Source organism: Ruditapes philippinarum, unplaced genomic scaffold (genome assembly GCF_026571515.1).
Source record: "Ruditapes philippinarum isolate M1 unplaced genomic scaffold, ASM2657151v2 ctg1036_1_1_1_1, whole genome shotgun sequence".
Taxonomy (NCBI): Eukaryota; Metazoa; Mollusca; class Bivalvia; order Venerida; family Veneridae; genus Ruditapes; species Ruditapes philippinarum.
Genome location: NW_026864070.1, coordinates 1 through 72,089, shown reverse-complemented (window position 1 = coordinate 72,089; position 72,089 = coordinate 1). Strand labels below are relative to the sequence as shown.

Sequence of the window (72,089 nt, the reverse complement as noted above, 5' to 3'; positions counted from 1 at the left end):
GATGATTTCGAAAATTGATAAAGATCAATTCGATTCATTTGATGCCATAAACGACGTCAAAATCTATTCAGATTATGTCAAAAACACTAATTGCACTATATGATGAAGAACATAGACCTTTGTCTTGAAAGCATCAACAAATACTAGCTATAAAATTGAGGACTAGGCTTTACTCAGTAGTCTGAAAGTGTAACATCTCTCACGTACTATAGCACTGGCCAAAAAAAATTACCGGATGATACAAGGAATACAACAATCAAAATTTTTCAAAATTTCTAAACCTCATTTATTCAGTACTTTAAGTATTATTATATGTTATTGCAACTCAGGATCAATTTAAACTCTAAATATATTGTATTGTTACTCGCAAAGTTGTGTATTCGGTTCAAAACAATATTATATCTTTTCAATGTTGTTGTGCCTGTATTAATTTTTTACAAGTTTTCAAACATGCAAATTGTAGTAATTGATGTATTACACATTCAAAATGTGGTTCGGAAAAAAGAGATATTTTACGTTATGAAGATTGCCTCTTGTCTCTCCGACTGGAAAGCGTAAAATAATAAATGAAGTATGAAACATTGAACAATGTTTTCTAATCCGTGTGTCTAGTACATAATTATTATCTGATTAAGCAATTTACATATAAAAGTCTGCTCAAATTTGAAATATAAAATATCTATTTGAATAATGAAATTTTGTCCTACATACACACAAAATCGCTTGGTTTAAGATCAATGAAAGACTTTCCTGCGAGCTTGACTGGTGTTGCACATTTAAGAGTGTACGGAAGCTCAATGGTATAAGTGGCATTGTCTAGTGCTTCTCTCAACCATCTTAGGTGACAATCACAATTCCACAAGTTGCCACCCAGATTTACATTAGCACTGCTTGTAAGATGAGAGAAAACCTCAGCTTGAAGACTTTGTAACTTATTAAAACTGAGGTCAATCTTGCTTGATTGTAATGATTTGAATGCATCTTTGGCAATGGCTGTTATCCAGTTATATGACAAATTCAGCTCTAAAGGTGAAGTTAAGCCGGCAAACGTAAAGTCCTTCAACTGGTTAATCTGAAAATAATATGTAAAAGTGATTGTTCTGCTTCATGCAGAAATGCGGAAGAACAAATAAATTATAATAAATCGATAATGGATATATCGTATTTTAATGAAAATGCATAGTGTAGAAGGCCCTGTGTTCACTTAGAAAATATCAGGATTAACTGATCCTGTCTAAATTTTCACTGTGCAATAAAACTCAAAATGACCTAAATTTTGCTAAAATTAAATGGTACATACTCAAAATGTAATAAAATGATGATTTCATGATAACCGCCATATGAATACATCTGCGGATGTTTATTAATTCAAAATTTTGCCATTTCATGTTTAAATGTTGAATTCTACTTAAGCCGGTGTTAGGGGCATGGACGGTAGTTTGCACTGTACATGCTCAATTAAACCGACTCTGCAACATTTTCAATTTTGACATTTTGGATTTTCGTAAGGGATTAATATTTTCTCTATTCAAAAAAGAAAATCTATTTTTGCATGAAATGGACGAATAACAAAACAGATACCAAAATAACGGATTAAAATAAGAATCAATTTTAGAATCAAGATCGGTATTTAGATCAACTGTAAATTCCCATTCCTTGCAAATGTAACAATGAATTTATTCTAAGCATGCTATTTCTAGTACAGTTTTTTCAAGTTGATATCTAATCTATGAGGAAGGACAATGGTAATTATTTGATTTATTCTGATGAACACGGAGTCTGGTAAAACAATATGGTCTATTGAGTCCTGATCTGTATTTTCATCAATACTTATATATTACAAGTATCGTAATAGCTCATATAGTATTGGCTATCAATATGATGCTTTTTACTTTTGATGTGGATACAATAAATATATGAGACTCTTAACAAAGTGCTGTTAACTTTTTATCTTTAACACAACACTGAATGCCACTGTCTGAATAAATTCAATGAAATATCCTGGGTCACCAGATGTCAAGTGGTGTATGGCAGTAGTAATAAGCTGTTCCTACTTAATTTCAGTTTTATGAAATTTTCTACATCTTCGCGGTCACTCACTGATTCTAAAACTAAATGGTGTTGAAGATTGATATGTGCTAAAGCCGGTGCTAGGGGGAGTGAAAACCGTTACCCTTCCCATCAGACTCAATTAAACCGAGTTTGTAATTTACATATTTAAAATACTTCCCCTCACTGTTCTCGAGGGATCTCCACTTTTAAAGATTTTTATGTTTATATGTATGCAGATTCATTTTTGTTTTGGGTACATTACTTACGACGGACTTAATCTAATGTTAGTAGAACATGTTACCCCTCTCATAATTTACTTACTGTATATATATGTAGATATAATTTGTTCACTGGTTTTAACGTGTATTTGAAGCAATAAAATTAATAAGTTTCAACTACACTGATGCTATAATTTATTGATGTTATTGTAACTCAAATCCAACGAGATTAGTATGTCTAACCCATCAAATGCAACTCTGGTTTAAACATAACGTTTGTGGGCTGTTGTTTGGTATGAAATAAGGAAATTACGATATCTGCAATATCTCTATGGTTGTTCGCGTTTTCGTTTGTTTGTTTGTTTGTTTGTTTTGCGAGTTATATTTGCCTGGTTTTATATACATGTATAACTAACAACGATGACATTTTAATATTAAAAGAAATTTGCATACCATATTCTGTTGAAGATACAGGTATATCAGATTCGGCGTAGATTTGAAGTCGTAAGCTCGAAGCTCAAATATGGTATTGGCGCTGTAATCGACACTTGTAACAGAACTTGGAAGATTGGACACTACGTGTTTCAATTCATTTGCAAAAAATGAAACAGAGTCAAGTGCTTGGTTTTTCTTGAATACGCCCAACGGAAAACTGTCATCTTTTAGATTGTTTCTATTAAACTCAAGTGTTGAAAGAGAAGGAATATTATCCAACACACCAGCTTCTAATTTCATTAACATACAGTCCCACAATAATAACGTTTCTAAGTTTGGGTAGTTCTTAAAACTACCAGACTTTAGTGTTCCTAGATTGTTATATGCAACACTAAGCGTACCAATATAAGATGGTAACAGCTGTGGGATAGAAGTTGAAACGCCGCCATCGACGACTATTTCATTCAGAAGTGGCAAGTCCAAGGCTGTAAGATTGTAATTCTCATCATTTGTATTTATTTCCTGAAAGGTGAAGATTTGTAATTTGAAGAGCTTTTCCAGCGGCTGAATATGAATGTGGGATATATTACACCCACTTAAATCTAGCAAATTGGTGTCCTCGGGAATATTTGACGGAACATCAGTGAGGTTAGCACAACCTACTTCTTTTTTTCCAAAGAAAGTGTCGCATTCACATGAGGCAGGGCACGTGACATTTTTGGTTCCAACTTGAATGATGAATGGACAAAGCATGTATAGGAAAAAGGAAAATCGTCTTACAGACATAGTTCTGAAAAGATAAAAAAAATAGAATTTTTGATAAAATGAGTAGAAAAATTATTTTTCTATTGTTGTTGGGTTTTATGTCATATCAACATTTTAAAGGTCATATGGCATCTTTGCATCCTTACTGTTGAAGGAAGACCTCATGTGCTCCTTCGTGCATTACTTCAGACACAAACGGACATCTGAGTAGAACAACCGATCTTCAATAAGCTAGCTGGATATCTTCATCATATAAAAGAATTCCAAGTCGTCCATGACAAGACTTGATCCCACAGGTGAGTGGCAAGGGGCAAAAATATGATAAAAAAGATCAACAAGGAAAGGTGGCGTTCAATGAACGCAACCCCCACACGACCCAGCAACAAGAGCCAGTGGCAAGGAGCCCAGGTGGACCGCAAACGAAAAACAGGACAGGGCACGGACAGTTAAATCACTAAAAGAATACATAATTTGTAACTGATAAGGAATTCAAAGAAAACAAATAAATGATCGAACAACAGGCCCACAAAGTCAAAGGGCACATAGGAAGATACTTACCGTAGACGAGAAAACAACAAGGGACACAAGAAAAAGTGTCACCAAAACAGTATGAAACAACATAGACATACATCTGAGGAACAGAGAGGGGCACCGCCTTGGAAAGGTCAGCGGCATAAAAATGAATGCTGGTGAGTTTAAACCGGTTAATGGTGCACCAAACCTCGCTCTTAGCCAACCATGTTCCTATAAACGAGACAGTGTAATTAAAATGAATCCCCGCCAAGTGAAATTCTAAAAGTTGTTATGGTTACAAAAGGTTAAATAAGTAAAACACCAAAATGATCATGTAGAAACATATAAAAGTACACCCGAAGACCATACCAAAAGTACTTTATGTCCTAAAGGAAGACAGAGCAACAAGAAAATCACCTACAAGGGCCCGACGAAGCAAGGCAGAAGACGAACATTACGACAATTCAGTCCCAAAGGGCTTTAAGAACTGTCCATCGTAGAGTCTCCCACTTGGTCCGTCAGATGTAATCAAAAGAGGAAAGCGTGGTGTCCAACTGTAAAATGGTTGAACACTAAGTATGCAGTATGTCTTAAAAAGTAGGGTCATAACCTCTTTTTATAAAACGTTTAATGATTTTAGTAAAACAGCAGAAAAATTACCATGACCCAAAATCTTACGAAGTTTGTAAATCACATCGCCATAAAAACCAGGCTGGCTAATCCCTTGTCGCAAAAGAGTTTTTAAATCACTATTGAATTTTGAAATTAAATCAAAATTACGATTGTAAAATTTAGTAAAAATATTTCTGTAATTTATGAAGCGGTAGCCCTGTTTTAGAAGCTTGCTGGTAATAAAAATATTCCGCTCGTTGAAATCCTTTTCATTGCTACAAGCTCTAGCGAATCTAATCAACTGAGAAACATATACCCCGTAACATGTTGCATGGGTACGTCTCCATCTAAGTGTGGATAATTAACTATACAAAAGTCAAAGTCATCTCTTTTATCAGAATAGAATTGTTGTTGATAGTAATATGAATATCCAAAAATGATGTACTAAAATTTCAAGAGTTCGTTATATTAAGTTGTAGTTTGTGCGGATAAATGTCAGAAACCATTTGATCAAAATAAGAATTATCCAAATTAAAAATATCATCAATGTATCTGAAAGTATTATTAAATGCGACTATAACATCTTGTTGTTTATCTTCAGAGAGACTTAACATAAAGTCTCTTTCATAGCAGTACAAAAACAAATCTACGACCAGGGGTGCACAATTAGCACCCATTGGAATTCCTATGATCTTTTTAAATAGGGTATTACCAAACCTGACATAAATGTTGTCTAAAAGAAAAGAGAGTGCTCTACAAACTTCGTCACAGGTCCACATAGTATAATGTTTAACAATACCGTTAGTAAAAAAGCTTTGTTAGAATTACATGCTAGAAAGGTAACCTTTTCCCGTGCAAAAGTTTTCTGAATTAGGAAATTCGTTTATCATTGATTAATTATTGTGGCAAAAGTGTTTTATAAAGTGTAGAAAAATCGTATGTACTGACCAGTTGAAGCTTGAAAGTTCTTAATTTTTGAAATTTATCCAAGTCTTGGTACCTTAAAAATATCTTAATGATCATTGCTTTTCACAGTCTATGGTAAATTAATATATGCTATAATAATGAATGAGAAAACACTACGAAATAGTTATAAAGAATACTTGCATGTGGTATGAGATGAGGTAAACGTTGATGGTTAAATTATCATATAAACAGAACAAAGCAACAACTTTATATCCGTGTTTAAAACTTGCGGAATGAACAAATTTTATTTGATCTCCAAAGAATGAACGTAACGTTGAAAAATTCCAACGTAACTCTTAATAGAAATAGGAGTTAAACACGCCGTGTTTTTCATATTATGTTAACTAAACAAGGGTATACATATGTCAATAGAAAAAACCCGGGAAACCCTAATACCAGTGGATCTAGGAATGCATATCATCAAAATAATCTTACCGCTGATTAAACCTTATATTCAAAACAAAATATGGTCAAACTTTGATTTTTAAGGTCAAACACTGCACTGTTTTCTAGTTGTTTTTCATTTTTAAATTAAAAACTGTATCTTTATTGGAAAAAAAATGATTTATCACACTTTGGAGTGGGAAATAAATTACCTGTCATGTTCTGAAGTACTGGCCAAAAATGCAAGAAAAATGTGATAAGGAGAGATAAAAGAAAGATAAAAAAATAAATAAAAAAGGAAAAAATTGCTTTTGTACATATTGTTATCTTAAATAAAAGCTGAATGAAAGTTTGTACTGTTTTGATAGATACACACTACATATAAATCACTGTTCGTGTATCCACTAGGTGATAAGTGGCTCTGCCTTCCAAACTAGTGCAACTTACTTCATAATTTCCTTGTTGTATTGTTGTGTATCATAAACATATTTCTATTTCATGTGAACAGTTACAAAAATCTGGAAACAAAGTGATCCCTCAGAAGCATTAATCACAAAAAAATTACATGAAAATTGCAGACTCGGTTTGATTGAGTCTGTACATGAAGAATAATGAATAAGTGGAACATCCCTCACGCCCCCTAGCACCGCCTTGAGCGGTACTCAATTATCAACACTTAATAGTGCTGGCATCAATTATCCCGAAGGACCAGACAAATATAACAACAATGAAGTGAAGTACGGGACAAATAAATCCTAATCCTATTTGACACAAGCATGATCATATTTTAAACCTGATGTGCTACACGAATGAAACATAAATTCCATAGAAATATGTACACTGTCATTTGATACCTTATCAAACTACTGGTGAATAACAAATTTTTTCAGTAGACGATATCGTTACATTTTATAAGACATTAATTAACATGTACACTGTTGGAACCGAAAGTGATGAACCTGATCCAGATTAGCATACTCATCCGTGCAGTCGGACCAGGTTCAGTCCCATTTTATAATGTTCAGCAGGGTTAAAAATGTTTCTTTTTTTAAATAAACCACAATATCTATGAGGAGCACATTTAAATAATAGATAAGGAGAAAAGAAATAAAATGTAACATTGAAGTAAAACCGCATGATATGTTATAAAACTGGTGATAGTATCTTGATTGTATATAAATTATGCAAAACGTTTAGCTTAGATAGGTAAAGATGTCCTTAAAAATTACTACACACAAATTTCAGTATCATTCAGTTAAGGGTATATGTTCTTAAAAAATACCTACATACACTTTTCGTTATCATTAAATTTAGGGTATTAACACCTCGCGTTTATAAGCTTATATAACCAAATGTGCTTGGCAAAACAAAACTAAAAATTATATAATGTGAAAAATAGCTAATTCTACCTCTGTACTGAACATATTCATAATATATATCTTGACATAGTCTCTCATAATTCATTATTGAATGGTTTCTTTTATATTTAAAATGGCATGTGTAGATGTAATACCTAAACATGTGGTTGTAGTTGTAGTTGCTGTTGTCATAACTATATGTAAACTATAACTGTGATTGAAGAATTTAGTCAAAATACACGTCGTTTCACAAATGAGCCGTGTCATGACAAAACAAACATAATGGGTTTGCGACCAGCATGGATCCAGACCAGCCTGCGCATCCGCGCAGACTGATCATGATCCATGCTGTTTGCTATCAGTTTCTTTACTTGTTATAGGGTTTGTAAGCGAACAGCATGGATCCTGATCAGACTGCGCGGATTCGCAGGCTGGTCTGGATCCATGCTGGTAGCAAACCCATTATGTTGGTTTTGTCGTGACATGGCTCAAATGTGTGTAATGCAGATTTAACAATGACCTGCAGGTGTTCATATGACGTTTACATGGAACGTTCAATGTCATAAGTCCGAGCCATTCCTTGAAAAGTGGCATATTGTCCCCAAGTGAAAAAATGAAAGTGCCCTAAACGAGAACCAAATGGGCGAAACTAAATGAAATGGAATTTTGAAAGGGGATCAGAGATTTTGAAGTACTTTTAAAATAAAACACAGTATAATTGAAACAAAAGTAAATTGTAGCCTAGATTTCATGAGATTTTAAAACCATCTAATACTAAAGTGTTTACAATTTAAATGTTTTTTTAATACCTTAAAATGAAAAAACCTATGATAAATAAGATCAACGAGGAAAGGCGGCGACTTAAGAATGGTTAAAGTGAAAATACTACAAGTATAATGACAGAAAGGAACAAATCATCAAAAGGCTTTTTGAAATAGAAGGATTTTATGCCTTATCCTATCTAAAAAAATGCACAAAAATGTGGATGCATTTGATCGGCTATTTTAATATTAAGTGTACTACAAATAAAATACAACAAACAAAATGTGTACTACAAAACCATACACCGCTTTGCATGGAATGGAACGGAGGTGTCACATTGAAGGTTCCTTGATAACCGCCGTATGAACACATCGGCGAATGTTTCTAAATTCAACATTTTACCATTTCATGTTTAAATTGTGAATTCACTTAAGCCGGTGCTAGGGGGCGTGGACGGTAGTTTGCACTTGACAGTCCCGTACATGAACAGGCTAGACTCAATCAAAGCAAAAAGCCTGCAACAAATGTTGCCGTTTTGGATTTTCTTTAGAGATTCATATTCTCTCTATTTTATGATCAAAATGAAAAGTAAGTTGGATAAAAAACGACATTCATTACAATTAGCTGAAAGCAAACATATATTATGAATCGCGGAATGACACAAAAGTATTATGTCGAAGGTTCCATGATTGCCGCCTTCTTGCACATATGCAGATGTTTCTAAATTCAAAGTTTTACTATTTTCGAGTTTAAATTTTGAAATTTGCTTAAGCCGGTGCTAGTAGGGGTGGACGGTAACTAGCACTTTCCATGGACAGGTTTAATCAAACGGAGCATGCATCATTTTAATTTTATATTCTTTGGCGTTCTTTAGGGAAACGTTTTTCTTTATTTGTTTGAATTTGTTCATGAAATAAAGTAAAGTGTAACATCACTTACGTTCCGGGGCACCGTCATTAACGTCATTAAAACTGCAACACATTAAAGTAATAAAGTCAATAACGAGAAAGGACCAGAACAAAATAAAACTATACTGAAGTGATGATATACGGAGCAACTTTTTACAACATAGCATTTGCACCTGCAGTTGTATGATAAACGGTATTAAACATGAGTTGATTTAGAAAATTGATTAATACATTTGGTGCCAGAAACGGCGTCAACTATGCCAAAAACGATTTAGATTTTATCAAAAACGTTTATTGCACTAGGTTTGGGAAAACGTACATGTATAACTTTGGCCTTTTGTTTTATGAAATGGTATACGTTAAAACTGATTAAAATTAAAAAAAGATTAGATCCCACGATAGTTATTAAAGCATAAACAAATACTAGCTCTGAAATTGCAGACTGGGCTTTACACAGTCTATTTACGAGAGGCAAAGGAAAGTGTAATATCTCTCACACCATATAGCGCCGACCAGAGCAATACTCAAATCCCTTCGGATGAGATCCTGTACTGGGATGAAACCAGGGATGCCGAAAATGGATATAAGTATGTTTTCTATCTTCCTCTTCAAGTGTTTTCAATTGTTATATCAGTCAAGATCCATTAAAAGATTAATTTTCGTTTTTGAGTACCCCTTCAACCCAGTAAATTCCAAGTATTCCCCAAACATTTTCTGTATTTAAATTCTGGAAGATCCATGGTAACACCCCAAATGGTTTTTAGTGTTTTAAATAGATAAATACAGAATCCCTAAAAAAAGCCCAACACGACAAAATTGAAAATGTTGCAGGCTCGGTTTTGTTGAGCCGTTCATGGAAACGGTACTGTAAAGTGCAAGTTTACCGTTCGACGCCCCCTAGCACCGGCTTTATTCAGAATTCAACGATTTTAAACATGAAAATAGTAAAAATTTGGGGAATTTAGAAACATCGCAGATGTGCTATACGGGGGTTATTCAATAGACCTTCAAAAATGTGACAACTTCCGTGCCATTCCATGAAAAGCGGCATTAGGTCCCCAAGTAATAAAAAGGTGGTCCCCTTTAACGAGGGAAAACAAATGGGGCGGAACCAAAATTAAAATGGAAATTTTTAAAAAAATAAGGGATCAGAGGTTATGAAGCCTGCAATATCACAGATGAGACGTCAAAAGACAAATTTAAAAAAGCAGGCAAACATATTCCTAAGGGTGATTCAACTGTATTCAAGTAGGAATATTGGAACCACCCAACTTAGAAAATGCCGAAAAGTTTTAAACTAAAAAATTACCACTAGCACAACAATAATGTCGTTGCTGAACGGAAAATATAATATCATTGATTAAATGTACGGGGGAAACTTTTTTACAGCCGCCACACGGCACAAATAACACGGATTGTTGGACCATTAAAAATAGAATAAATACAGAATCCCTAAAGAAACCCAACACGACAAAATTTGAAAAATTGTTGCAGGGCTCCGGTTTTGAAATTGAGCCTGGTTCATGGACCGGGTTACTGGAAAGTGCAAAAGTTACCGTCCACGCCCCCTAGCACCGGCTTTAGCAGAATTCAACATTTTTAAACATGAAATAGTAAAATATAAAGACTTGACAAAGTCATTAATTACCAAAACTGAATTTATCTTAACCGATGATTACAAAGGTCCAAGTGCTGGGCCCTCTTCAAACTGTAAAGTATAATATTATTGTTAATCATACAACAAGTAATAATTGTTTTTCATTTTTAGTTTAAGAATTTATGTTTCCTTGCCCAGTGGTCAAAATTAGTATTCAATTTACTATTTATTAGCCAATTGTGAGAATTGATTTTGGGTCTTGATTCAATGCAGTTTTGAAGTTGGGATTACTACACTTTTGGGCCCAAAAAAGACCTTTTTAAAACTATGACAGACTTTTATGTTAATTACGCTATGTTTAAGTCGGTCGAACATGTTGTTAATTGATGATTTTCGTGATAGGTTTTCACAATGTTTTACCAAAAGACCGGTCCGATCCGATTTCCCGAGTCCCAGTAAACATTATGCCTTGAATGCCAATGTTTATATCTGAATTCAATTTTTTATAGAACCAATTATTCGAAAAAATAAAAATCATGTTCCTTTACATAAACCCAACATGCCGCTTTACATTAAATTTTGAACAAAGTTTGGGGGATAATCAAAAACAATCTATTTAAATTTGGAATTTCATTCATTCAGTATTTTAACTACTATTGTAATCGTATCGTAAAGCGGTGTATTCGGTTGTAGCATATTCTTTTACAACACCACATGCCGCTTACATGAACTTTTTTAACATCGACTGATTTCGAACAAAGTATTGATAATCAAACAATCTTTTTCAAAATTTCTTAATGTTTAATCCTTCAATATTTTTAAGTACTATTATTTGTAATTGCAACTACTCAGGGAGCAAGTATTTCTCAAAATATTGTATTGTTATTCGTTAAAGCGGTTTTATTCGGGTTTTAACCCAATAACATAATTTATATTTCAATTTGTTGTTTTGCCTATATAGATCTAACTGTTTACAGTTTTTCAAACATATTAAATGTAGTTACGTAGTGGACATTCAAAATATGGTTCGGAAATACGGAACATTTTCGCACAATGCAGATTGTCGTTTTTTCTCCAATGGGAAAGCGTAAAATTATAATGGCTTATAAAATATTGAACAATGTTTTCTCATCCATGTATCTTGTATATATTTTTTTTATCTGATTATGCATTCTACAAATAAAAGTCTGCTCGAATTATCTATTTGTATTAGGAATAATAAATTTCGTTTTACATACACACAAAATCGCTTGGTTTAAGATCAATTAAAGACTTTCCTGCGAGCTTGACTGGTGTTGCACATTTCAGAGTGTACGGAAGCTCAATGGTATAAGTGGCATTGTCTAGAGCTTGCTTCTCAACCATTCTTAGGTGGACAAATCACAATTTCCACAAGTTACCAGGCTAGTCTTACAATTAGCTGTGCTTGTTAAGGATTTGAGAGAAAAAACCTTTACCTGGAAGGGACTTTTGTAAACCTATTTAAAAGATGACGGTCAATGTCGCTTGATTTGCAATGATGATTGAAATTTGCGATCCCCTTTGGCCCAAATGGCTGGTTATCCAGTTATTATGACAAATCCAGTTCTAAAGGTGATAGTTTTAAAACCCTGCGAACGTAAAAGTCCCCTTCCAAATGGTTAATCTGAAAATAATATGTAAAAGTTGATTTTCTGCCTTCATTGCAGAAATTTGCGGGAAGAACAAAATAATTTATTTTAATAATTGGGGATATGAAAAATGCATTAGTTTAGGACGGCCCTGTGTTTCACTTTTAAGAAAAGATTGATCAAATGATCATGTTTAAATTTTTACTGTGCCAATGAAAACTAAAATTGATCTAAATTTTGCTAGAATTAAATGGTACATACTCAAAAAATGTAATAAAAATGATGATTTCATTATAACTGTCATATGAATACATCTGCGGATGTTTATTAATCTAGTTTGAAATCATGTCAAGACCAACAGTTTTTCTAAATGCACCGTTATCAACTACACTACTAACTGCTATTACTTTATTGCTATTGTACCTCAAAATCCATCGGAGATTAGTATGTCTAACCCCCATCAAATGCAACTCTGGTATAAATATAACTTGATGGGCTGTTGTTTGTGGATGGTTTGGTATGAAGTTAGGGAAAATTTTTACGATATCTGTTAATAAATATCTATGATTGTTTCGCGTTTTCGTTTGTTTGTTTGTTTTGCGATTGTTTTCAGAGTTATATTTGCCTCGTTTTATATACATGTATAACTAACAACGATGACATTTTAATTAAAAGTAATTTTCATACCATATTTCTGTTGAAGATTACAGGTATATCAGATTCGGCGTTAGATTTGAAGTCGTAAGCTCGAAGCTCAAATATGGTATTGGCGCTGTAATCGACACTTGTAACAGAACTTGGAAATCGGACACTACGGTTTTCAATTCATTTGCAAAAAAATGAACAGAGTCAAGTGCTTTGGTTGCTCTTGAATACGTCCAACGGAAAACTTGTCATTTTTTAGATTGTTTCTATTAAACTCAAGTGTTGAAAGAGAAGGAATATCACCAAACACATTCAGCTTTCTAATTCCGTTAACATACAGTCCCACAATAATAACGTTTCTAAAGTTTGGGTAGTTCTTAAAACTACCCAGACTTTAGTGTTCTTAGATTTTGTTATATGCAACACTAAGCGTACCAATATAAGATGGCAACAGCTGTGGGATAGAAGTTGAAACGCCGCCATCGACGACTATTTCATTCAGAAGTGGCAAGTCCAAGGCTGTAAGATTGTAATTCTCCTCATTTGTATTTATTTCCTGAAAGGTGAAGATTTGTAATTTGAAGAGCTTTTCCAGCGGCTGAATATGAATGTGGGATATATTACACCCACTTAAATCTAGCAAATTGGTGTCCTCGGGGAATATTTGACGAAACATCAGTGAGATTAGCACAACCTACTTCTTTTTTTCCAAAGAAAGTGTCGCATTCACATGAGGCAGGGCACGTGACATTTTTGGTTCCAACTTAAAAGATGAACGGAAAAAGCATGTATAGGAAAAAGGAAATCGTCTTACAGACATAGTTCTGAAAATATTTAAAATAGAATATTTGTTAAAATAAGTACAAAATTATTTTTTTATTGTTGCTGGGTTTTAAGTCATATCAACATTTTAAAGGTCATATGGAAACTTTGCATCTTTACTGGTGAAGGAAGACCTCATGTGCTCCTCCGTGCATTATTTAAGACACAAACGGACATCTGAGTAGAGCAACCGACGTCCTATAAGCTAGCTAGTTATCTTCGTCATATTAAAGAATTCAAAGTCCCTGACAAGACTTGAACCCACAGGTGAGTGGCAAGTGGCAAGCCTTGGTACCTTAAAAATATCCAATTATCATTGCTATTAAGAGTCTATAGTAAATAATATTTGCTATATTATTATATGATCTAAATATACCTGCAATCTCATTGGTCCAAACAGTAGTCAACAGAACTTTTTATAAAATCATATTCACTGGGTGTAGTATCATATTCACTGGCTGAATTGGATTTTCCCAGTCTAAAAATAGATTGAGACCCACATTTAATTATCATACACCGTAGACTGTTACTAACGCGTGTTAATTAAAAATAATTAATGCTTTTTGTTCTTTATAGCATTTTTCTCGATTAAAATATCAAACTTTACTATTATACTTAAAGGCTACACAGCAATGATGAATATAAACTTGAACTATTTTTGTATGCGCAGTCGTTGCACGCCTTACACGCGCTTCAACGAGGCAAAATTTGTACAAGTATATTAGGTTGTACTTTTTGTGATTTTTTTCCTTAGCCTATTCATATAATAAAACAATTATTGCAACTACAACTACTAGTGAGCCATTGAATATGATGTGATATTCACCGGCAGATGACATATTGACCGAGGCGACATCATATTCAATGGCTCATTTGTCAATAATTGTATAATAATGAGAAGAAAAAAAATAAAACGAAATAGTGATAAAGAATACTTGCATGTGATATGAGATGAGGAAAATGTTGATGGTTAAATTATCATATAAACAGAACAAACAACAACTTTATATCCGTGTTTAAAGGGATATTCAGGCAAAATAATGACAAAAATATTAGAATGATCTTTTGTTCTCAAATCAGGCTAAAATGACGTTCCTTGAAGTTTCAGCATAAATTTCTGTCTGTTTGAATTTTATATATTTTGGGTAACGTAAATATACCTATATATGTTGACAAAATTTAGATGCCAATAGAATCACCAAATAGTTTTAAAACAAGTCAGGTGACTTGAACCAACCCTTTAAGTCACAATAACAGATAGTTTGGATATTGTGTGATTGAAACAAGTCTATGTCATTCATTTGAAATTTTCTTTAACGTTTTCAGAGTTCACTTTAACAAATATTGCGAAATCAAAGCGCTCTAACCTGACCTACGCGAGTCAATTAAGGAAACCACCAATTTATTCTTTATATGGAGAAAAGTTTTGTTCCATTGCCGGTCTAATATATTCATTTTGAAGGCATTTACAGAATAATGAATGAAAAATCCAAAACTAAGAAATGAAAAATTTGCCTGTGTCTCCCTTTAAAACTTGCGGAATGAAAATAGTTTATTTGATCTCCAAAGAATGAACGTAACGTTGTAATATTCCAACGTAACTATTTATAGAAATAGGAGTAAACACGCCGTGTTATTCATATATGTAACTAAACAAGGTATACTTATGTCAATAAAAAACCCGAAACCTAATACCAGTGGATCTAGGAACGTATATCATCAAAATAATCTTACGCTGATATAAACTTATATTAAAAAAACAACAGTGGTTTATTACCAAAACAAAATATGGTTAACTTGATTTTTAGGTCAAACACTGCAATGTTGTTTTTATTTTTCGTTTTAAATCTAAAAACTGTATCTTTATTGGAAAAATTGATTATCACACTTCGGAGTGGTAAATAAAGTGTCTGTCCTATTCTGAAGTATTGGCCAAAAATGTGTGAATAACAATTAATTTCAGTTGACGATATCGTTACATTTTATAAGAACAGAACAGAACATACGTTTTATTTAGACTTGTACATAAATATATAAATAAAACAATTATCACATGTAAGACATTAATTAACCTGTACCATGTTCAGTTGTAACCGAAAATGATGAGGCTGATCCAAATTAGCATACACATCCGTGCAGTCTGACCAAGCTCAGTTCCATTCTACAAATATTCAGCAGGGTTAGCAATGCTGTTGTTGTTTTTTTTTAATAAACCACAGTAACTATGAGGGACACAAATAAATAATAGACAAGTTACAGACCAGGTCTCCTGGTCTTTTGTCGCGGTTTTCGTCGCCCAGATATGGAAAAATATGTTATATGTAGTTATTTGTTTAAACTTTCATGGCAAATAAATAAATTTGCCGTAGTTATATTTACTTGTTTAAACATTCAAGGCAAATAAATAAATTTGCCCTTTTTCAATCTATAACCTTGTTACTTTTCTATTTTCCCATACGTAGTACACAGGGCCGGAGTTTGGTTGTAAAACAGATGAGATGAATAAACAATAGACAAGTTAAATGTCGATGCTGCACATCAAAGACGCCGCCAAATGATATGAACAGTCAATCCGCGGAGCAAATGAAGTAAGTGACACTGCCACAGTCGTTAGCTCTCTCAACGGTTAAGGTTTAGAACGATCGACTAAATACTGGCACGTTAATTATTATGTAGATAAAATTAGATAATTATAAAAAAATATGATTTTCAAACATGGCACTATCTCTTCAGTTAAACGTTTATTTTTATCCCTTAAAGCTCTGTGACATGTTGTACAACAGAAAAAGCTATTTTTATTAGAAAATTTGAAAACAGTGGAATTTTGTTAAAACAAAAACATACACAAAATCAAGTCTAAAATTTTCCCCATTGCTGTATGGATAAATGCATATCTACTAGACGCCGCTTGCAAGAAAAGAAATAGAATGTAACAGTGTAGTAATGATTATGTTTCAGTAATAATGCTATAAACCTGGCGATAATATCTTGATTGCTCAGTATTGTGTTGATTTTTTTCTTTATGTGTTTTTCCTGATTGTAAATATGTGACCTAAAATGATATTTCAAAATGCTTGTTATAACGATGTACCTATGTGTGTACAAGTTATGAAATAAACTCTGTTCTGTTCTGTTTATAAATTATGCAAACATTTAGCTTTAGATAGGTAAAGATGTCCTTAAAAGTTACTACACACAATGTTCGGTATCATTCATTCAGTTAAGGGTATATGTTCTTAAAAATTACCTACATACACTTTTCGTTATCATTAAATTTAGGGTATACTGTATGTGTTCATTTTGAATGGCTTCTTTTATATTTTAAATGGCATGTGTAGAGGTGAGACTTTAATAAAAGGTTGCTGCACTAGAAGTTGTTGTTGTTGTCCACTATTATTCTAATTGAAGAATTTAGTCAAAATACACGTCATTTCACATATGTGTGTGATGAAAATTTAACAATGACCTGTAAGTGTTATATGCGGTTTTTTTATGGAACTTTTCAATGTTTTTAATTTTTAAGCCTTTTCCTTTGAAAAGGGAAAATATGGTCCTTTTCAAGTGAAAAATGAAAGTGCCCTAAAATATGATAAAGAAGATCAACAAGGAAAGGCAGCGTTCGCAGCGTTCAATGAACACAGCCCCCACACGACCCAACAACAAGAACCAGAAGCAAATGGGTAACTAAAAAAATAAAATTTTTTGAAAGGGGATGGGAAAATTTTGAAAAAATAAAAAAAGTAAAAATAAAACAAAGAAAATTTTGTAGTCTAGATTCAGAGTTTTTAAAACCCATCTAATTTCAAAAGTGAAAACCATTTAGGTTTTTTTTTAAAATTCCCTTAGTATGAAAAATTTTTTTTTTGATAAACAAGATCAACAAGGAAAAACAGCGTTCAATGAACGCAACGCAAGAATGGCTAAAGTGAAAATACTACAAGTATAATGACAGTAAGGAATAATCATCAATAGGCTATTTGAAATAGAAGGATTTTCTGCCTTATCCTATCTAAATAAATGCACACAAAACTGTGGATATATTTTATCGACTATTTAAATAGTATGTGCACTACAAACCATACACCGCTATTCATGGAATAGCACGGAAGTGTCACATTGAATGTTAATTGATAACACATCTACGTTGAATTCTATTTAGGGCGGTGCTAGTGGGCATGGACGGTAGTTTGCACTTGACAGTCCCGTACATACACAGGCTAGGCTCAATCAACCCGATACTGCAACATGTTCAATTTGGCCGTTTTGGACTTTCTTTAGGAATTCTTATTCTTTCTGTTTGATGATAAAAACAAGAATTTGTAACAGAGTTACCAACGTCCCCCGCCCCGGGGGGTTTTTATCAAACATAAAAATTTTGCTATTTCAAAAAGAGGGGATGGATCTCAGGGCTTTCATCCAAACTTTGATCAATGGGTAATTGCAAAATCAACAATAAATTTATTAAAGAAATAAAATGAAACACAGAATTAAAAAATTCATCATGTAAAGCTTTGACCTCTAAGTGTGACCTTGACCTTGGAGGTAGGGGTGCAGATGTTATGCATGACATATCATCTTATAATTCTAACTACAGTTGACTCTCGATAACTCGATATCCAAGGGACTGGGCATTTTACTTCGAGGGAAACGAAATTCGAGTAACGTGGATTTGCCACCATTACGTTGACATTCGTACATGTATATACATGTGCCTGATTGAATGTACAAAGAAGTAGGTTTGTTATTGTTGATAGCGCGGCAACGCTGCAATATTTAACGTTGAAATGACAGTTAATCTATTGCAACTACAATATATAAATGAACAAAAATATATTATTCAAAATTTAATACATGTATATTAATAGTGAAATAGTGAAACACAAACATTCATAGCAATGACATAAATGCAAGTTTGTCAGTATTCATCAGTAAATCACATGTTATTAATAAGCTCTCATGACAAAAAACACAATAACACATTCATTTCAACTACAATTTATCTAATATTTGAAGTGAATTGATCATCGGACGAAAACGAAAGTAGCAACTATTGTGAACCGGAAGCACATATTAATGTATGCAAATGGAACATTAATTATACAAATGTCATTGACATTGATAGCACACATCAATACCTAGGCTGTAATTTGACTAACACCTGTCAGACTGGCACGAGTCAATTAATTTCTGAATCCAATTTAAACCACTTTTACGACGTGTTAATAATACATGATAACCGGCAATTAAAATTGCTATGAAACGTTGAATCACGAGTGACAGCATCTCACCTTGATGTCATCGACCTTTGATCAGTCGGCTGTTTAATTGAGATGAAATTTTGTTGTACTTTAATTGACGGGACCAAATTTTCTTTTCGACTAAACAGGAGTCTCGGTAAGTCAAAATTTTGACTTATTGAGAGTCACTTGCAAAATAATTTAATGACATTCAATTTGAGATACGCAAGTTGGTAACAAACTGTAGTTTTGAAGCGTATGGATTCAAGGCAAATAACGCATTCCGCAATCGCTCCATCAATAGAATTCATAGACTGCTATCTAGTTACGCTACGGAATTCATACGCGCCAACAAGTCTATAAATAGAGGCGAAAAACTTCATTTGGCGATTCCGGTTCAAATAAGCGTAACCAATGTTAATATGGAAAGGAGAACTTTGTAAACGATAGTGTCGGTAACTAATCAACAGCCTGTGACCAAGGTAAACAAAGTCATTATATATTTAATGTTACAACTGTTACATTTTAGTAACGGCGTAACTTTTTCACTTGATTTAACATAAAACCTACGTTAGCGTATTTTCTTTGTGCAATGGTATCCTATTAGTATATAACGGAAAGGCACCATTTCCGCGAAAAGGACAGTTAATATATACCAAATTATCACTAATATATCATTACTAAAAACTAAGTTTTGCTGCATCCAAATATAATTTCTTATCAATAAATATACAAATGTGTAAAATGTTGTTGTTATAGAATTTTCAGTAAAAAGTATTACACCACCCCGTTGTACATACAGTAAATATAACAATATTAAACCTCGTTGTCGACACAAATAGAGGAAATAACATTGTCATTGTGATAAGTTTCTTTCTAAAAGTTAAACGGGGATGAATTAAATAAAGCAATTAAAGATTTCGAGTAACATTGTATGTACGTTTTGTAAAACAGATGTAGTTAAATGGTGGATAAAAATGAAACGCAAGTTTTCTCCAACTTTGAGAATTTCTATACATAAGCATGCACTTAATGATTTATTTTATGTTATACTCGTAGATTGTTATCACACTATAACTTAGACTTAAGTTTTTTCAAATGCAGAAATACCGCTTCAAACAAATGGTCCTCCTTACGTTGAGTTTTGAAGGCAAACAATAAAATGTGCATTCTTTTTTGGTGACCCCCGATGTCCAACTGTATGCAAATACTATAAATAATAAATCGAATCATCTTCTGATGAAATAATAATGAATGTCTCATGTCTCTCAGGGTAATCCGAGGTGATTATTTTATTTGTGTTATTACGCAAAACTAAAGGCGTTATAAAGCCAATTTGATACAATATTAATACTAGTAATGTAAGAAAGGAAGAACAATGTTGAAAATTGCTCAAGACATATGTCCGGTTTATTTTCAATTCTCTATGGATATGTCCTGGTAAACATATTGATGTTTCATTAAGATACTTTAATGTAATTTGAACAGTCTTTTACTTACTAAGAAGACATGTCTCCAAATTATGAATTAACTGAACCACTATCACCCTTTTCGGCAAACCTTTCATACAATTAAGATACACTTTCACTCTTATGTGACTACCCAATTCCTTTTTTTCCAATGTTTTCCAAATTGTTTACAGACTTTTACAAAAATATATTCTTATTAGGAGACACAATCATGGAATTACAAGAAACTATCAGGTTATAAGGTACATGAAATTCTACATATCCGTTAGTAAGAAGATAAGATACGATAAAATATATAAAAAAAATATTTACTATAATAACAATTAGAAGTGTTACCAAAGTTGATCAGCCTGCCAGGTACTTGGTACAATCACGTGACTAATACGTCAAAAGGGGTCAATGACTCTTCGCGTGAGTATGCCACAATTCCGGTCATTAATCATAAGGGAGTGTCGTTAAGTCAGTGTGATGAATTTTCTATTGATCAAGCTAATTTGAAAATAACAGGTTATAAATAAGTTATGATGACACAAATATGGCTATTGCTTTTATTGGTACAGTCTGTATGATCTATCAAATCTATCAAAATGTATTTACCACATGACTGCTTTGGAGCCAGAGATGCTTTAACACGGCGACATATCAGATGAAATAAGTTAAGATAGCCTGACACTGTTGAGGTAATAACGGACGAGACAACAATGGAACTTAACATGAGGATTATCTTCATTATTTATACAGAACTTTTGTCTTCAACTGTTTTTTCCTATGAAAGACAAATTCACTTCAAAACAGGAAATGGTCAATCCAGTACGAATGTCATAAGCTGCGGTGTACAAAAAGGCGAAAACAAATACGTGGCTGTAAAAATGTCCCCTGCCGCTGAAAGTGAAATTTGCCATGGTTTGGAGCATGACTGGTTACTTGGTAAACATTACGACGATGGCTATTACTACGCCGAGAAGCAAAAAGTTGTAGAGAAATTCAAACCTCCATATTCGGTAAATTATTTAAATATTTATTTATTAATTATTATGTATTCATTTGCTTCATGAAATGAAAACATGGTGTCTGAAGAAGTTTAAAATGTATTTAAAGAATTAACGTCGAGCATTATAAGAACATTATAAAAAACACTAAAACCTTGGATACTTATTTTCTCTATTTTATCGTCACATCAGCGTTGTTTGTGCCGTGTTGAGGCTGTAAAAAGTCACCCCGTACATTCAATCAGGGATGTTATATTTCTGATCCTTAAAGATCGTTCAGCACGACATTATTGTTGTGCTTGTGGTATTTTAGTTCTTTCTATGCGGCTTTTTTCTTGTTGGGTGGTTCCAATATTCCTCACTTGAATACTGTTGAATCACCCTTAGGATATGTAGCCTGCATTTAAATTTGTCTTTTGACGTCTTATCTGTGATATGCAGGCCTCATCACCTCTGATCCCCTTTCAAAATTCCATTTTATTTAGTTCCGCCCATTGTTTTCTCGTTTAGGGCACATGCATTTTTTTACTTGGGGACCATATGCCGCTTTTCATGGAATGGCACTTACGTGTCACATTGAAGGTTCCATGATAACCGCCATATGAACACATCTGCGGATGTATCAATTTCAAAATTGTACCAGTTCATGTTAAATGTTGAATTCTGCGTAATAATCGAGAAAGCTACTCTTACTACGGACAAGACAATTCAGATCGCAAAAAGCATTTAATATTCTTAATAGCAAATGATGATCATGCGACAAAACGATACGGTAGATTTCTACCATGAAAACCTGATGTAAAAAAGAAACAAAAAATAAAAATGTTCTAGATGCGGTATAGTACATACACAATTTCAAAAGTCTCCAGCAAAATAAAAAGGGAAAAATGCAACAACCGCGTGAAATTTAACAATTTTAAATTTGTGAGTGCATAAAGTAAAAAATAAAATTTTACGCAAAATGACAATTTACATTGATAATTTTAGTGAAGAAACACACCTGTTGATAAGTTTTATTTGTCCAGGCCAAACTGCGTTTTTGTTTCGTTAAAGCACTGCCTATTTCAAAGTGGACACTTGGTCACAAACATACATACTGCCTTCAGCTCAGTATTCATTTTTGTCATCTTTAAACAGCCTTGTTACCACAATACAATCTGCTGTCATCCTACACATATGGGCATTTGCCGGTGATAGGGAATGCCCTTTTGACATGCAGTCATAGAGGAAATTCGTGAGAACTACTTTCTTTGAAAAAGACAGTGGATCCAATGTTTTGTAAAATATGTAACCTTAAATGTTATTCTATTACTAATGCATTGTAGTACGATATTAAAATAGTTTTACTTCTATGCAGCACGACCACTACCCCGCATTCCGACCCATATCAATATCCAGCTGCAGCCAGTTAATGGCAAACATCGTTTGTTGAATGTTCATGATTATTCTCGCAACATAAAAACGCAAATGTGTTTGTTTTTAACAAGAATGTAGTATTTTACCCTTTAAATGCACATTATACTTAATTTAACAGTACTAAACTGTGGTGGATCTTTAGATGTTATAACTGTGTCATTAGCATAAAACATTCGAACATTAGGAAATTTTACATGAAACACATCAAATTCATTACTAGTCTTAGAAAACTTAGCCATTCAATGCTGACGGTGTAGTTGCTTATCTGATATTTTATATAAAAAACACATGAAAGACATGTATGAACCTCCGACAATCAACTAAAAAACTTATTTAAATATTAAAGATCTAATTTAACTGAAAGTCTATTTGTAAAAAAAAAATCAAGAAATTAAAAACTTGACAAATTATCTGCAGCTTTGCCGTAAGACATTATGACCTTTTAGGCCCTTGATTTTTTTGTTGTTGTTGGTTTGTTTGTTGGCATTAAGTTCCACGGTACTTGAAAAATTATACGGCTTCTATTCAGCTTTACTGGTGAAAAAAGACCTAATATGCCCTTCGTACATTATCTTACGCAAAGGCGAACTAGCTAGATGGGTAGAATTCCGTAATGTTAAACTTTTGCTAATTAGATCCAAATTAAAGAAAAAACAATCATTTTAACCTTTTTCCTCATATAAACGTGTTTTGACGGCTTTTTGTCCCCCACTTTTTGAGACCTTGTAACACCGCACTTTGGGATCAAACAAACTTTGGGGTCCAATTTCGAACCCAAAGTGCGTTAAACAGGTAAATATGCATTTTTTAACATCAGGCAAACGACCGCACTTTGGGGTCATAGAAAATTAATGTTCATTATGTTTTAAATAATATATTGTAGTCAAAGCCAATGGTAAACAAAAAATTAAGGTATTAAATAGACACAAAACATGTACCCTGAATTATAGTAGAATCAATAAGGATTTAAATGTTCTTGATTAGTAAGTGAAGGACGTTCACCAAATAAATCACCAAATAAAAAATTTGTATCAATTATTAAGCTTAATTTTTTTTTCTAATGTACACCTTTCATTAATTCCATTGTTTTAGTTAAATGCATTATTTTTCCGTTTTTTTATTTACACATTTTATAGAAATATGATAGTCTTAGCATAGATAAAGGTATAAATTCTTGATAATCTTAGTAAGACATTTCAGTAAAAATGTGCCTGATAATATGTTAAAATAGCCATTTATTTAGCTAAATGTGACACATAAGAAACTTGACTAGTGTAGATGTGGCTTTAAGTAGTATACCGTACAGGCAGAACTAAAATATCATCTATTTAAGTAGTCGCACATTAAGAGCGGAGCTTCAGAATAATGTAAAATTCACCGGGGGTATAGAGGGAATTGTGGGGTATCGACCCCCCCCCCCACCCCGAGGGTTAAAAAGAACGTTTTAAAGGCCCATTATGCTTTTATTTGTTTTTCTCAAAAGCGTTTTTATTTTGATGTTCTTCTATATTATCCAAAAAATACACACTGGCCAATTACCTGAACCATCTTTTTCGTCTGTTGCTTTTTGGCAATGAGTACAGTGATGGTGAATTAGTATTTTACGTGGAAGTCAAATACTACATTGTTTTAACTACTTTTACGACAAATTATTTCACGTTTATCGCTACTTTATTCAGGTAACATGCATTTTATATTTCTCTGATACCATTATTTTTACATTATAAAACTCATGTTTGCTCTTTCTAAAGAAGTATGTAAGATTTCCCATAAAAAATGTCTCTGGCGGAGCTTACAATAACCCTTAAGAGTGCTGATAAGCTAATAATGTATTTTTAAAAATCACCATTTATAGTCCGATCGAAAAACTTGATGTTTCACCAGAACATTGCAATAGAGTATATTTTATAGTTTTTTGGAAAAAAATTTTAACAACTTTTTATTTCACTCCCAACATATTTAAAATCGGGGCTGAATATGGCACCAAAAGTTATCAAGTAAAAGACTGACAAAACGGAAATTTTTCGCAGCATCTTTTAATTTTAAGAATACACAATTTCTGTACTAGAGTGTTTTGAACGGTGGCATTAAAGTGACATTTTCATTTTTTTTGATACTTTTGTTTTTTTGTTTTCGTACATGTACATATTTTTTGTTGTTTTTGTTTGTTTGTCGTACATACTTTTTTCAGTTTTGAATACATATTTCTATTTTAGTTTTGAATACATATTCTTTTTTAGTTTGCATTCATATTTTATTTTAGTTTTGCATACATACTTTTTTTGTACATTTTTCGTACATATTTTTACATGACGCCATTTGTAAAGTAGAGGTTTGGGTTATACGCCATTTGTAAAACACCATTTTCAAACACTTCGCCATCTGTAAATTACAGTACCCCATTTGCAAATACCTACATTTTCATTTTTGAAGGCATCAAAAAAAATATTAACAATATATATAGTCTGCAGTAACCCAAAGAAAGGTTCTGCATATGGTCTCGATGTGGTTAACATTTGATACACAAGGTGCCTTAAAATCCTTCATGGGGTTTAGGAGCGGATATGAAACCCAAGTCTTAATCCTTTGACCTGTAGGTGTGACCCCGACCTTGAGTCGGCACATTTGGCATATAAGTTCTGCACATTATCTGGATGTGCATAAGAATTGACCAAAGTTTCATAAAAATCCTTCAAAGTTTTAAGCATTTTTTCCTATCAATGGAATATAAGGACCTATTTAGATCTTTTATTGTACATTATTGTAATACACCAGTCATTTGTAACCACCTCCCATGCCCCCGGGGGAGTGCGGGTTAAAAATAGAATCGTGTTTTGACGTTTGTGCTGTGTCTTCCCCCGCGAAGATTTTACCAGTGGTCGGCTTGGTTTAAAGTCAATCCCCCCCGCTATTCTCAGAGGATGAGGTTGAGTGGTGCATATTCATGAAATAATAACCAATCAACAGCCCTTTCCAAATAGACACTCATATAATAGTATGTAATTAAAAAAAAAAACAATAATTATATAAAAAACATATAATTTCAAAAATGGGCCGAAAAGGTCGACCGAAACCAGACTTGCCCGGCCGAAAACGACTGGGCCGATTCCAAAAATGGGCCGAAATGTGACCAAACCACTGTTTTAGTTTTATACTCAACTATAGGCTGTTATGTGATGTGAAGGCTGTTTTGATAAGCTAAAATTAAAACAAAAATAAAATATGTACGAAAAACTAAAATAAAGTATGAATGCAAAACTAAAAAAAAATATGTATGCAAAACTGAACAAAAATATATGTATGCAAAACTAAAATAAAATATGTATGAAAAACTAAAAAAAAATGCAAATGTCACTTTTATGCCACCGGAATTTGTTATATGAACACAATTTTTAGATAAATCAATCACTACAGATGGCAAATACTGTAGAAAATGGCTAAAAGTCGAGCTGACTTAAGCATCATAAAGTATTGACCACCATCTTGAACTCCACCTCAAATATTTCAATGTCGCAGATCGAAAATAAGTCAGTACTCAGTATTTAAGCAGAACTCAGATGACATCTTTAGAGTTCGGGAACCCAAAGTGCGTTGATATGTAGCATATTAACGCTCTTTGGGGTCAATGTCTCGATTTTGACCCTGAAATGCGTTGGACTCCAAAGTGCGGTGCGAAGTTTAACGCACTTTGGGGTCGGATCCCAAAGTGCGTTTGACCCCAAAGTGCGGTGTAACAAGGCCTCACACGGTGAAATAAATGACTTAATTAGGCCCCAAACACTGTTTTTCGTTTGAGAAATGTTGTTTAAAAAGTGACCACTTTTTCCGCGCGGCCCCCATTAAAATGACCTCAGGTCGATCTTAAGGTGACGTGTAACAAACGCTGAAAAGCCTTTTGCTCTTATATCATTGCATTGAGAAGTTGCAGCACTTTGAAATTAGTTTTGATGGAACAAACAATGCAAAAAGTGATTTTTCGCAATTTTGAGACGTCCCCTGTTGCCATGGAAATTTAAGATTGAGCATGCTGTTACAGAGGCTATGGTCTAGTCAACATATGTGCCAAGTTTCGTCAGTATTGAAGCATTTTTCATATTTTTATAGCAGTTGGAACTTGTTAAAGGAGGCTTTTCAATGAGAACGGCCATTTTTCACAATATGCTCATTGCTCATGGGGTAAAAGTTTAATTGCTAAAATATGCAAAACATTTTTATGCAAAACAAACATTTTTTTACTTTTTCTATTTTTTTTCTCAGGATAATCCATTATCAAAAACTTCCTTTAAGCACACATTTGTATGATAGCAATCGAAACTTTCCGATTTAAACATGCCATAACTTTGAAGTAATAGCTAGTAATAATATCATTTTGACATGTATATTTAATGTAGATCTTCTGATCTTAAATAGCAGTTTTGGATATTCTTAATCTATTTCAGATCATCCATGATTTATATTGGGCACTTCCATCTTCGTTTAAGGCTGGAGCCAACTTAATCCTCTACATCACAAGCCCAGTTTCCTTCAACAGGTGGGTAGTTTCAATAATACACGCTACATCAATGTTGTATTTTGTCAATTTCTTATCGTTTTGAAATGAAAATAGTGACATATTATCTACGGCAAATGAAAACAACAAACATAACTTATATCTTTATTTTATATATAAGTTATATAATTGATAACAATTTTATTTGTTCTGAATTTTCTACTTTTACGAGCGATGTTATATCAAAGTTATTGTTGATTTCAGGTTTGAAATTAACCTTTTTGACTCTACAAAGGACGATCTCCCGCCAAATCCACCAGGATCTAAACCTGTTATGTATCATCTTTACTTTCGAACCGACGGGAATTATGCAGGCGTTGATACATACACACCGGGTGGAGGTTGGCAGAACATTGGTTTAACAACACAACCAAGTCCAGTGCAATCTGGAATAACTTACAATATAACATTAGAATCACACACAGAATTCATCAGGGTAGGTAGAAAATTTACTGGTACCTACCTATTGTTCCCCTAGCCACATTAACAAAAATGCTCGCTCCGACGGACGTGCGGATGGATGGATTAGACATTTAAAAAATGATATTGAACAAACTTTGTTTAAGGACAAACGTTGATGAATCAATGTTTCAGTATACATTTATATATATATTAATCAATTATCAATTAACATAACAAAACCTTAATATCTTTCAATAATTGATCTAATATGAAGGCAGAAAGCCCAGCCAAATATCGAAAAAAAAGTATGACAATGTTTCACAAATAGCTTCACAATGGCGTACATTCTTAATATCATATGCATTTTGCAATCTAAATAAAGCTCACATAACTTAAAAAATAAAGCATTGGGTGTATTTTAAATCGCAATAAAAGCTTCATTTTTGTAATCATAATTATTTAATTAGATAATTTTTAGGTGAAAATTGAGTCAAATATACTACCACCAAGTCGAAAGTTTAGTTCTGTGTTAATTACATTCCTTCACCATACTTTCATTTCAGACAATTATAGACGGTAATCCGTACTTCGATCTTCCACATGTCACTCCACCAGTCAATGCTGTAACTCTGGGAATACATTGTTCTACGACCACGCCTCTTCTGGTTCATAATATCACTATGAATGGCATTGTTTGAAACCATTGTCGCGATTCAAACAATATGAATGTCTTTATTGATCTTCTCATGTAGTATTTCATTTTTAGAGCTGCATTGATCCACATTTTTGATAATACCGGACAGTCGAAAAATACCGGCTATTAAGGACTTAATACGGATTCAAGGTAACTTGATCACGTGCTTTTAAATGAAAATATAATCGATATTTTTGGGCAATGTTTTTTGGACCTTACACTCATTAATTTTGGTAGTGTCCGTATTTTTATGATTTACCCTTACGAAGTTGCAATTTTAAGTCTTCTGGTTTGTTTGTTTTCATCATTTGATTTTTTCTGTATATTATATGAAACGCGGTTTGATGAAGTGTGTGTTTCATTTCTCGCATTTTCATTCAATTTCATCATTTTGATAAATACATTTTTTTTCTTCTTCTTTTTATTTCAATATGTGATATCGTACAATGATTGACAAGCATTTATAAAACATAATGAATATATAAAAAGAAATCATACAGAAAAACATAAGTAAATCAAAGCACAGAAGGCGCTGAATTTGTTTGGGTCTCAGAATGTAAGAAAGGTGCAGGTTGTGAGATTATATGTTTAGTGCCACCAATGCTTTCCAGCGTTTTAATTGTAGTAAATTGGCTATAAGACTAATTGCAACACTGATATTCAATCCAATGTTTATTTGACTTTAACAATTTAAAAAAATGAGTTACCTTTACTGGGATTTGAACTCCAGATCTCTCGCTTTCTAAGCGAGCCCGAAAACCCTTCAGCCACGGTTAAATTTATATGTGAACGGCCTGAAGAAAACCATATTATTCTAAATTAGGGCTTGTTACAACTTTTAAGTGTTGTTTAACACAGATGGAAATAATTCTGAAGCTTACTATAAGCATGTATATTTATAAAGAATCAAAGGGCTGCAAGTTCTGTGGTATTTTCTGATCTTTGCAATCTAAATCGTACTGTATATCTGTATGCATTTTCCTGTATAAGTTTATTTTTATGTATTATAATTCATTTTGTAAGGCACATACGGAATTCTGCACAACTAGAGTTGCATCAAAAAATCATTTATGTACTTTTTTACGACAGCCACACTTTATCCTTGTAAATCATGGCTACTTCCTTAACAAAAACACTTAAAAAAAGAATTTAACAAAAAAAAAAATTTCTTCGACTGGGATTCGAACTCGAGACCTCTCACTCACTAAGCGAGCGCGTTACCACTGTACCACGGAGAAGTTATACACAGATTGTATGAATAATATCAAGTTATTCTAAATTTAGAACTTCCATTGCATTCAGGTTTGTAATCCTTATTAATTTCGAGGTATTTTGTTCAGGGTAAACCTGTTGTTTAAAATTGAAGTAAATATTTTAGCGAAAATCCTCTCGCCCAAACAGTCCGACATGTAGAATCTATATATTCCACTACTCGGTTTGTGTAGTATTCGGTAATCTACATGGCTAAAAATAGTATTTTCATTGATAAAATCATATTCATCCGCGTAATTTGTATTTGTGCATTTATTGACAATTCTATAAGCCAACGCTATAGTTTAACTTTAAATGCGTTGTAATTTGTTGGATACTTGTAACAAAATAAAATATTTCTTTCTTTTAAATCGCTAGTTTTAAGCTGTATTGAGAACTACTTGTTGTTAGGTTTGTCGTAAACTTCTGTGTCAGAGATTGAATGTCCGCTTCGTATTTAGTTATTTTCGATCAGAAAATACAATAAAACAATATTAGAAATCTTCGACCATTCGGGAAATACTTTGCTTGAAAATTGATGCGCCTGTCTTTGACCATCTTTACGCAGTGATCTCCCCTGAATTTTTCGGCTTTAGTGTACATACAAAAGGGAAGTAACCGCTTCAAAAAAGTGGACTACTTTCGGCATTTGCAATTAACAACATTAGACTCTGAAATTTCGCTACCATTATTTGTTTGGTCTGACGACCCAAACAAATAAAAATCATTTGATTCGAACCTACTTATACTGAAAGTCTTACACATTGTCACCGATGTTAATATGTCTATTTGGTATGTCACTTATACAATTACCGTTTACCGTTTTATCATACGTTTTAATCCGTTTGGTTTTCTTTGTAATTACCGAAAAAAGGTCGTTTCATATTCAAATGTCTCAAAACAATAATGTAAAACGAATATATAAATATTGACATCCAAATGAAAATAAAGTTTATGAATGATAGACATAATGTACTTTCGGTTTCTGCAATCATGATAATAAGTATAAATATAATGTACTGTTTACTTTTATATCATTTGGGTTGACTTTCACTCGATATATTGGAAGAAACAACTCCCATCATTTGTCAATTACTATTTGTTTACATTTTTGTTTCTTAGCGTGAGTTAGACCGAAATACCGTATTCGTTGTCCGAGGTTCTTGTCCGAAGTTTTTGACGGAAAGGACCGAGAAGTTGCGATTAAATAGCGGATATTATTGTTTACGTTTTTAGACCCAATTTTCATGAATATATTCAAACTCTATTTACATCTTTAATATTTTAAGTGAATAACAAAAAATAATTTACACATTGCAAACGGCACTTATAATCCACGTAAATTACTAAAAATAGGTTTTGTTGTTTGCTGGACAGCTTGTCGGTGGCCTAGTGTTGGATCCTTATTTTTGTTTGGGGATTCGTTCCTTGACCCTTTCGCCCTTTCTTTCAATATTTATTATAAAAAACTATTGCATAATGCATATTTATCCGAAAAGTGAACTATCTGAAAATTGTATACTAATATAAACAAACTGTAAGATATTCATCCAACCTTTAGTCAGATTTGTGTATAAATTATGTAATGGATCCAAGACCTAGAAGTCTATCCAATCAGGTCAGTAAAATCATCCACTGTCTGTTTCCTTGATGTCAATGTAATGCCTAGATTTAATTTTATAGACAATTATTCGGAAAATAAAACCATGTTCCTTGAAAAAACCACATGCTGCTCACATGAACTATTTTAACGTCGAGTTTTTTTTTCGAACAAAGTATTGAAAATCAAACTATCTTTCAAAATTTCGAATTTCATTTCTTCAGTACTTTAAGTTCTATTATTTGTAATTGCAAATCAGGATTACGTATTTCTCCAAATATTTTATTGTATTCGTTAAGCGGTTGAAGCAATAACATAATTATATTTCACATGTTGTTTTGCCTGTATGACAATATACGGTGTTTCAAACATGTAAATTGTAATTACCTGGTACACGTTTTAATTATGGTTCGGGAATAGGGAATATTTTTCCTATTTTTTCTCCGACGGGAAAACGTAAAATTATAAACGGCTTATAAAATATTGAACAATGTTTTCTCATATGTGTGTCTAGTACATAAGTTTTATCTGATTAAGCATTTTACGTATAAAAGTCTGCTCAAATTTGACATATAAATATCTATTTGAATAATGAAATTTTGTCCTACATACACACAAAATCGCTTGGTTTAAGGTCAATGAAAGACTTTCCTGCGAGCTTGACTGGTGTTGCACATTTGAGCGTGTACGGTAGCTCAATGGTATATGTGGCATTGTCCAGTGCTTCTCTCAACCACCTTAGGTGACAATCACAATTCCACAAGTTACCAGCTAGATTTACATAAGCACTGCTTGTAAGATGAGAGAAAACCTCAGCCTGAAGACTTTGTAACCTATTAAAACTGAGGTCAATCTTGCTTGATTGCAATGATTTGAATGCATCTTGGGCAATGGCTGTTATCCAGTTATATGACAAGTTTAACCATAAAAGTGAAGTCAACCCGACAAACGTATTATTAGTAACTGCAGATAAATTGTTGTGACTCATGTCCAGGTTTTGTAAATCGACCATGCTTTGAAAGGTAAAGTCCTCCAACTGTGCAATCTGAAAATATTATGTAAATATGATATGATATTTTTATTATTTTACTTACTTTTTATGTGGATAGTGGATACAACAAAGGTATTCTATTAATAACATGACAAAGAAATTTAGAATTATGAAATGTTGTTCGTTATTATCTTGTATAATAGAGTCTTAACAAAGTGCTGCTAACTTTTGACATTTAACAACAATTCTGAATGTAACTGTTTGTCTCAATTCAATCACGTTATATCATGGAGTCAGCAGGTGTCAAGTGCTGTATGGAAGGTGAAAAAAAAATACTCTTACTTTACTTCAGTTTTGTAAATTGTTTTTTTTTCTAGACCTACGCGGTCACTCACAGATGCAAAAACATAATGGTGTTGAATGTTGATTTATGCTTAAAAATCTGGAAACAAAGTGATCCCTCGGAAGAATTAATCACAACAAAATTACATGAACATTGCAGACTTGGTTTGACTAAGTCTGAACATGAGGGATAATGAATGAGTGCAACATCCCTCACACCCCTAGCACTGGCTTGAGCGATACTCAATTCTCAACACTTAAAAGTGCTGGCATCAATGAACCCGAAGTACCAGAAAAATATAACAATACTGAGCTGTTCTTATGGGACGGAAGAACACTAACACATTCCATCAGATTTAATTAATTTAGAAAACAAACGAGAACAAAGATCAACAGGGCAAAGGCAAAGTTCACAGGACGCAGCCCCCTACATTCCAGCTGCAACAGCAGGGCGCAAGAAGGCAACGAACCAAAACCGGTAAAGGAATCAAGGGTAGCGAAAGGAGGAGAGGGACATGAAATGAGTGAAATGATAAACACTAAAAGGGGCCATAATGGAATTAAAGGGACAAGGGACAACTGCTTCTTTTCATTGTTCTCAAGGGATCTCCCTTCTTTTCGATTTGTGTGTTTATTTCTATGCAAACACAATTTTGTCTTGACATGACATAATTTGTTACCAAACAATGTTTTTTTATATTTCCATGTTGTTGTGATTTATATATTAGTTATTACGTGTATTTGAAACAAGAAAATAAAATAAGTTTAATCAAGAGGAGTCTTTGTAATATTTACCTTGTTTTGGTCTAGTTTGAAATCATGTACAGTGACGAGTTGTCTAAATGCATCTTTATCTACCACACTGATGTTATTACTACTCATATGTAATTCATACGCTCCTGTTAACCCAGCTAATGTGTTTCCCGTTAATTTATTTATGCTATTGTAACTCATATCCAACGAGATTTCTTTGTCTAACCCATCAAAAGCAAAGTCTTCAACATTTGTGATCTGAAATAAACGTTGTAATATTTATATTCAACTCTGGTATAAACATAACATTTGTAGACTATTGTTTGTGGATACCTTGGTATGAGCAAAGGAAATTTTAATAAATGTAATAACTCCATGGTCGTTTGCGTTTACTTATACTCCTTTGTTAAAATATTGTTCTTGTTAAATCTAGTAATCAAATGACTAAATATGACATTTTATGATTTAATTATCGTCAAAACCTCAATGCAGTAAGAAAAATACAGATAACGATATGTTAATTTATGCTTTCTAAGTTTTTTTGCGATTGATGTTACAGTATTACATGCGTGAGTTTATATATCTCCCTAACAATGACGACATTTTCACATGAACAGTAATTTTCATACCATATTTTGTTGAAGATACAAGTATATCAGATTCGGCGTAGATTTGAAGTCATGAGCTCTAAGCTCAAAAATGGCATTGTCGCTGTAATCGACACTTGTTACAGTACTTGGAAGATTGGACAATACGTGTTTCAATTTGTTATCAAAAAATGAAACAGAGTCAAGTGCTTGGTTTTTCTTGAATACGTCCAAAGGAAAACTGTCTTCGTTTAGATTGTTGCCATTGAACTCGAGCATTGAAAGAGAAGGAATAACATCAAACACATCAGCTTCTAATTCCATTAACATACAGTACCACAAACTTAACGTTTCTAAGTTTGGGTAGTTCTTAAAGCTACCAGACTTTAGAGTTCCTAAATTGATGTCCGATACGCTAAGCTCACCAATATAAGATGGTAACAGCTGTGGGATAGAAGTCGAAACACCGCCTTCGACGCCTATTTCATTAAGAAATGGCAAGTCCAGGGCCGTAAGATTGTAATTCTCATCATTTGTATTTATTTCCTGAAAGGCGAAGATTTGTAATTTGAAGAGCTTTTCCAGTGGCTGAATGTGAATGTGGGATATATTACACCCGCTTAAATCTAGCAAATTGGTGTCTTTGGGAATATTTGACGGAACATCGGTGAGGTTAGCACAATTTACTTCCTTTATTCCAAAGAAAGTGTCGCATTCACATGAGGCAGGGCACGTAACATTTTTGCTTACAGCTTTAACGATGAACGGACAAAGCATATATAGAGAAAAGGAAAGTCGTCTTACAGACATAGTTCTGAAAATATAAAAACAGAAGAATTGTTATAATGAATATAATGTTTTTGTTGTTGTTGTCGTTGTTGGGTTTAAGTCACACAGACACTTTAAAGGTCATATGGCGACTTTTCAGCTTTACTGTTTGAAGTAGACGTCATGTTTTCCTGTGTAAATTATCTCAAGCACAAACGGCCACCTGAGTAGAGCTACAGACGTTCCATATGCTATTTTGATAGCAAGATTGGAAGACAAGTTGTTCGAAGTCAACGAGCCTAATCAGTTATACTGGTTTAGAAGGACCTCATGTGCTTTTCTATCGGACATGGACGCCCCATAAAAATACTCGTCATTTCTGTTTATTTCAGTTTCAATCAATTTTAGTGTTCAAATCATCGGGTTCGAGATATATTTTTCAAATGATGAAAAGCTGGTGCATCCTTTGGTACCTTAAATAGTATAATCATATATATGATCATTATTATTAACAGTCTATAGTAAATAATTTAAATTATATGTTATAACGAGAACTGTCGGAGGACAGTATTGGCTCGACTATTCGGAGGGCTGTCACAAGGGTGTTTTATTGAGTATAATAATACTAATTACCTATGAATACATAAAATTGACAGAAAAGATACAAGGCTTGTTATTAAGATGTTTTATCAAGTAAATCACTGCTTTATTATTATGAATGCATAAAATTGTCCCAAATAAGGCACAAACCCTTCAGTAGTTATGGAGATAACAACTTACAAGCAAAACTTTACCATGAATTTCTAAGTTGAAAAAAGGGAGAAAAATCAGCCTTAATGCAAGAAAGAATTATGGATCTTTGTCAGTGACCTACAATTATGACCCTACATGCATATGTGAAGTTTTAAATAAATATCTTTAATAGTTATTTAGATATGTTAAACTTGCATAAAAACATTAACCAAGAGACTAAGTAGAAAAGGGGATATGAATCAGCCTAAATGCAAGATAGAGTTATGGAACTTGATCAGTGACATACAATTATGACTCTCCAATTATCACCCTAAGTACATGTGTAAAGTTTCAGTAAATATCTTTAACCTTTAACCAAATTTCTAAGTTTGAAAGGGGCACAATTCTGTCAATAATGTAGGCAGAGTTATCCAACTTGTCAATCTGATGTACATTGATACTATAAATAAGTATTGTAAGTTCCAATTGAATATCTCAAGCAATAATTGAGATATTTGACTTTACAAAAAACTTTAACCAAAATTTCTAAGTTAAAAAGGGACATAATTCTGTCAATATTGTAGGCAGAGTTATCCAACTTGTCAATCTGACGTACCTTGTTACTATAAATAAGTATTGTAAGTTTCAATTGAATATCTCTAGCAATAATTGAGATATTTGACTTTACAAAAAACTCACCAACGCAGACGCCGACGCGAACCCTGACGCCGACGCCGGGGCGACTACAATAGCTCTCATATTCTTCGAATAGTCGAGCTAATAATGAAAAAAAGTAAAAGTTTAAAAGAATACTTGCATGTCATCAGAGATGAGTTAAATTATCAAATAAATTGAAAAAAACACATCAATTTTATAATCCGTTTCGTGTTTCAAACTTGCGGAATGAATACCTAAAAGATTGAGCGTAACGTGCCTGAAAATATCCAACGTAACTATTTGTAGAAATAGGAGTAGACTTCCCTTTTTATTTACGTATGAAATTAAAGAATATATACATCAATGGAAAACCTGAAGCCTAATACCAGTGGATCTACGCATATCATCAAAATAATTCACGCTGATAACAACCAATATACTGAAAGAAAGTGTTGTATTACCAAAACAAAATATGGCATACTTGACTTTTAAGGTCAAACACTCCACCATTATTTTATATTAAATCTAAAACAAATAAAATGTTTCTTTATAATTAACTTCGTTTGCAGATAAACTAAAATGGTTCTTGTACTTTTCAAAAACAAATGCAAGGAAAATGTAATAAGAAGAGATAAAAAATTAATAAAAAATATCGCTTTTGCACAATTTTTTGTATTTCTAAGCTGAATAAAAGTGTGTGTGCTGTTTTGATAGATGGACTTATCATAAATGATTGTTGATTGTATACTGAGTATGACTTTAATTTGCAAATAAATAAATAAATACTATTAGATAAATAATCAAACAAAGTAAATAAGTAAATAAATAGATAGATAAATAAATAGATAAATGAATAAATGGATAATAAAACAAACACACAAACAAACAAGTAAATAAATAAATAAATTCAATTTCTGATACGTGAATTCAACACTATTAAACGTTTGGTAAATAATACGTAACCCGAGTGCCTACTGGGTGAACTTTTTGTCATCATAAAAATATTTCCTTTTTCCTGTGAACGGTTACAGATCCTATTTTACACAAGCATGGCCATAGTTTTGAATCTGATATGCTACACGAATGAAAAACAAATACAAAATATATGTACACTGTCATTCAATATCATTACAAACTACTGAATATGGTGAACATAACTGAACACCATATAATTACATTTTATAAGACGTTCTAACCATGTTCCCTGTTAGGACTGAAAATGTAGAGCCTTTGTCACTAGTATGGATCCAGACTAACATGCCACATTAGTGCACTCTTACCAGGCTGTGTTCCAATATTAGATTAGAATCTTATAATAGTCTTTAACACATAATTGAGCCACGTCACGACAAAACCAACATAATTGGTTTGCGACCAGCATGGATCCAGACCAGCCTGTGAGTGGTACATATAAATAATAGACGGTATAGTAAAGCGGCATGATTATGTTTCAATAATGATATGTTATAAAACTAACGATAATATCTTGATTGTATATAAATTATGCAAATGTTAACCATTATATATAGATATACTTTAATAAGTAAAGAGATGTCCTTAAAATATACTACACACAATGTTCGGTATCATTAAACCTAGAATATTCTTTATATATCAGTTTATTTAAAGTTGACTTAAAGTGTTTGAAGATATATATCTACTGCTAAGATTATTGTTTGAATTTTTTATCAAGAATATTTTCAAAAAAATGCTTGTAAAAATATTTGCTTAAAGGATAAAACCCTACTTTAAATAGAAAAATGATATATATTCAAGAAAAAAGTATTCTGTTCAGGTAATTTTTTTTTTCATGCACATTTTCTATGTTACAACTCTTTCGAGAATCGACCATAAGATTCAGCAATATAATTTTACTGTTGAATGAATTTATAGCAGTATTTCCATAAAACACCCAATGCAGGTCATATTTTCGCATTGCAACATCGCTAGCGATTGGCTGAAACAAGCGCAAGGAAAACCGTAAGATTCAGTGAGACATGAGGTGATTGGAAGAAAATGGAATGTTTTTAGTATGAAAACTAATTTAGAAACTAATACTATATTATTTTCTTATGAAAATAAAATATTTCATTTGTGTCTGTGATAATTTGTGACTTTTATTTGCATTTATAAACAGTGTATGTCAGTTCTGTGATCAGCAGAAAATAAAAAAAGGGGAGTAATGTGCTTTGAAGTTATTTTTAAAAAAATGTGGCTGGCTACCACTATATAATAAGATAATATTTATGTGCCAGGCATTTCATTCTCTTAGAAAAATCACTTTTACAGCAGAAAAACTCAAATTTAAGTAAATCTATGGGAAAATCAATTCTAGCGTCTGACCTACATTTGAATATCTATCATGTAGTGGTTGAATAGATAGCTTGACACGGTATGTATACGGAAGAAGTATAAAGTATATTTAAAATAGGTCACAGTTTGATACAAACAAGGCTAATTGCAAGAAATTTTTAAAACCAAACAATAAAAGGTGTAAAAATTGGGGATAGCTGTATCTTCTCTAAATCCCTCCAGAGGCGTGCACGTCGCGGAGAAGGCACACGGCAGGTCAAGGTCAAGTCACCTTAAGTACCAGAGATGATTAGTTGACCTGTCGTGACAAACTCTGGAGGGTTGGCGCTCACGAAGGCCGTTTTGTTATCGTCGGTCAGGAAGCTGATGCCTTGACGATATTGTCGTCTCCGTTACCACCACTGAACGAAGAACGGGCTACCAGAAGATTCGGCATGAAAAAGGCAAAGGAGGCTATAATTTCCGACATATGGTTATTCCGGCGCTGAGTATAAACAAACTTAAAAACACACACACAAGGAGGGGTGTAAAAATTCTTTACTATGAAATGAATGTTTAAGTGGACAAACTAGAAGCACATACACATTCATATACACCAAAGCATCAATAGGCTATCTGAAATTGAAGGATTTCTAATGAAATGCAAAAAGAATCCATTGGATATATTATTGTACCGGTTACTTAAATCTTAATAAAAGTTTACTACATGTCTAAATAAAAAATACAGATGTTCTGATAAAAGTAGGATTCAAAAGAAACGATAATTATTAAAATCTGAAGAAAATCAGGTGAAAATAAACATATCAATAAACATATATTTTGCATCGTGGAATCTTACATAAAAAAAATAATAAACAAAGAAAAGTTAACTACAGTATCATTGAACCTCATGTAGCTTATTAAACCCCTGCAAGTGTATCTTTCTGTCCGAGCTTACATGTATTTTTAAATAAAAACAGGAAATTTTAAATAAATATTGCATACATCTGCATTTTTTGTTATTTACCCTGAGGCCCTCTTATCAGCAGGAGACCAGGGTAACGAAAACAGTCGCTAATACACAGCAGGACTTGAGACTTTCCTCTTGTATAAAAGCATTCCCTTTATACATAAAATTTTTGATATAGAAATCTTAATATAATAAAGTTATCAATTTTATTTATTTCATGGACAAATTTTAATTATTTATATCTTTAGAAAGTATGCAAGCATTTCATGGTTTCACAGTCTATGGATTGTCTTAGAACCAATGAATTAATATTCTCTTTCAATCTTGAACATGAGGAATTGCCTCTTAAGTTATGTATTATTATGCAGAATGGCAAGAAATCGGGTAAATGGATAAATATAGAAAATTCCCTTTAGAGACAATAATATCTTCTATGCTTTTATGCCATTATGATTTTTTTGTATATTTGACTATGCAAAAAATATGGTCATTTATCAATATGACTTACTAGCCTGAGTGCCAACGCCTGATGAATCCCGGGCTTATGTCTAACATACATTTTGAGAAAACCAGGGTATTTCAATGCATACTTATAATCTGCAAAATTGAATGTTCTTTGTTATTTACCTTGAGGCCCTCTTATCAGCAGGAGAGTATGTGGTATAATGAAAACATTCCATCTCAGAAAGAACCAATACACAGCATGACTTGAGATTTTCCTCTTCAATAAAAGTATTCCCTTCATACATTAAATTTTTAATATTGAAATCATGAATAAAGTTATCAAATTTATTCATTTGATGGATAATATTTTAATTATTTATATCTTTAAAACATATGCAAGCATTACACAGTTGATTTCTAAATTATCACAGTATATTGACTGTTTAAAAATCAATGTATTATTATTCTCTTTCAATATTGAACATGAGGAATTGTCTCTAAGTAATATATTATAGAAATAATATTTTAGCTCAAATATAAACCCTTCCTTGATTTGTTTGAGCTTATGAAAAAAAGTGTATGTTGTTACAAACTAAATTAATTGGGCCAGAATTATCACACTGATTTTCCCATTTATACACTAGAAAAATTGATATGAATGTAGAACAGAACCCCACCAGTCAAAACCCCACACATCAAAATTTTATATTTTCCAATTGAAAAACATGGCCATTTAAAAAAGCTTTAATAAATGTCTATAGATTTATAGAATTAGTTTAACTATTTTCTCGGAACTTTTTCATTATTTTAACAATCATTAATTTATAATTATCTATCAATTTTAGTTTGCTTATCTACCAATATTAGTTTGCAGAATTCCTTTGGAAAAAAAACTTTGATATACGCAAAGAATCTCATTACAATAAATATAGTTTGAATATACTGTTATAGGTAGTGTGATACCTTCTGTTGCTTCTGGTACTTCTTTTAAATATGTATAGATTGTATAAATGATCAGGAATGCTTTATAAATTCACTTTTAACTCACAATGCTTTAAATAGCCGTAATTTCTACCAACAAAATAATATAGAGAAAAACAGAATCCTTAAAGAAAGCCCAACACGGAAAGGTGTTTCTCCAATTTTCACCTTTTTTATTTTTAACAAACTTGTACTTTGTATCTGTTATCTAATAAGAGACTGACGGTTTCCGACAATATGTCTTAAAGTTAAAATATTCTGTGTTTATTCTTTTTTCGAGAATCAATGCCCTACTTATACAACAAATATAGCTACATACCGACTATTCTATCACATTAGCCGACATTAGGACCTTCATAATCATCAGGTAGGGAATCGTCTGGTAACACGTACATACCTATCTCCTCATACACCTTTGTTAATCTTCGTCCATGTAAGAACATCTATAAATAGTAACAAACATCTATAAATAGTAACAAAATATCTATAGATAGAAACAAAATATCTATAAATAAGATCAAAAATATTTATGAAAAGTAACAAACATAATGAATAACAAGTATAAAATATTTATTTATAGTATATCATATGTAACAAAACATCTTATTTTTCTAAACAATTCACTAGATTTACAAACGAGAAATTATCAGACAAGAAACAAACACAAAAAATATATGTACACTGTCATTCAGTATCGTTACAAACTACTGAGTAGGGTGAACATAACTGAACATCATATAATTACATTTTATAAGACATACTTAACGTGTTCCCTGTTGGAACTGAAAATGATTACCCTTTGTCGCCAGTATAGATCCAGACTAGCATGCACATCCGTGCAGTCTGACCAAGCTCAGTTCCAATATTGCATTGGAACCGGAATAAGTCTTTTACAAATATTCAGCAGGTCAAGGGTTAACAATGTTTTTCAATAAAGATAAAGAACCATAGTAACAGAAGAGAAATAAAATGTTACAGTACAGTAAAGCCGTATGATTATGTTTCAATAAGTATATGTTATATAAATGGCGATAACATCTTGATTGTATATAAATTATGCAAAACGTTCAGCTTTAGAAAGGTAAAGATGTCCTTCAAATCAACTACACACAGTTTTCGTTATCATTAAGTTAAGGGTATATGTTTTGTTCTTAATAATTACCTACAAACACTTTTCGTTATCATTAAATTAAGGATATGCTGTATGTACAGTTTAACACCTCGTGTTTATAAGCTCATATACTCGTAACCCAATGTGCTTGGCAAAACAAAACTATAACTGATATAATGTAAAAAAAGCTAATTCTACCTAATTCTACATATTCAAAATTTAAATGGCATGTGTAGGAGTAAGACTTAAAAAATGTGGTTGTAGTTGTTGTTGCTTTTGACATACCTAAATGTAAACTATTAATCTGATTGAAGAATTTAGTCAAAATACACGTCATTTCACATAATGAAAACGCCCTCGAAAACGTTATATAATAGAAAGAGCATCGAAACACGACGCTATCTGATTTATTCCTCAGTGTTTTGATTTATTTCATAGGCAAAAAGTAAAACACGTCCCATGAAAAAATAATGTTGAAACCCGAGAAAAAGAAACCAATGAACGAGGTTCTGAATACGATATTTCTATCGCTATCCTTTTCTCTGTTGTCAAATATGTTAACCTCAGAAAAAATGGGCCAATGCTCTGGAGTGCGGGTAACTATATCTGTATTCCAGCACACGCACTGTGCATGCGTATGATTTAATATATTTTAAAAAATATTCATATCCTTTATTGCAAAAAAGTTATTCGTTAAGGACAGTTGACTTAAAATAACCCCACCCCACACAAAAAAAAAACAAACAAAAAACAACAAACAAACAGACAGAGAATAAAACATTTGAGCTATTATAATGTCGAGGGTGAATGTCCATGGTAAAAAGATAGCTTTACACGGGATGTATCGGAAATTGTATGAAACAGAGGAAAACATAATCCCCGAAGAACGGCAAACACGGCAAAATTTAAAACAATGCAGGCTGAGTTTGCTTTGTGCTCTTCCCTGTTTTTTTGTTGGGGGTCCTGCTTGGCTCCTTGCCGATAGTCCTTTGTTGCTGGGTCATTTGGGCATTTTGTTCATCATTTTTTCATTATGTCTGTTCATGGACGGTACTGGAATTTGTTCATAAGAGATAAAGTAAAGTGTAACGTCACTTAGGTTCCGTGACACCTGTATTAACGTTATCAAACAGCAACACAGTGAAGTATTAGAATGAATTATTACAATATCAAAAATATAACTATACTGGAGAGAAATACGGGGCAACATTTTACAACTGACTGCCACAAAGCATTGACACCTGCAGTTGTATGATAAACGGCATTAAACATGATTTGATTTCGAAAATTGATAAAGATCAATTCGATTCATTTGATGCCAGAAACGACGTCAAAAACGATTCAGATTATTTCAAAAACACTTATTGCACTATATGATGGAGAACATAGACCTTTGTCTTGAATGGATAAACAAATACTAGCTATAAAATTGAGGACTAGGCTATACTCAGTAGTCTGAAAGTGTAACAACTCTCACGTACTGTAGCACTGGCCAAAAAAATATTTCAATCTTTTTTGTTGAGATCCTTAACTGGATGGCACAAGGAATACAACAATCAAAATCTTTCAAAATTTCTAAACCTCATTTATTCAGTACTTTAAGTATTATTATATGTTATTGCAACTCAGGATCAATAAACTCTCAAAATATTGTATTGTACTCGCAAAGTTGTGTATTCGGTTCAAACAATATTATATCTTTTCAATGTTGTTGTGCCTGTATAATTCTTTACAAGTTTTCAAACATGCAAATTGTAGTAATTGATGTATTACACATTCAAAATGTGGTTCGGAAAAAAGAGATATTTTACGTTATGAAGATTGCCTCTTGTCTCTCCGACTGGAAAGCGTAAAATAATAAATGAAGTATGAAACATTGAACAATGTTTTCTAATCCGTGTGTCTAGTACATAATTATTATCTGATTAAGCATTTTACATATAAAAGTCTGCTCAAATTTGATATATAAAATATCTATTTGAAATTTCGTCCTACATACACACAAAATCGCTTGGTTTAAGATCAATGAAAGACTTTCCTGCGAGCTTGACTGGTGTTGCACATTTGAGAGTGTACGGAAGCTCAATGGTATAAGTGGCATTGTCCAGTGCTTCTCTCAACCACCTTAGGTGACAATCACAATTCCACAAGTTACCAGCTAGTCTTACATTAGCTGTGCTTGTAAGATGAGAGAAAACCTCAACCTGAAGACTTTGTAACCTATTAAAACTGAGGTCAATGTCGCTTGATTGCAATGATTTGAATGCATCTTGGGCAATGGTTGTTACCCAGTTATACGACAAATTCAACCATAAAAGTGAAGTTAACCCGACAAACGTATTATTATGAACTGCAGATAAATTGTTGTGACTCATGTCCAGGTTTTGTAAATCGACCATGCTTTGAAAGGTAAAGTCCTCCAACTGTGCAATCTGAAAATATTATGTTAATATGATTGTTCTGCTTCATGCTTAAATGCGGAAGACAATTAGTTTATAACAAATTTATTTAAGAATATTAATGAACATGCATGAGTTTAGAAACACGTATAATAGTATGGTCTATATGATTTTTTTTGTCTCAATACTTATATTCACTTAGAAAATGCTCTTAGAATAAAAGTATTGAATCAACACAAATTATAATAATGGTAGTACACATATGTATGCATCAATATGATTTTTTACTTACTTTTTATGTGGATAGGGGATACAATAAATGTACTCTATTAATAACATGACAAAAGAAATTTAGAATTATGAAATGTTGTTCGTTATTATCTTGTATAATAGAGTATTAACAAAGTGCTGCTAACTTTTGACATTTAACAACAATTCTGAATGTTACTGTCTATCTCAATTCAGTCACGTAATATCATGGGGTCAGCAGGTGTCAAGTGCTGTATGGCAGGTGAAAAAATTACTTTTACTTTACTTCAGTTTAGTAAATTGTTTTCTTTCTAGATCTATGCGGTCACTCACAGATGCAAAAACATAATGGTGTTGAATGTTGATTTATGCTTAAAAATCTGGAAACAAAGTGATCCCTCGGAAGAATTAATCACAACAGAATTACATGAACATTGCAGACGTGGTTTGGCTAAGTCTGTACATGAGGGATAATGACTGAGTGCAACATCCCTCACACCCCCGGCTTGAGCGGTACTCAATTCTCAACACTTAATAGTGCTGGCATCAATGATCCCGAAGTACCAGAAAAATATAACAATACTGAGCCGTTCTTATGGGACAGAAGAACACATACACATTCCATTAAATTTGACTAATTGAGAAAACAAACGAGAGCAAAGATCAACAAGGCAAAGGCAACGTTCAGAGAACGCAGCCCCCCCCCCCCTACACTCCAGCTGCAGCAGCAGGACATCCAGAAGCCACCGAACTAAAACCAGTAGAGGAATCAAGAGTGGCGAAAGGAAGGGAGAAACATGAAATAAGTGAAATGATAAGAACTAAAAGGGGCCCATAAGGGAATTAAAGGGACAAGGGACAACTGCTTCTTTTCATTGCCCTCGAGGGATCTCCCTTATTTCCGATTTGTGTGTTTATTTCTATGCAGACATGATTTTGTCTTGACATGACATACGAAAGGTTTTATCTAGTGTTAGAAGAACTTGTAACCCAACCAATATTTTTGATGTTTACATGTTGTTGTTATTTATATATTGGTTATTTCGTGTATTTGAAGCAATAAAAAGAAATAAGTTTAATCAAGAGGAGCCTTCGTAATATTTACCTTGTTTTGGTCTAGTTTGAGATCATGTAAAGAGACGAGTTGTCTAAATGCATCTTTATCCACAACACTGATGTTATTACTACTCATATGTAATTCATACGCTCCTGTTAACCCAGCTAATGTGTTTCCCGTTAATTTATTGATGTTATTGTAACTCATATCCAACGAGATTTTTTTGTCTAACCCATCAAACGCAAAGTCTTCAACATTTGTGATCTGAAATAAACGTTCTAATATAATCAGCTCTGGTATAAACATAACATTTGTAGACTATTGTTGTGGAGACCTTGGTATGAGCAAAGGAAATTTTAATAAATGTAATAACTCCATAGTCGTTTGCGTTTTCGTTTAATTTCTACTCCTTTGTAAAATATCGTTCTTGTAAAATCTAGTAATCAAATGACTAGCCGTGCCATTTTATAATTTAATAATTTTCAAAACCTCAATTCAGTAAGAAAAAAAGACAGATAACGATATTTTAATTTATGGTTTCTGTGTTTGTTGGTTTGTTTTGCAATAGTATTTTATGCATGATTTTATATATAAATATATATAACAATGACGACATTTTCACATGAACAGTAATTTTCATACCATATTTTGTTGAAGATACAAGTATATCAGATTCGGCGTAGATTTGAAGTCATAAGCTCTAAGCTCAAAAATGGCATTGCCGCTGTAATCGACACTTGTAACAGAACTTGGAAGATTGGACACTACGTGTTTCAATTCATTATCAAAAAATGAAACAGAGTCAAGTGCTTGGTTTTTCTTGAATACGTCCAAAGGAAAACTATCTTCGTTTAGATTGTTGTCATTGAACTGAAGTAATGAAAGAGATGGAATATCATCCAACACACCAGCTTCTAATTTCGTTAACATACAGTCCGACAAAAATAACGAATCTAAGTTTGGATAGTTTCTAAAGCTACCAGACTTTAGAGTGCCTAGATTGTTTTCTGCTACGCTAAGCGTACCAATATAAGGTGGTAACAGCTGTGGGATAGAAGTAGAAACGCCGCCATCGACGACTATCTCATTCAGGAGTGGCAAGTCCAAGGCCGTAAGATTGTAATTCTCCTTATTTGTATTTATTTCCTGAAAGGCGAACCTTTGTAATTTGAAGAGCTTTTCCAGTGGCTGAATAGGAATGTGGGATATATTACACCCACTTAAATCTAGGTAATTGGTGTCCTCAGGAATATTTGATGGAACATCAGTGAGGTTATAACAATCTACTTCCTTTGCGCCAAAGATAGTTTCACATTCACATGAGGCAGGACACGTGATATTTTTGGTAACAGCTTGCACGATGAACGGACAAAGCATGTATAGAAAACAGGAAAATCGTCTAAAAGACATAGTTCTGAAAAGATAAAAACAGACGATTTGTTAAAATAAATGAAAAAAAAAATTTTTTTTAATGGTTTAAGTCACACCTTCCCTTTAAAGGACATATGGCGACTTTTCAGCTTTACCGGTTAAGGAAGACATCATGTGCCCCTCCTTACATAATTAAAGGCATAAGCAGGCACCCGAATAGAGCCACCGACGTTCTATAAGCTAGCTGAATAGCTTCCTCACATAAAAGAATCCGAAGTCCCTGGTAAGATTTGAACCCACAGGTGTGGGGTCAGCGGTTCGAAGACAACAATCTTTAACTCTAGGCCACGGATCCCCATCCCATAAAATAGTCTACATTTTTGTGTGTTTTAGTTTCAAACTATTTGTAATTTTCAGGTCAGCGGCTTCGAGAGATATTTTTCAAATGATGAAAAGGTGGTATAGAGCCGTGTTACCTTTAAAGTATGATCATATCTTATGATCATTTTCATTAATAGTCTGAATCAAATAATAGTGTTATAATAATAATAATAAAGAAAGAAATAGTTAAAAAGGATACTTGCATGCGATAGATTAGCTAAATTTTGGTAGTTGAATTATCCACTAAACAGTTAAAACAACAACTTTATATCAGTTTAGTGTTTCAAACTTGCGGAATGAAAACCTTTTGCTTGACATTCAAAGAATAAGCCTGAAAATTCCAACGTAACTATTTATATGAATAGGAGAAAACTTGCCGGGTTATTAATGTATGAAATTAAACAATTTATACCTTTGTCAACGAAAAACCCGAAGCTCCATACCAATGAATCTAAGAACGCTTATCATCAAAATAATGTACGCTGATAACAACTAATATACAAAAACAAAGTGTTTTATTTCCAAAACAAAATATGGAATTCATGCACTCCGCCGTTATTTTGTTTAAAATCTAAAAAAAATATATGTTTATAATTAACTTCTGTTGCAGATGAAATAAAATGTTTCTAATATTTTGGAGTGGTTAAAAACTACCTTTTCTGAAGTTCTAGCCAAAACAAATGTAAAAAATGAGATAAGAGATCAAAACAGATTGCATTCGTAAATATTTTTGTATATAATTTCTGAGCTGAATGAAAGTTTGTGCTATTTTGAGAGATATACTTATCATAAATAAATGAATGTCAATTTACAAATAAATAAATAAATAAATAAATAAATAAATAAATAAATAAATAAATGAATAAATAAATAAATAAATGAATAAATTAATATAAATAAATAAATAAATAAATAACTTTTTTAATAAAAATGTAAATAAATAATAAATAAATTTCTATTTATCATTCGTGAATCTAACACTTTTATTGTGTTAATTAAAACATGTGTCTAATAGGTGAAAATTGGCTCTGCCTTCCAAACTAGTACAATATATTACATAATTTCCATGTTGTGCTATTTTACACAAGCATAGTCATAGGTTTGAACCTGATATATGAAACACAAACACAAAAAAATACTGTCATTCAATATCGTTACACACATTGAACAGGCCTTATGTTCATTTCAGAAGACATTCTTAACCTATACCCTGTTGGAACTGAAAATGTTAAGCCTTTGTCACTAGTATAGAATCAGACTAGCATGCATATCGTGAGTCTTAACAGGCTCAATTCCAATATTGACTTCTTGTATAAATATTCAGCAGGTCAAGGGTTAACAATGTTTTTTTTAATGAACCATAGTAACTGTGAGTGACAGATATATATAATTGACAAGGAGAAGAGAAATAAAATGTAACAGTATAGTAAAGCCGTATGATTATGTTTCAATAAGTATATGTTATAAAACTGGCGATAATGTCTTGACAGTATATAAATTATGCAAAACGTTAACCATTAAATAGGTAAAGATGTCCTTAAAAATTAACTACACACAATTTTCGTTATCATTAAATTTAGGTTATACTGTATATATAGTTGTAACACCTCGCGTTTATAAGCTTATATAACCTTATCCGCTTGGCAAAACATAATATCATTTTTACTGTGAAAAAGAATAGCTACTTCTACCTCTGTATTGAACATAATCATAATATATATCTTGACATAGTCTCATAATTCATTATTGAATGGATTCTTTTATTTTTTAACCTGCAGTTGTATGAAAAACGGCATTAAACATGAGATGATTTCGAAAATTGATAAAGATCAATTCGATTCATTTGATGCCAGAAACGACGTCAAAATCTATTCAGATTATGTCAAAAACACTAATTGCACTATATGATGAAGAACATAGACCTTTGTCTTGAAAGCATCAACAAATACTAGCTATAAAATTGAGGACTAGGCTTTACTCAGTAGTCTGAAAGTGTAACATCTCTCACGTACTATAGCACTGGCCAAAAAAATACCGGATGATACAAGGAATACAACAATCAAAATTTTTCAAAATTTCTAAACCTCATTTATTCAGTACTTTAAGTATTATTATATGTTATTGCAACTCAGGATCAATAAACTCTAAATATATTGTATTGTACTCGCAAAGTTGTGTATTCGGTTCAAACAATATTATATCTTTTCAATGTTGTTGTGCCTGTATAATTCTTTACAAATTTTCAAACATGCAAATTGTAGTAATTGATGTATTACACATTCAAAATGTGGTTCGGAAAAAAGAAATATTTTACGTTATGAAGATTGCCTCTTGTCTCTCCGACGGGAAAGCGTAAAATAATAAATGACGTATAAAATATTGAACGATGTTTTCTCATCCGTGTGTCTAGTACATAATTATTATCTGATCAAGCATTTTACATATAAAAGTCTGCTCAAATTTGACATATAAAATATCTATTTGAATAATGAAATTTTGTCCTACATACACACAAAATCGCTTGGTTTAAGATCAATGAAAGATTTTCCTGCGAGCTTGACTGGTGTTGCACATTTGAGAGTGTACGGAAGCTGAATGGTATAAGTGGCATTGTCCAGTGCTTCTCTCAACCATCTTAGGTGACAATCACAATTCCACAAGTTGCCAGCTAGTCTTACATTAGCTGTGCTTGTAAGATGAGAGAAAACCTCAACCTGAAGACTTTGTAACCTATTAAAACTGAGGTCAATGTCGCTTGATTTGAGTGATTTGAATGCATCTTGCGCAATGGTTGTTATCCAGTTATATGACAAGTTGAACCATAAAAGTGAGGTTAACCCGGCAAAGGTATTATTAGTAACTGCAGATAAATTGTTGTAACTCATGTCCAGGTTTTGTAAATCGACCATGCTTTGAAAGGTAAAGTCCTCCAACTGTACAATCTGAAAATATTATGTAAATATGATTGTTCTGCTTCATGATTAAATGCGGAAGGACAAATAGTTGATAGTATAATGATATAAGAATATTAATGAACATGCATGAGTTTAGAAACAGGTATTATAGTATGGTCTATATGATTTGATTTTGTATCAATACTTATATTCACTTCGAAACTACTCTTAAAAGAAAAGTAGTGTACCAACTCAAATTTTTATAATGATAGTAAACACATATGTATGCATCAATATGATTTTTTACTTACTTTTTGTGGATAGTGGATACAATAAATGTACTCTATTAATAACATGACAAAAAAAATAGAATTATGAAATGTTGTTCGTTATTATCTTGTATAATAGAGTATTAACTAGAAATGTGTCATCATGCCAAGACCTTAAAACTATTCAATGTTAACATAAACCATTTTTATACACCGGTAAAGGCACTGAAGTTATTCAGTCTTAACCTTTTGTAAATTGCATATTGCATATTTGTAGCCAAAATAATGGCCACATACATTTCCACAAAAGTATGAGTGCTGAAACTGAAAATTCAAAATTTTTCAAACATTCAAGAAAGATAAGTTTGTCCAAAATCATTGAACCACGACCAAATTCAAACGTGAACTGCTTATTCCTAAGATGTATCTATATGTCAAATTTAAGTTGAATGTGTACAACCATTGGGGAGATAATGAACGGAAACTTAAAATTCAAAGTTCAAGAGAGATAAGTATGTCAGCTATCATCAAACCATGACCAAATTCGAAATTGACCAATGCATTCTTATGACATATCCATATCTTTAATTTGAGTTGAATATGTTGGGGAGATAATGAAAGGGAACTGAAAATTTCCTTTCTTTCAAAGTTAAAGGGGCATAACTCTGCAAAAAATCATTGAATAATGACAAAATTCAAACTTGACCTGTGCATTTGTTTGACGTATCCATATGTCAAATCTGAGTTGAATGTGTAATACCCTAGAGGAGATAACGAATGTAAACTGAAAATTTCATATTATTTTCAAAGTGAAAGGGACATAACTCTACCAAAAATCATCGAACCATGACCAAATTCCAACTTGACCTGCGCATTCCTTTGACATATCCATATGTCAAATTTGAGTTGAATATGTAACACTATTGGGGAGATAATGAACAGAAACTGAAAATTTCACATTATTTTCAAAGTAAAAGGGGCATTACTCTGCAAAAAATCATTGAACCATAACCAAAATCGTACTTGACGTGTATTTTATCATGACATATCCATATGTCAAGTATGCGTTGAATGTGTTGTACTGTTGGGGAGATAATGAACGGAAACTGAAAATTTCATATTATTTTCAAAGTAAAAGGGGCATAACTCTGCAAAAAATCATCAAACCATGACTAAATTCGAATTCTCATGACATATCCATTTGTCAAGTTTGAGTTGAATGTGTTGTACCGTTTGGGAGATAATGAACGGAAACTGAAAATTTCATATTATTTTCAAAGTAAAAGGGGCATAACTCTGCCATGGTAACCCAACCAATATTTTGATGTTTACGTGTTGTTGTTATTTATATATTGGTTATTTCGTGTATTTGAAGCAATAAAAAGAAATAAGTTTCATCAAGAGGAGTCTTTGTAATATTTACCTTGTTTTGATCTAGTTTGAGATCCTGCAAAGAGACGAGTTGTCTAAATGCATCTTTATCCACCACACTGATGTTATTACCACTCATATGTAATTCATAGGGTCCTGTTAAACCAGCTAATGTGTTTCTGCTTAAGTTATTGATGTTATTGTAACTCATGTCCAACGAGATTTGTTTGTCTAACCCATCAAAAGCAAAGTCTTCAACATTTGTGATCTGAAATAAACGTTGTAATATTTATATTCAACTCTGGTATAAACATTTGTAGACTGTTGTTTGTGGATATCTTAGTATGAACAAAGGAAATTTTAATAAATGTAATAACTCCATGGTCGTGTGCTTTTACTTATCTACTCTAAAATATCGTTCTTGTAAAATCTAGTAATCAAATGACTAAACGTGACATTTGTGATTTAATTATTGCCAAAACATGAGTGTGGTAAGAAAAAGACAGATAACGCTATGTTTATTTATGCTTTCTATGTGTTTTTGTTTGTTTTGCAATTCTTTTGAAAGTATTATATGCATGGTTTTATATATAAGTATATATATATATAACAATGACGACATATTCACATGAACAGTAATTTTCATACCATATTTTGTTGAAGATACAAGTATATCAGATTCGGCGTAGATTTGAAGTCATAAGCCCTAAGCTCAAAAATGGCATTGTCGCTGTAATCGACACTTGTAACAGAACTTGGAAGATTGGACACTACGTGTTTCAATTCATTATCAAAAAATGAAACAGAGTCAAGTGCTTGGTTTTTCTTGAATACGTCCAAAGGAAAACTGTCTTCGTTTAGATTGTTGCTATGAAACTCAAGTGAGGAAAGGGAAGGAATATCATCAAATACACCAGCTTCTAATTTCGTTAACATACAGTCCCACAAAGTTAACGTTTCTAAGTTTGGGTAGTTCTTAAAGCTACCAGACTTTAGAGTGCCTAGATTGTTTTCTGCTACACTAAGCTCACCAATATAAGATGGTAACAGCTGTGGGATAGAAGTAGAAACGCCGCCATTGACGACTATTTCATTTAGAAGTGGCAAGTCCAAGGCCGTAAGATTGTAATTCCCCTCATTTGTATTTATTTCCTGAAAGGTGAAGATTTGTAATTTGAAGAGCTTTTCCAGCGGTTGAATATGAATGCGGGATATATTACACCCGCTTAAATCTAACCAATTGGTGTCCTCGGGAATACTTGACGGAACATCAGTGAGGTTAGCACAATCTACTACCTTCATTCCAAAGAAAGTGTCACATTCACATGAGGCAGGACACGTGATATTTTTGGTAACAGCTTGCACGATGAACGGACAAAGCATGTATAGAAAACAGGAAAATCGTCTTACAGACATAGTTCTGAAAATATAAAAACAGCAGAATTGTTAAAATGAATATAATGTTTTTTTGTTGTTGTTGTTCGGTTTAAGTCACACCAACACTTTAAAGGTCATATGGCGACTTTTCAGCTTTATTGTTTGAAGAAAACCCTAACCCTAACTATAAGACCTCATGTGAGCCTCTGTACATTATCTTAAGCACAAACTGGCACCTGAGTAGAGCCACAGACATTCCATATGCTAGTTTGATAGTAAGATTGGAACCCACAGGTGAAGGGCAAGTAGTTCGAGGTCAACAACCCTAATAAGCTTTACTTGTGAAGAAAGACCTCATGTGCTCTTCTATCGGCCATGCACGTCTCATAAAACATACTCTTCATTTTTGTTTATTTCAGTATAAATCAATTGTATTGTTCGAATCACCGGTTCAAATGATGAAAAGGTGGTGTATGCTTTGGTACCTTAAATAGTATAATCATATATATGACCATTGTTATAAACAGTCTAAATTAAGTAATTTACATTGTAAGTTTTAATAATGAGAAAAAAGAAATAGTTTTAAAGAATACTTGCATGTAATGAGAGATGAGTTAAATTATTAAATGAACTGAAATATACTCATCAATTTTATAATCCGTTTTGTGTTTCAAACTTGCGGAACGAATATCTTTTGTTTGATCTTAAAAGAATAAGCGTAACGTGCCTGAAAAATTCCAACTTAACTATTTGTAGAAATAGGAGCAGATTTCCCGTTTTATTTATGTATGAAATTAAAGAATATATACATCAATGGAAAACTTGAAGGCTAATACCAGCGGATCTAGGAACGCATATCATCAAAATAATTCACGCTGATAACAACCAATATACAGAAACAAAGTGTTGTATTACCAAAACAAAAAATGGAATTCTTTATTTTAAGGTCAAACACTCCACCGTTATCTTTTTTTTGTCTGTCTAAGCTGAATGAAAGTTTATGCTGTTTTGATAGATACACTTATCATAAATGATTGTTGATTGTATACTCAGTATGACTTTAATTTGCAAATTAAATTTCAATTTCTTATTCGTGAACTAAACACTATTAAATGTTTGTTAATTAAAACTTTATCCGTCTACCTATTTGGTGAACTTTGTGTTATCATAAAAATATTTCTTTACAGATCCTATTTTACACAAGCATGGCCATAGTGTTGAACCGGATATGCTACACGAATGAAAGACAAATACTAAAAAATATGTACTCTGTCATTAAATATCGGTACAAACTACTGAGTAGGGTGAACGTAACTAAACACCAAAAAAAAACAACATTTTATAAGACATTTTTAACGTGTAACCTGTTGGGACTGGAAATGTTAAGCCTTTGACACTAGTATGGATCTAGACTAACATGCACATTAGTGCAGTCTGACCAGGCTTTGGTCCAATATTAGATTAGAATCTGAATAGTCTTTAATCATATTAAAGATGCCAACAGTTAACAATGTTTTTACACTATGGAGTCTTTACAGACATAATTGGTATCCTGTAGCCTACATGATAAATGAGTCAATGACCATGAATGTTCATTATAATAAGAGCCACCGCCGGGCTTGAGCAACGCTCGACTTTTTACTTTTTCTATACACGCATTTATATATATACGCATCTATATATATAAATGCAGGTAGAACTGTTCAAGTCTTGTCAATTGTATATATCGCCGTCCAGGAACGGCGATAATGAGGTCGGACTACTTTACAAAATCGCACTGCGCTGTTAGGAGCAAAAGCGGGTTACATTTCATCCATTGAGTAATTCTCTATAATGGCGGATTACTGAGTAAACCTCACTATGTGTTTTTAATTTGTTATGGTCGTCAGACCAAACAAATAATGGTAGCGAAATTTCAGACCTTGATGTTCTTATTTGCAAATGCCGAAAGTAGTCCAAACTCCTTAAAGTACGGTGTCCTTATCGTGCCATTTAGAATGTCGTCCGTCGCGTCTAAGGGTAGACACACGACAATGCGAAGTGACATCGCGACAATGCGAAGCGACGCTCGACAACGCGAAGCGATATGCGACAATGCGAAGCGACGCTCGACAGTGTCAAACGATATGTCGCACTGTCGCCTAGAAATGTCGCGGTAAAAAAGGGCGACATTTAAGAAATGTCGCTTCGCGTTGTCGAGTGTCGCTTCGCATTGTCGAGCGTCGCTTCGCGTTGTCGCGATGTCACTTCGCGTTGTCGCGATGTCACTTCGCGTTGTCGCATTGTCACTTCGCATTGTCGAGTGTCGAGGTTGGTAGAAGTGCATACCACGACACTCGACAATGCGAAACGACAACGCGACAATGCGATACGACGCTCGACAATGCGAAGTGACACTCGACATCGCGAAGCGACATTTTTAAAATGTCGAGTAAATGTCGCGTTATTTTTATGATTTTTACACCGCGACGCTCAACATTGCGAAGCGACACTCGACAATGCGAAGCGACACTCGACAACGCGAAGCGATACTCGACAACGCGAAGCGACACTCGACAATGCGAAGCGACATTTGGAATAATATCGTATCGCATTGTCGTGCGTCTACCGGTGCTTGGTCAGAATTTACTAACTCACCGACAAACGGTGCGATCATGGAAGGGGTCGCACTAAACTGCTGACGAATTAGCTGACGATATAGATATATAGGAAACTGCTGACCAGTTAAATAAAGAAGGATTATCGGAAAATGCTGACCAGTTACACAAAGAAGGGAAACATTGAAGGTGTGAAGATATATAAACACGCCGTAGGGGGTAATAAAAAGATGGGAAATTACTTTTATTCTTTTAATTATATTTTTAATTTTTGCATTTATATGACTATGTTTATAAACTAAATTAATATATACATTTAAAGTACCATAATATCATACATTTTAACACGGATTAACATTACTACATGTAATATAAATCCGTGATTTTAAAAGGATATATTAAACAGCTTTTTATACCACTAAAGATATGCAAAAATTTGAATTAATGTTTTATAAAGAATTATGATGTTATGAGTTTTATCAAAATCTCTTGTTAGTGATATTTCAATAGAAAAATCTTGTAACGGAAAAAAAATGTATTTTCAAAAGCAATAATTGCAATTTGAATTAATATTAAATAAGTCAGCAGTGTTTTAACTTAATTAAATGTCGACAAAATTTTATACAATGTATTGAATTTCGTACATTATAAAATGAATTAAAATTTCACGACAAAATATATTTTTTTCTATATTTCTAACTGGTCAGCAGTTTCCCTATATATCTAACTGGTCAGCAGATTCTACTACATGTGTATATGTTTAACTGGTCAGCATTTTCTCGCCTGAATGTAAAGAGCGTTAAATTTGCTGACCATATAGAATAAGAAGACTTTTACGGCTTAAATCAATTTGAAATAATATTAATTTGGTCAGCAGTGTTTTTACTTAATTAAATGTCGACATAATTTTATAAAATATATTGAATTTGCATACATTATAAAATGAATTACAATTTCACGGCAAAATATATTTTTCTCTATATATCTAACTGGTCAGCAGATTCTACTATATGTTTAACTGGTCAGCATTTTCTCGCCTGAATGTAAAGAGCGTTAAATTTGCTGACCATATAGAATAAGAGAGTTTTACGGCTTAAATCAATTTGAATTAACATTAAATTGGTCAGCAGTGTTTTTACTTAATTAAATGTCGACATTATTTTATAAAATATATTAAATTTGCATAATGAGTAACAATTTCGTAGCATTTAAATATATTTTTCTCTATATATCTAACTTTTCAGCAGATTCTACAATATGGTCAGCATTTTAATAACATATTTTTGACTGTTTATTGTATTTTGTCATAGATAAATCAAGAATGACACGTCGCGTGTGAAATCGATTTTAATATGACCTTGGGGCATATCGATCTCGATAAATTATCAGTTTAATGGATATCTGTGGAAACATGTTGTTTATAATGTAATAAAAGCTTATTAACTATAACAATTAGCACATTATTAATTTTTGTTCAATATTACTTATACAATTATACGAACAACAAATAAGGAAACAGAAATCACTTTGTTTCATATTTGCACTAAATACGACATAATAATTATATTTTGTTAAAATATACATTACGTATATGTACATGTATATATTTTAACCTATGATGCATAGTTTTATACATACTCGAAACAAATTATGATTTTTCGTACACAATATTTTGACTCCATTTTTAAAATTTTAACCAATATATAACACATAGAAGAAAATTCATTAAGGTACTTAAATAAAATATTATATCAAAAGAAATTGAGAAATATACAGTATATATCAATTTAAATTTTTATAATTAATATGTATCATTTGTAATATTGACATCTTGAAAAACATTTTATCAAGTATATTTCTCGACCTCGCCTGTAATATCACCAACGGCAATTTGACACCTTCATTGTTTTCCCTTCTTTATCTAACTGGTCAGCAGTTTTCGATAATCCTTCTTTGTTTAACTGGTCAGCAGTTTCCTATATATTCTATATCGTCAGCTAATTCGTCAGCAGTTTAGTGCGACCCCTTCCATGATCGCACCGTTTGTCGGTGAGTTAGTAAATTCTGACCAAGCACCGGTAGACGCACGACAATGCGATACGATATTATTCCAAATGTCGCTTCGCATTGTCGAGTGTCGCTTCGCGTTGTCGAGTATCGCTTCGCGTTGTCGAGTGTCGCTTCGCATTGTCGAGTGTCGCTTCGCAATGTTGAGCGTCGCGGTGTAAAAATCATAAAAATAACGCGACATTTACTCGACATTTTAAAAATGTCGCTTCGCGATGTCGAGTGTCACTTCGCATTGTCGAGCGTCGTATCGCATTGTCGCGTTGTCGTTTCGCATTGTCGAGTGTCGTGGTATGCACTTCTACCAACCTCGACACTCGACAATGCGAAGTGACAATGCGACAACGCGAAGTGACATCGCGACAACGCGAAGTGACATCGCGACAACGCGAAGCGACGCTCGACAATGCGAAGCGACACTCGACAACGCGAAGCGACATTTCTTAAATGTCGCCCTTTTTTACCGCGACATTTCTAGGCGACAGTGCGACATATCGTTTGACACTGTCGAGCGTCGCTTCGCATTGTCGCATATCGCTTCGCGTTGTCGAGCGTCGCTTCGCATTGTCGCGATGTCACTTCGCATTGTCGTGTGTCTACCCTTAGACGCGACGGACGACATTCTAAATGGCACGATAAGGACACCGTATTAAAGCGGTTACTTCCCTTCATATGTACATTAACGCCGAAAAATTAAGGGGAGTTCACTGCGTAAAGATTGTCAAATGGCAGGCGCATTAATTTTCGTAACTAAAAAATTGTTCCGGATTGGTCGATGATTTCTAATATTCTGTTATTCTTATAGATATACATGCTTATATTCAGCTCCATGATTATTTACTTCAATGTTAAACAACGTTAAACAACAGGTTTACCGTGAACAAAATATATCGAAATTCATAAGGGTTACAAACTCTAATTTAGAATAATATGGTATTCTTCAGACTGTTCTCTTATAACTCCCCATTTTCGAGGGGTTTACACGCTCGCTTTAGAAGTGAGAGGACTGGAGTTCATATCCCAGTTCAGGCAACTCATGTGATTTTTTTATTGTTTTTTGTTTGTTTGTTTGTTTTTTTAATTGTTTAAGCCAAATAAACATTGAATTCAATATCAGTGTTGCAATTAGTCTTATAGCCAATTTACTGTGGTTATAACACTGGAAACAGCATTGGTGACACTATACAAACAAATTGGTTTATAATCTCACAACCTTCACCTTTCTGACATTCTGAGACCCAAACAAATTCAGCGCCTTCTGTGCTTTGATTATAATAGACACCCGTATTTCCGCTAATGTAACTTTGTTAAATACTGACTTTGCGATACATTAGGCTCAAGAAAACAAGACATGGATTTATTACATACTTAAAAATGAAATATTGACAAATATTGATAAAATAAAATGCGTATTTTCTTTTTTCCGTATTTTCACTGTGAAAATTTATTTTTCACTGCAGTGAAACATATCTTCCGTATTTTCACTGGTGTCTTGCCAGACTACTTTCTTTTAAATTCTGTCAGTGCACAAAATTTAAGGGAAAGTCTTTCAAATTGTAATGTCAAAAAAGAGAAAAATGTATATAATAAACAGAAAATTCAAGTTTTTTCTATAAATACATGATTTATTTTCATCTTGTGGCATGAAAATTACCATATTTCACTTGTGGCTACCGCCACTCATGAAATATTTATTTTCATACCACTTGATGAAAATAAATCATGTATTTATAGAAAAAACTTGAATATCCTCTATATATCATACTTAGTTCATTTGACGTAAGGTTTGCACGTGTCTTTTGTAAAAATCAGTTTCTGCTTTGTTCAGATCTTATACGTTTATCTCGACATTTCGTTATCTCGATATTTTTTGGAAGGTCCCGATGTCTTCGAGATAATAAGAGTCGACTGTAATCCTTCAAATATTTTGAATTTTGCATGTTTTATTTATAAAACACTAACGTAAAGAAAGACAATTTTACTGTAATTTATGTATCTTATAACAATACATACAGTACCCGTCACGCTAAACAATTACATTTATACTTTATAATGAATTCTACATTAGGTTAGTGAATATAGGGTAGTTTAAAGGCTTAATCACTCAGTTGAATTATATAGCGTTTTAAATTATATTTGTTTCTTAAACCACGCCATTTATAATGTGTTGTGTTTTTCTTATTTTAGTTTCAGCATTGTTGAAGACATGATTGTTTTTTTATGATTTTTGATTTGTTTTAATATGTTTTCCACGTATTTTGGCAAAGGCTATCTTCATTTTAAATAACACCGTTAAGAATAAATATCTTAAATTCAATCGACTGAAAAAGTCAATTGATGGCACTTAATTTCCATATAATACCATACAAAACGAGACAAAAACAGTGTTTTGAGTTGCTCCATATCATGTGTACATGTTTGCAACCAACAAATAAATCATTTTCATTTCCGTTAATATATGCTACAAAAATGAAGAAAGGTAAAAATAATCTCAAAAGTAGGCTAGGGCTTGAACCGCCGACCACTTCCGTATTAGGCAACCACTTAACCACCTTTGCTATTCCAGATGTGATGACAGTATGCGTATTTTAAAAACATAACTTATATATTCAATGTTAATTATCGTATATTTCACGGACGAAACCGGAGAGGGATCAACTATTTTAATGAGTGTTATATGAGTATTCATAATTGAAAGGTAAATAAAATAAAACTATAACAGAATACATAATAACAAAATAGTTATATAGACGTTTTCATATTGATAACTTACATTTTATAAATAATACCAAAATAAATCATATAAAATAAAAATTATGAAAGAAAAACATATTTAAATTGTTCATAATTAATTTTTGAATTTTGTTCTTATCCTTATCACATCCGATTTGATAAAAAAAAACATTTTTTTTTTTAAATTTTACTTGTTTGTTTGCTTGTTTTATTTATTTTTTTTATTATTTGTTTTTATTCATAACAATTACTGGATTCGTTCTCAAAAATGTGCGTTTGTTTAAAAGAATAAAAATACTATTCCAATACATTATTACTAGAAAAACAAGTATTTTCTTTCCATTTTCTTGATTCCAAAACGGCATCATGGGACTCGGCGTGACGTCATATTGTTTAAAAATAACAGAATACCGTTCGTATCGATTTATTCAGGGAAATATACATAACACATACTACTAAATTGTCACATATATCTACCTATTATCATATATATATAAAACACACAAAAATAATTATTATCTATTATATTTAGTTGTATGTTGAAATGGCACTAACCTTTCATGTTGTGGCTTCTATTGAAACCGCCGTATGAACACATCTGCAGATGATTCTGGATCCAAAATCATACAATTTAACGTCGAGTGTTGGATTCTAATGAAACCTAGTGCTAGGGGGCTTGAACGGTAGCCCTTACTTTGCAGTACCTTTCCTAAACAGACTCAGTTAAACTGAGCCTTCAACATTTTCAATTTTGCCGTTTTGGATGTTCTTCATAGGCGTTTTTTCTATACGTTGGTATCCAATTGCTCTTCAGTTTTGTATGTGGAAAGTAGCGCTTCTAATTGTACATGTACTTGTCTTTCAAAGTAAATACGTAATGTGTGTGTGCGTGCGTGTGTACGAAGATGGAACAATAGGTAATGCAATATGGTAAATATATATTTAACAAAAGAGCAAATGTTCCACAATTTTCCATTTTAACCCTCTTGAATAATCTCCTCCTACAGAAATACAAATCCATTTTTCAAATTCTTCAACATAGACCTCCTGAGGTATACCTTTCAATAACTGAAAAATGGTCGACTCAAGTCCATTTCTTCTCTTGTAGCAATAAAATAGGACTTTCCAGTAAAGGAAACAGGAAAAGATCACAGGATGCCAAATCTGGAGAATATGGTGGATTTTTATCTGGAAAAATAAATCGATTACAGTAGTTCCTGTGTGTACATGTAAAAAATATCAGACCTTTCGTACCAGTCGAAGGACGAACTTTTAAGTAATTTTCAAAAATAAATTTTCACGGCATCTCTATAATACTTGGATTTGACGAACATGACTTAGGACAACAGTTCCACGGGTATTTTTAAAAATAACGTACGTAATTTTCGTGACACTTGTGAAACGTTTGGCAATGCATGGTCGACGAATATTTTTCGTGGCCTAAATCTTATTGTTACACTTGCGAAGTGGTGTAAAATAGTGAAACCAGCTTTCATCATCAGTCCGTATTTTAATAAAAAAAACTGCGACTGTCGTATTTAGGAAACATTTCAGTAACACTCATCTGGAACGTGACGCAAATGCAAAGATTGTCTCAAAATTCAGTGACAAATACTGTCCGTAAAGATTGAAGACAGGTACCGGTATGTCTTTTTCAAATAAAATGTTACGATCAAAACACAATACCGCGGTATATTCTTTTACTGCCAGATGTTAAAATATTGTATGGTCACAATATGCCTTTTTTCTATGAAAACAAACTGGAAATGTTTGCTTACTAATTCTGTTTTCATTTCTACGGCGAAATTTGCACTTTGCTTACATAATATAATTCCACGTCTTGAAATTAACAGGATTTTAACTATTTCTCGTGTACTTGTTTGTACGGCTTTAAAAATCTTACTACAAAATTTTACAATAACGATATTTAACAATTGTTTCCGCACAGGGCTGTGCTGTGTCATAGAAAGTCTTAACTTTAGGACTAACTCAAGGTCGTTCCATTTAATGTTTTTACCTTCAGTCAAACTCATTTTCCTGAGAGAATAAAAATTTAAAAAAAACTTTTATTCGCAATGTGTTATTGCTCATATGCATTGAAAAGAGTAATAAAATACGAGTCATAAGTAACGACGCTTTTTCTTTTTGAAACGCCAAGTTGTCTCAGTTTTGATCTTAAGACTGATTTCAGACTTATTTTTAGTTCAATATAATTCAACATGTAAGATTTCAGACTTAAGACTGTCTGTGAAACGCGGTCCAGAATTAAAGTGATGTTTGTTTTATATATCATCTATCATAAATTTCATTAAAGTGTTAGATAAAGAGAAACAACAATTCTTTGAGTTGCACTTGCATTAATTTAATCCATTTGCATTGATATTTTAATAAAATTAAATCAAACATGAAACTGTTAATAACATTTATATTTCACATTCATGATTCGTTTAAAATTAAGTCCTTTGTTACACATTAAGTCCTCCATTACAAATCTAGTTTCCGTTACACATATATAACCCTCCGTTACAAAAGTAGCCATCCATTACACATTAAGCCTTTTGTAACAGCGATCAATTACATATTTTGTATTTATCATATCAGCTTTTACATCTCCTTACAATTCACATATACAATCAGTAAATCAAAAACATGTAAAGTTTTTTAAGATATGCATACGTTCATACAATCAATTAAAACGTAAGCATATGTTTTCACCTGAATGGATTGATTACAATTTCACCAAGTTATAAATAAAACTTGACAACACTGGGTTGTAACTTCTATTGAATATTTTCCAAGGTTATAACGTATGAACATTTGCTAAGGAGAGAAATCTCTTGCATAAATTGCACGAATGTCACGCGTAAGTTTTTGTCAGTCTACAATTCTATCAGTCTACGTTTAGTTTTCTGAACGAAGCAACTGGTGTGTCATCATTTTTACGTGCCTTTAAGTCCACTCCATACTCGTCACTGGAGAGATGTTTTATATATTCACGGAAATCATTGCTCTGCATGTCTGCCAACATTTCTTCTGCAAAAGTAAATTACAAAGAATGTTTGAATTTAATCTTTTAATGGATTTTTTGAACCACATTTAAAGCAAGAATATTTGAAAGTCATCTAAATTCAAAGAATTTAATAAACGTCAAAACTTCGAGCATTGAAGTTTTTCTCTCTTTCATACAATTTAGTTAATAATTAATTAGTTGATTGAACCAATGCTTGCATGCGCGAAAGATGTTGTAAACATTCAAGTGACCAAGTTTATTAGAAATAATCAGTTTTGTGCTTTTGCATTCGTAAATATTAAAATTAATATCTTCTTAAGCAGTATTTTCAATATTACATTATTTCTTGTGTCAATAAAAAATCACTAACTTCATGCTTTACTACCAATTTATTATAACAATATATATTATCCGAGCCGATGTACACACCCGACACATATGCTGCCTAAAACATATTAACAATTATTAAAACTTATACACATACCGACTATTTTCTCACATGAGCCGACATTAGGACCTTCATAATCATCAGGGAGATACTCGTCTGGTAACACGGACATACCTATCTCCTCATACACCTTTGTTAATCTTCGTCCATGTAAGAACATCTATAAATAATAACAAATATCTATAAATAGTAACAAAATATCTATAAATAGTAACATAATATCTATAAATAGAAACAAAATATCTATAAATAGTATCAAAATATCTATAAATAGTAACAAAATATCTATAAATAGTAACAAAACATCTATAAATAGTAACATAATATCTATAAATAGTAACAAAATATCTATAAATAGTAACAAAACATCTATAAATAATAACAAATATCTATAAAAAGTAACAAAATATCTATAAATAGTAACATTATATCTATAAATAGTAACAAAATATCTATAAATAGTAACATAATATCTATAAATAGTAACACAATATCTATAAATAGTAACAAAACATCTATAAATAATAACAAATATCTATAAATAGTAACAAAATATCTATAAATAGTAACATAATATCTATAAATAGTAACAAAATATCTATAAATAGTAACAAAACATCTATAAATAATAACAAATATCTATAAATAGTAACAAAATATCTATAAATAGTAGCAAAATATCTATAAATAGAAACAAAATATCTATAAATAGAAACAACATATATCAGGAAGATACTGTCAGGCAGCGCAGTCGGGCCTTTCTTTCGTACACATCTATCAAACTTCGTCCACGATGAAGCAACAATCATCTCAATATTAACAATATTACAATATCAAATAGTAGAAAATATTTATCTTTAGTAACACAGCGTCTATATATCTATAAATAGTAACAAAATATCTAAAAATAGTAAAATATGCATAACATGAACTTATCACGCGACAAAGGTCGGAAAATAGTAAAAACTCTCAGTCTGTAACAATAAAATATTATTTTCAGCATCACACTCAGCTAAAAGTCGCAAGTAATTAGCATAGGTTAAATATAAGCTCACCCTATCTTTAGTTTTTTGTTTCATAAGAGGAGAGAACAATGCATACATGGCATCGAAAAACGATGGTTCATTGTACAAATGTAGACCCTTCATTCTAGCTGGTAGCGAATTCTGTAAAAAAAGAACATCAGTTGTTTAATCAATCTTTCTGAGCTTTGTCTTATTTTTATGAAAACCTATAAATTCGGAAATTGTTATAAAATGTACAAATTGCGTGAGTAAACTTTAACTTAGGCACTTACTATTCACATCAATTGTCTATACGACCTAACTTATCAATATTCGGATGATTTTTTTTGCTGTGTACCGGAGAAGTGTTTTGGTGATAAAAAATATTTAAAAAAAAATGTTTTACATAATACATCCGAAATTCCATTTGGATTAAAAATATTTGATATTTTAGTTTACTCATCAAAAGGAACATTATTGCGGCTTTTACAATTTAATAGATAAAAAATCGCGTTGTGTCGCTTTTTGGAACAAAACATAAATGTCTCGCACAATCTGATTGGATGTTTGCCTAAAGCGTTTATTAAAGTTGGTTTGAATCTATTTGTGCCCCGCACCAAAATCAGAACAAAATATAGAACATGGAGCAAAAACGTCACTACAACTATAACTAAACCTGATAAAACTGCATAATTCTTTTTCCATTTTCTTGGTTCCATAACGTCATCATGTGACCCATCGTGACGTCAGTGTTGTCTATAAATACCACAATACCGTTGACTTGTATATTTTCGTCTCTGTTTGCCCAGTCGCATATCAATGTAATAGCTCTGAAAACATTGTCTACGCCCCATTTCTTCTTAACATCATTTAAATCAAGTCGAGCTGAAGTAAAACTATCAAATGTAAGATTAATTATGCCGAATCCGAAGTTTAACGGAAAGAGCCGGGCAGATGCGATTAGATCGGACGATGACCATTAAAAAGGAGGGAGCATTTCACAATGAAATGTTTGCAATATTTTGGTAGAGTCAAATCATTTATTTACCTCAAACATTTTCCTTTCATTTTACTCTTAATCAATCGCAGTAGCAGATTAGCATTTATTTATTTAAATTTATCAGAATATGTACTTTACAAAATATTCAGCATAGAAATGCGAAAGTGAGTGTTCTTTGGCATGTGAATAAAAATCTGAAAAAAGAAAGTAAGTAGACTATAAGGAACTTGCAGACTCAGTTTGAAAAGAGTCTGACCACGATATTCAGCGACACTAAAGTGCAACGCATCTTACACCACCCTAGCACCGCCTAAATGTATTAGAGCTAATCACCTTGAAACACCATTAAAATAAACTACTGAGCATCTTTTTTAACTTTCTGAACTTGTAACTTTTATAAATGGTAGAAAAATGTTGATTCTTACAAAAAAACTATTCCAGATTCGTTTAGAAAAATAGATCCATTATCTTCATAGTGATTCGTTCACTTCCATACAAACTATGGTTCATTATGTGTTAGCCATCATAGTGTTAACTTTTGCATATATGTTGCCAAGTAACATAACAAGTAACTTACCAAGTTTCTCTATGATGACACGCCTACCATGTTTGTCTAACTCCTTTGGTACAACATAAAATCTGAAGCAAAAAAGAAATGGTTAAGCATGTTTCTTAATTCAAAGCTTCGCCATTTTCATGTTTCAATGTTGAGTCCTGCTTAAGCCGGTGCTAGGGAGAGTGAGCGGTTACTTGCACTTTCCAAATTAAATTATGTTCGATCAGCCACAAAGATGGCATTTTGTTTTGTCAACTTGTGACGCTCATGAGAAGGCATTAACAAAAAGCTGATATTCGCATAATGGTTTTGTAAGTATTGCAAGGAATTAGAAAACTGGAAACATTCAAGGATCAGACTATAGGGGTAAGTTCAAGCTTACGTTCACGACCCCACTAGCAACGGCTTAAGCAGAATTCAATATCGGGCAAAGGTATAAATTTATAATCATACCAAAACTTGAATAAAGTCCTAAATTATTCAACTGATATACTTGAGTTTGCGATTCAATATTAAGTCATACATTGTATAAATTGAGTTCATATTATCTAAAACATTATAACAGTTATTTACGTTTCAGTGTCAATAGGTAACAGAAAAGACAAGATCATCAGGACAACTTATACACCGACGTGCAACAAAAACTAATTGTACGGGTGTTTTTTGTTTCCCCCCTTTGCTTAACTTATAGAGTTCAGAGGGATTGACAACAATGATACAAGTGGCAACAATCGACACAGATTAAATGAATCTGGTAATCAGGTAAATGTCCGCTTGCTCCGGCTGAAGTGGTTTTCTTCAGAAACTTAAATATTGGAATCCATGTGAAGAAACGTAAATATTACATCATTACATCAATATACGGTTGAGACATGCACTATACACTAAACTTGAAATTTTCTTGAAAAATAGATATTTTTAAATATGCATTGGCAGCAAAGTTATGATCAAAGCTATATACCCAGTTTTGATAATTTCCTGTATAGCCGGTTCACTGGGGTCAACATTTCTGTACCATTCTGGTGTCTTTGTCTTACACGTCCAGTAATTCTCCAATGTTTTCCTCGCCTCAAGTTGGCTGAACTTTCTCGCTCTTAGAAATCTCAACAGAAATTCAAATTCTAAAAAAAGAATGAACAGTAACAGTCAGTAAGAAATAAACGGAAAAGAAATTGCATAATTTACAATAACAGATACCAAGATGAACATTTCTCGTGGACCAGCTGCCAGCAGTGTGGACCAGCCGCCAAAAGTGTGGCATAAAAGGTAATATTGAAAGTTAATATTGAAAGTTTTTTTAAATCTCGGCGTATGTACACATATCAATAAAATCATGTTTGCTTAAAACCGGTGCTGGGGGGGGGGGGGTAGACGGTGACAACAGCATCATCACCCAGTATGATCTGTTGACGGATTAAATCAGGCTTGCGACATTTTCAGCTTTTGCCGATGTCTATTGGAATTGTTTCTTTTACTTGTATTTTCAACAACAAAAAATATGATGTGAGAACGCTATTTTACCTGTTGGTGTTTTCAGCCATTTTTGTTGTAACACCCACTGTCTGAATGATTGCACGGCAAGAATTCGGTCTGTGTCATTCAACTCGTTCAGTTCTTTTTTCGCTTTCTTCTGACTTTCTTCATTCAGTTTACTGACAAACTTGATATCATCTGATGCATATAAATATAATACGTGCACATTGTATGACATGAATAAATTAACACCTGCACTTAGTATATGTCATGGTTTCAATATGAGAGTAAAAATAGAGGGATATTAAATGTTCAAAGCACAGAAGAGAAGGTATCACTTACGCAAAGTTAATCTCCGAGGTAAAAACGGAGATTGATAAATATTGCATAAGTGATAGTTATTTATTAATTGTTTTTAGAGTGGTTTCATGTGTAAGATCTACAAATATATTGTATGAACATTTGTCAGTATCACTGAAATTACTCAAGTATGTAAAAATACACCATATAAGTGAAAATCTCATAATCATCTTAAAGTCACTAAATTTCCATAATTTTTTAAGCGGGTACAACTATATGGTGGATACGAGTGTTTTCACGGACTTTTGAATTAATACGTTAATGTTGAGACCATACTCGACAGTAATTGCTTGTTAACTTCACATGGTAGCTAAAATGCTGTTCTATCTATGTAAAACTTTTTTAAAATGTTCTATATATAAATGCCCTAGCTTTGTCCTGTGAATTTTGAACAGTCCATTCATTTTAACAGCGATTTGAAAACAAAAGTCGCCTTACTACTTTACTTATAAAATGATTGACTGGCTCAGGGTAGTTCAATTTTAAAGAACAGAACATATACTTAAGTTTACTGACTACATGTTATATAAATACACACTTTATTTTAATGTATTTCATATTTGCTGCCGTTTATTTTTGTTACAGTAAAATCATATGTTATGGCCCCTGTGCAAATATAATTTAACTACTTTATATCATTATACATTCAAAATATTGTTTTTTTATATCTGCACACTGCGGATGCGCAGGCTGGACTGGATCCATGCTGGTCGCAAACCCATTATGCTGTCGTGACGCGGCTCAATTATAAACTTGTCAAGTCATACATATACGCTATTATAACATATGTTTGTTTTCCCGGCTGATAAAAACTCTGTCGTGATCGATGAACAGTAAAAAGTTCAATAATACATGATGTATTCTACAGATCTACTGTATATATAGATGTCAACATTTATGTATGAATGGCGTCTAAAAATCAAACATAATAAAGCAATCTTACCTTTTTCAGATGCCATTATCACAGTTATTCCTGTATTATTACAATTCTTTCAAAATGACAAAACTATTTTGATCACAGTAGATTTTTTTTGTTTTGTTATAAAACACTACCCTGTAGCTATTTTTGTGTACTGATCATTAACCACGATTACAACACGGATATACGACGATTCGCTCGGCCAATTACGGGTATAATAAAATTCAATATCGGATTAGCGAAGCTTTGGTGATTAAGGTATTGCATCCACGAATAGCTCTGCTTATTCGACAAACCGACAACTACCGTGCCTAAATACTATGGTAAGATTTTGGGGAGTTAATAAGACTTCATTGCTTTTTTTATCTGTTTTGAATAAATACGGAAATCAACGAAGTAGGTCGTAATTCACGATTTCGTTATGGATGAGAAACATAAACGGCTATGAATGACTAAGCGTATTTGTAAAGTCTTTTATAACATAATTTCAAGTTTAAGTGCATGTGGACTTAAAACGTGACATACAGTTACATAACTGTATAAGGAAAAAAAGTACGCTGTTGAAGACAATTTATATGAAAATTTCAAATTAAGGCGAAGAAAAAGACTTCTTAAACCTCAATGTGATATAGAAAAAACTTACTATAAGTATGTCACAGATACTTGCCGCACTTATTAAGTAGTGTTTTGCCATCTTTTTTTTTACCAAGCTAAGAAAACCCTTTGGCTCAATATAACAACAACACAGGCAGAGCGCTGACACGCGAATCGAGACAGCCCCGCCAGTTAACCCGTGCAGTGTAACAAAGTTAACTACATGTATTGTTTAATTTAAGCAGGTAAAATCCGAAACACGAGACATTTAAAAATTCACAGCATAAACAAACTCATAAGGTAAATTCAGCACCCATTAAGTTACAAATATGAAAGTGAATTACTTTTGCTTTTCATAAACATTTTTCGTGTCTTGTCACATTTTCTAACAAGAGCCAACGCCCAGCGGTACCATACTCGACCTCCAAAGTCAACGCGGGAAGAATATTGTAGTAAAGATTACTCCTAGAAATCAATATTTTCTTGTACAAAATATAACTAAAATTTCATATTTGACATAGACGGTCAAGGTCAATTAAAGATCAAAGTCATATCAGAATAATTTAACATATGTAGGTATTGTTGTACGTTATATGCATTCTTTTGATCAAATTGTAAAAAATAACAGAGTTATGACAATCTAAGCAAATTTTTGTGCACAAGTAAGAAGACAATTCATCCATTTCTTACAGTTATAGCCCATCTTCACTCTTTTCAAAAAGTTTATTTTGTCCAAGTATGAACACTTACAAAGTTATGCAAATTATAGCAAAAATCAAGGAAAATTCAAATATTTGACATTGAAGGTCAAGGTCATTTATGAAATTATGAGTCAAAGTGAATGTCAGTGTAGTCTACTTGGAGATCTTGTCGTCCAAGACGTATGAACACAATCCATTCAGCAAAAAGAAAAATAATGGCCAAAGTTGAAGTTTTTGGACAGCAGAGGCATCAGACAACATGACTGTAGCAATAGCTTTTTTTTCCCTAAAAAGTCGATCTAAAAGCTACTCATTGAGCATTTAGCTCATTACTGCTTACAGCATGTGTATGCGTTCCTAGAGCATATAGTAAAGTGTGGACTGTTTAGGTTATATGGCACTAAATTGAATTGTCTCCACATTAAGACATAATAAGACACCTTTGCTTTTAGGTCACATAATCTATTAAACAATGTCAGCATTTTGTCTGCTAATGACAAATAATCATAGTATTAATCTTGGCGAATCAAAGCCATAACCTTTAACATACTTAATCATAAATGGTGTGGTACAGTAGCTTGCATCTCACTGCTAGGGGAGGTAATCACTGTTCAGTTTCTACATGAATGATAAAACATTATCTCCCTTTGCAAATGTAACAAACATTGTATAAAGCAAGTCAATATTTCTTTTTATAGATTTCCTTTATTCTTCTATGACAGAAATTATTCTTTTTTCATAAAATTTCATAAATAAGTAAAGTGTTTTTAAATATGTACAACAAATTCTGTTTTTTAAACATTCCAGTAAACTCATTCATTCTGAAATATAATATACACAAATATACGAAATAACTTTTAAAATTAATCACCATAACAACTGTACATTACACTCACTGATTTATACACTAGATAGATACATGTGGACAATTTAACATTACTTGATTTTGACATTTAAATTTCATGCTTGTGATATTCAGGTGACAATAAAATTCTGTGACATTCCAATTCACATTACATTTAAATTCCAGTCATTTAAATTCACTCAACAAATTCATGTTACATTTAAGTACACAAGACATTTGAATTAAATCTATGACATTTATATGACAAAGAAATTCACATTTTAAACACATAATTTGTTAACAATAAGCCCCTAACCCCATATCCAACAACCAGACTATTCACAATGTATTACAATAGCCAGTAACAAACTGTACTAATTCCAGTTTTTTGTTTTCATAACTTGATAGTAAATTAGAGGATTTATATAAGTAAAACAAAAACAGATTTAGGAGAAAGAGTATTTAAACTCTTTTCAGAAAAAAAAAATCCATTTTTTTTTTTTTGGAAATATTCTGCACATTTTTCTGTTAAT

The 72,089-nt window shown here is 32.5% G+C and overlaps 5 protein-coding genes across 5 annotated transcripts; all 5 read right to left on the bottom strand.

The window, feature by feature from the left end:
* Nucleotides 1-476: 476 nt before the first annotated feature.
* Nucleotides 477-5,840, bottom strand: LOC132724319 (nephrocan-like). Its single transcript, XM_060709161.1, has 3 exons — nucleotides 5,699-5,840; nucleotides 2,724-3,495; nucleotides 477-1,072 (listed from the first exon to the last, which is right to left on the bottom strand). The coding sequence occupies exons 2-3, from the start codon at nucleotides 3,489-3,491 to the stop codon at nucleotides 704-706; spliced, it is 1,137 nt and encodes a 378-aa protein (XP_060565144.1). The 5' UTR covers nucleotides 3,492-3,495; nucleotides 5,699-5,840; the 3' UTR covers nucleotides 477-703.
* A 25,719-nt stretch (nucleotides 5,841-31,559) lies between these two features.
* LOC132724317 (leucine-rich repeats and immunoglobulin-like domains protein 1) lies at nucleotides 31,560-36,402 on the bottom strand. Its single transcript, XM_060709159.1, has 4 exons — nucleotides 36,245-36,402; nucleotides 33,970-34,741; nucleotides 33,383-33,598; nucleotides 31,560-32,299 (listed from the first exon to the last, which is right to left on the bottom strand). Exons 2-4 carry the CDS (start codon nucleotides 34,735-34,737, stop codon nucleotides 31,859-31,861), a joined length of 1,425 nt encoding a protein of 474 aa, XP_060565142.1. The 5' UTR covers nucleotides 34,738-34,741; nucleotides 36,245-36,402; the 3' UTR covers nucleotides 31,560-31,858.
* Nucleotides 36,403-43,446: 7,044 nt separating this feature from the next.
* LOC132724324 (insulin-like growth factor-binding protein complex acid labile subunit) lies at nucleotides 43,447-47,700 on the bottom strand. The gene is made up of 4 exons (XM_060709165.1): nucleotides 47,543-47,700; nucleotides 46,230-47,001; nucleotides 45,636-45,851; nucleotides 43,447-44,314 (listed from the first exon to the last, which is right to left on the bottom strand). Exons 2-4 carry the CDS (start codon nucleotides 46,995-46,997, stop codon nucleotides 43,874-43,876), a joined length of 1,425 nt encoding a protein of 474 aa, XP_060565148.1. The 5' UTR covers nucleotides 46,998-47,001; nucleotides 47,543-47,700; the 3' UTR covers nucleotides 43,447-43,873.
* Nucleotides 47,701-49,353: 1,653 nt separating this feature from the next.
* LOC132724322 (insulin-like growth factor-binding protein complex acid labile subunit) lies at nucleotides 49,354-54,049 on the bottom strand. The gene is made up of 4 exons (XM_060709164.1): nucleotides 53,893-54,049; nucleotides 52,522-53,293; nucleotides 51,926-52,141; nucleotides 49,354-50,281 (listed from the first exon to the last, which is right to left on the bottom strand). Exons 2-4 carry the CDS (start codon nucleotides 53,287-53,289, stop codon nucleotides 49,841-49,843), a joined length of 1,425 nt encoding a protein of 474 aa, XP_060565147.1. The 5' UTR covers nucleotides 53,290-53,293; nucleotides 53,893-54,049; the 3' UTR covers nucleotides 49,354-49,840.
* An 8,944-nt stretch (nucleotides 54,050-62,993) lies between these two features.
* LOC132724316 (alpha-tocopherol transfer protein-like) lies at nucleotides 62,994-69,615 on the bottom strand. Its single transcript, XM_060709157.1, has 8 exons — nucleotides 69,442-69,615; nucleotides 68,187-68,336; nucleotides 67,627-67,786; nucleotides 66,687-66,748; nucleotides 65,786-65,994; nucleotides 65,161-65,271; nucleotides 64,142-64,265; nucleotides 62,994-63,680 (listed from the first exon to the last, which is right to left on the bottom strand). Exons 1-8 carry the CDS (start codon nucleotides 69,455-69,457, stop codon nucleotides 63,538-63,540), a joined length of 975 nt encoding a protein of 324 aa, XP_060565140.1. The 5' UTR covers nucleotides 69,458-69,615; the 3' UTR covers nucleotides 62,994-63,537.
* Between the last annotated feature and the right edge of the window lie 2,474 nt (nucleotides 69,616-72,089).

Bases quoted from the DNA above. Each gene is read 5' to 3' on its own strand.
- LOC132724316 (XM_060709157.1), bottom strand. The intron at 65,995-66,686 runs GTAAGTTACTTG...GTTTTACTTCAG, and splicing joins TGTCATCATAGAGAAACTTG to CTCGACTTGATTTAAATGAT. The intron at 63,681-64,141 runs GTATGTGTATAA...TTACTTTTGCAG, and splicing joins CTCATGTGAGAAAATAGTCG to AAGAAATGTTGGCAGACATG.
- LOC132724317 (XM_060709159.1), bottom strand. From the start codon at position 34,737: ATGTCTGTAAGACGACTTTCCTTTTCTCTATATATGCTTTGTCCGTTC. The intron at 33,599-33,969 runs GTATGAAAATTA...CGTTTATTTCAG, and splicing joins TGTATCTTCAACAAAATATG to ATCACAAATGTTGAAGACTT. The intron at 32,300-33,382 runs GTAAATATTACA...TAATATTTTCAG, and splicing joins TCAAACTAGACCAAAACAAG to ATTGCACAGTTGGAGGACTT.
- LOC132724324 (XM_060709165.1), bottom strand. From the start codon at position 46,997: ATGTCTTTTAGACGATTTTCCTGTTTTCTATACATGCTTTGTCCGTTC. The intron at 45,852-46,229 runs GTATGAAAATTA...CGTTTATTTCAG, and splicing joins TGTATCTTCAACAAAATATG to ATCACAAATGTTGAAGACTT. The intron at 44,315-45,635 runs GTAAATATTACG...TAATATTTTCAG, and splicing joins TCAAACTAGACCAAAACAAG to ATTGCACAGTTGGAGGACTT.
- LOC132724322 (XM_060709164.1), bottom strand. From the start codon at position 53,289: ATGTCTGTAAGACGATTTTCCTGTTTTCTATACATGCTTTGTCCGTTC. The intron at 52,142-52,521 runs GTATGAAAATTA...CGTTTATTTCAG, and splicing joins TGTATCTTCAACAAAATATG to ATCACAAATGTTGAAGACTT. The intron at 50,282-51,925 runs GTAAATATTACA...TAATATTTTCAG, and splicing joins TCAAACTAGATCAAAACAAG to ATTGTACAGTTGGAGGACTT.
- LOC132724319 (XM_060709161.1), bottom strand. From the start codon at position 3,491: ATGTCTGTAAGACGATTTTCCTTTTTCCTATACATGCTTTGTCCATTC. The intron at 1,073-2,723 runs GTATGCAAATTT...TATTATTTTCAG, and splicing joins TGTATCTTCAACAGAATATG to ATTAACCAGTTGAAGGACTT.